The sequence below is a fragment of the Amblyomma maculatum genome, chromosome 3 (genome assembly GCF_055883805.1).
Source record: "Amblyomma maculatum isolate TAMU_Amacu chromosome 3, ASM5588380v1, whole genome shotgun sequence".
NCBI lineage: Eukaryota > Metazoa > Arthropoda > Arachnida > Ixodida > Ixodidae > Amblyomma > Amblyomma maculatum.
In genome coordinates, this window is record NC_139346.1 from 119,287,307 (window position 1) to 119,359,395 (window position 72,089).

The window sequence follows — 72,089 nt, forward strand, 5'->3', positions numbered from 1 at the left end:
ACACAGTCTTGAAATATGTGGCTAGGATAACATGAAATGATATGCAGTACGCAGTGAGCGGTCAACTTTATTCAGCAGAACGAAGCTGCTTGTTACAAAAGACCATACGAAGCATGGATTAAGATACACATTCCCAATTAATTAAAAAAAATTTTGATTTAAATACCGATGAACCGTTATGCGGCATTTGCGCTTCGATTGACAGACTCCTAAAAACGATTCTCAGCTTTCCAGCTGAATATCCGGTCATTGAACATTGGTATTAAGAAGCCAATATGGCAGTAAGTCCTTAGGTACCATCAATAACACGAAACAGGCGCTGTCCTTCGGCGACGAGCAATTCAGCAGCATGTTCGATCATGTTGGCGAGCACCACACACGTTAGCGGCTTCTCCTCAGCCTGCATTTTTAGGAGAGTGCATGAATGTGCAGATCTATATAACTCAAGTCAATACAGCAAGCAACCGCAGTTCATACATGTAAATAAAATTATCTGGACATGACCTGTTTAAATCCATTCTCCCAGGCTTTCGTTCAAATGGGCATCCTTTTCCTTTCTGCTGCTCAGACAAACGCATACAATATGTGACTTCACAGTATTACATTAGTAAAGGTCTGACTTTGTGCCCAGCATGCTAACTGCAATCAACTCGTTACGCAAAATAATGCCAGGACTGTATAGACATATGTATTTGGCCTGATAAATATACTTACCGAGATAATTTAATGAACATATGGGCAAGCCTGTCTACGTTCAGAGTCATGGAATAGATCATGGTATCTTAGCATCCGAGCCCCTTCAAAAAAAAAGTTACATTAGGACATTAATGTAAACAAAATCATACTCAATTTCGTGCCACACCTTTAGCAACGCAGCATGATGCAAAGACTGAAGTTTTGGTTTTGTGGGCAATATATGTACTTACACCTGAATGGTATATTGAATGCTACAAGAAATTTTTCATTTATTATTCGGGCATCATGCCTGCAATCATGCAAGTGAACACTTCAGATGCCTTGTTGCGACAGCTTCGCTTCAAAGAGAAGCTAGTGCACTTAGCAATGCTACTACAGCGTGTATAATTAACTCAATAATTTTCCTGACAATGACTTGATTATCTTCTAAGCAAATAAATATAGTCAAGCCTCCTGTTCGGCAAGACTACCACAGCCTTCATCGAGTATGTCTGAATACTCGTTGAAATATTTGTCCAGCCTCTGCAGACATCACAAGCGCTTCTCACAGCACTATATAAAGAGATACTCTAGAAAATGCATCACAAGGCATGATGCCGGTATTGCTTGATCATGGCCAAATATAAAAATATATCATTCACCATGTTAATTAGTGTATGCGCGTGCCTCAAAATATTTTACGTACTCATTAAAACCGCCTGGCAAATGTGCGGGAAGCATATGTTCCTTTCATTCAAAACTGTCACTGTAAGTCCGACGCACCGTCACTAGGCTCCAAAATACTCGACATCATGCGCTTCGATTCTCGCGTTTCGTTCTTTGAACAATGAGAGCGCAATTTGTTTGTACTTCTCCCGACCTTCTCCCCCGTTATTTTTTTCAGAGTTAACCCAAAGCATAAAAAACTGTGCCTACTCGAAGCTGGTTACCTAACAGGCCAAGCCCTTCCAATAAATGTGGGAATTTTGTCGGACGTTGCGGATAAAGCGACTGTGGTACAGCGGTACTGCGGGTATGTTCCTGGTGCTTCTATTGGTACAGGTGCCTGTAATGACTTTTGCGACATGTGCACAGAAGTAGCAGCTTTTATGCAGTGTTGACATGAAAGATTTGCAATTTTTACACGAGTCGACAGAAGCAATTTTTTGTTGCCTTAAAAGGGTAAGTGACACAAACACGCTGTAACAGAGCTCTTCAATTAACTGACAGAGTAAAGTTGAACGTGTCTTCTTGAAGAAATTGCCAAAATCAAAAATAAGAAATGAAAATGAATGACAAGTCAGCCTCAGAGATTTCGAGTTGGTATTACCTGAAATTGGTCCACTTCAAAGTAGATCTGAGAAGACAAAAGAACTGCAGAATGTACCAAAGGGTTTTAGGCCTCGCAGGTTCGGCTTTTTAATCTTCAATTGTCTGCATGAACGGTTTCTTCCCAGGGTTTACCAACACGTGATCGACACAAGTTAGCCCATGCTTGCAAGTTCATCACATCACGCGGTGGGAAAAGGATGCGAAAGCACGAATTGAATAAACTGCGCCAACGGCTGCCTCCAATTTAAATGATCGTTATGCATCCCGACTGGTCCCGGACCCCTAGCCCGTTCGCGCGCACACAACGCATTTCACTGAAGAAGATCGCACGCTCTGTTCTCACGCAGCCTCCGCCGCAATGGAAGTCTCTCAAAGCACCATAAACGGAAATGACTCCCAGACGGCGCCGGTCAGAGATAGGGAGGAAGCGAGGTTTGCCCGTAACGCGTAGGCTCAAAGGCAGACTGAGGGTATACGTCTCGTATCAACATAACGAGCCAGGCATCCGGTGCGCGCGCGCCGAAGAGGGCACCTGCCTCTCTATGGCGCGTTTTTTTATTTAGATAGTGGCCATCAATAAGAACTGCTATTAGCATGCTTGAACTGAACTTACATGTTGAACTTATGTGGGCGCCCCTGCCATGCATTTTCTTTGATCGGCTCTGTTTGCTGCTTCTTCCGTCTAGGAGGAATCAATCATTATCATTTTTAATGCCATGTTCACATTTGGAAAACCCTTTTCAGGCAGAATGAACGCTGCGAGTGTTGCCGAGTTATTAAGGAATGCAGTAACTCTCTTTTGTCAATACTAAATGGCTAAAAACTGTTTGCAACCACATAGGTGGGAATGCGATAATTGCTAGGCAAGATGGTTGCGTTAGTAACCACTACGAACAAATACACGCCTCTTGTGTGCAGGAACAACGGCATGTTCTTGGAGGCCAGTATCCTCTTACGGGCTTCACGGCGCCCGTGCTCCCGTCACTAGCGAACGAAAAAAATAAAACAATACAAATCCCATAACCGTTTCATGATGAGAGCCGAGCACAGTGTGAGGAGGCGAGGAAAGGGCACACACAATGAACGCTACGCTAAAATCTGAGCGCCGTAAGAACTCTCCTGGATACCTGAGCAGTCCAAGTGCCGGTGCGTTGACCCCAGCTCAGAATGCGCTGCTACGAAGGGAGGAATTGGCTTGCCGGCGCTGGCCCAAACAATTGAACAGCGCTGAGTAGAAAACCGAACACTAAAGTAGACAAACGTAAGCCTTCAGAAAGGCGCCTTTGCGCCTTCGATAGGGCGACCACAGCAAGACACATCAAATGGATTTTGGCGAGAGAATTATATTCGCGTGCCACCGCCAGCGCAGATGTAAGGCTGAAGCTTAACCTGTTCGTTTCATGTATGCATATCCGCAATTCAGGCAAAGCTGCAAAGCCTCTACGCACGAATTTTGTCAAGAAAAGAAATGTTTTCAAATATATAGTAAACACTAGATGTTTTTATTGTCTAATTTTTAAGGAAATCCCCAAAGGTGGAGTAGATGCGTAATAAAGGAATATTACTCATCGACATACACCCAAGTGCAGCCATGCGGCTACAAAGGAAAGCTACACAGCTTTCTCGGAAACCTCGCAGCAAAAGGAAAATTCTGGCTGGCGATGTTGGTAAGATAGTCATTTTTGTAGAATAAATTCCTGAAAAGTGACTCTTCAGTGCCAGCGTCCGTATCTTAACATTGTGAGGCAGTATATGCATTACATAGCTAGCAGCAATAAACTCATGCGTATACCTAGTGCAGTACTTTTCGTTCTGGACCCAAGTAGCACACATTACGTGGCACACTTGGGGTCCGTATAGGCAAGTTGGGCTTGGGCGACCTCGATAGCACCAATGAGGGCCCCAATAAAGGATCAGCGGCCCCCTGCTTTTTCCATCTGGGCATCATATAGACGGAGAGAGGGCAACAGAGTACATATTCCCACATCTGGCCCTCAAGGGTCCCGCTCGGGGAATTTTAAGGCCGATTCAAAGAACATTTGGGCTTTGTGTAGAAAACGCCTGGGCTAATCTAATTGGGGCTGCCCACTCAAAAGCGCAATAGGTTCCGCATGGGCCGCGGCTGGTCTAAATACGGGTACGCTCGCGCATTGCCTACATGGGACCTATGAGGGGTTCTCGAGGGAAGGTCAAACGAAAATGTAGGCTTCATTCAGAAAATTCCTGGGCTGCCCCCAAATAGGGCTGCCAACCAAAAACCTAGGTAATTTCCGCATGGCCTGTAGCGGGGCAGGGAAGATCTTCCCGCTTCTGCCCGCATCGGTCTCTTGCGGGGCACTTTAAGGCACATCGGATGCAAATGTGGGCCTAAAGCGAATAGTAGACGGTTAGCCCAAATGGGGCTGCCCCCTCAAATGCTGAATAGGTCCCGCGTGGTTTGCATATGGGCTAAAAAGGGGGCATGCCTCCTCGCCACCCGCATGGGTATTTCTTGGACTAATTGCGGGCAAATGCAACATATATCCGTACTCCACGCAGTGAAAATAAGATAAGCCCAATTGGAGCTGCCCATGAAAGGCCGCAGTGGGCCCCACATTCGGCGTAGGCGGGCTTACTGCTCTGAAACATCCTCACTCTACAATACAGGTACCATTTTATTTATGTAATTCACCTTATACCGGCCGCTAATTGCATCTTCAGGATTTTTCATAAAACAATTGTATCCATATAGATGCCATTAATAAAGACTGCATAATTTTACTCTAAAACTACGTAATTATGAAGTATTGGAAGAAAATCACCGTCATCATCATCAGCCTGACTATACCCACTGCAGGGCGAAGGCCTCTCCCATATTTCTTCACTTAACCCGGTTCTGTGCTAGCTGCATCCACTTGACCCCTGCGAACTTCTTAATCTCATGCGCCCACCTAACTTTCTGCCGCCCCCTGCTACGCTTTCCTTCCCTTGGAATCCAGTTTGTTACCCTCAGCGACCATCGGTTATCCTCTCTTCGCACTACATGTCCTGCCCATGCCCATTTCTTCTTCTTAATTTCCACTAGAATGTCGGTAACTTGAGTTATTTCTCTGACCCACTCTGCACGCTTCAATATCGCTTAATGTTACCCCTACCATTTTTCGTTCCATAGCTCTCTAGGTTGTCCTCAACTTAAGTGGAACTCTCTTGGTTAACTTCCACGTTTCAGCCCCATACGTTAGTACAGGTAAGATTAAACTGTTGTACACTTTCCTCCTGAGCGATACCGGTAAGCTGCTAGTCATATTCTGCGAGTGCTTGCCAAATTCGCTCCATCCCAATCTTATTCTTCTTGTTATTTCCTTTACATGGTCGGGATCTGCGGTTATTACCTGTCCTAAGTAGGCATACTCGCCTACTACTTCCAGTACTTCGCTACCTAATGTAAACTTCTGCTCCTTCCCGAGGCTGTTCAACATTACCTTTGTCTTCTGCATATTGATTTGCAAGCCTACCTTTCTACCTTTCCTGTCTAGGTCATCAATCATTATTTCCAGTTGATCCCCCGAGTTGCTTAGCAAGGCAATGTCATCAGCAAATCGCAGATTACTGAGATATTCTCCATATACCCTTATTCCTAACTGCTCCCATTCCAAGTCTCTGAATACTTCCTCTAAGCAAGCTGTGAATAGTACTAGGGAGATTTTGTCTCCTTGCCTAACACCTTTCTTTATGGGAATTTTGTTACTTTCTTTATGCAGAACTATGGTTGCTGTGCAGTTACTATATATATCTTCCAGCACTTACACGTATGGCTCGTCTACCCTCTGATTTCGCAATGCCTTCATCACCGCCGAGGTTTCAACTGAGTCAAATGCTTTTTCGTATTCAAAGAATGCTATGTATAAGGGCTGGTTATATTCCGAGCATTTTTCTATCACCTGATTGATGGTATTTATATGATCGATAGTAGAGTACAGTTTCGGAAAACCTGCTTGATCCTTTGCTTGATTGCAGTCTGGGCTTGTCCTGATTCTATTAGCGATTACCTTAGTAAATACCTATACGTAACAGACAGTAAACTGATTGGTCTGTAATGTTTAAGGTCCTTAGAGTCCCCTTTCTTGTGGATGACGATAATGTTTTCATTCTTCCATGGTTCCGGTAACATCGATGACACCAGGCACTGCGTATACAGGATGGCCAGTTTTTCTAGCTTGATATCACCCCCATATTTTAGAAAATCTGTAGTTATCGATCCTCTCCAGCTGATTTCCCCCTTTTCATAGTTTCTAATGCTTTCTTGGCCTCGTCCTTCGTCAGTGATGGAACGTCTGACTGCTTTTCCCTGCCGCCAATCTCGTCACGGTCCTGACTACTTTGGCTGCTGTAGAGACCTGTATAGAACTCCTCGGCTGCTTTGACTATCTTGTCCATATTCGTGTTGACGTTGCCCGCCTTGTCCCTTATCGCATACATCTGGTTTTTGCCTATGCCCAATTTCTTCTTGACTGCTTTAAGTCTTCCTCTGTTCTTTACATCATACTCAATTTTCTCCATGTTATACTTTCTTATATCAGCCACCTTGCGCTTATTGGTTACCTTTGATATCTCGGCCAATTCGGTCTGGTCTGTTGGATTGGAAGCTTTGATACTCTCGCGTTTCTTAATAAAATCTTTTGTCTTTTTAGACAGCTTACCGGTATCCTCTCTAACTAACCTACCGCCTACTTCTACCGCACACTCAGTAATGATATCTCTGAAATTATTGTTCATTGCTTCTAGGGTAATGTCGTCATCCTCGGTTAGAGCTGAATATCTATTCTGTAGCGAGATCCTGAATTATTCTGCCCTCCCCCTCATCGCTAATTCGTTGATGGGTTTCTTTCTTACTAATCTGTTGCGTTCCTTCTTCAGATTTAGGTTAATTCTGGACCTCACCATCCTGCGGTCACTGCGTCGCACTTTCCCGATTACCTATACATCTTGCACAATGGCGGGGGTTGAACACATTATGAAGTCAATTTCATTTTTAGTCTCCCAGTAAGGACTTTTCCATGTCCATTCCGGTTCTTCCGTTTTCTGAAGAAGGTGTTCATGATTCTTAAGTTATTGCGCTCTGCAAACTGAACTAGTAACTCCCCCCTGCTATTCCTAGAACCAATGCCATAGTCACTTACTGCCTTGTCTCCTGCCTGCTTTTTCCCTACCTTGGCATTGAATCACCCATTAGTACAGTATGCTGCGTCTTTACTTTTCGCATTGCCGATTCTACATCTTCATAGACGCTTTCAACTGCCTGGTCATCATAACTACATGTAGGTGCATAGGCCTGTACAACCTTCAGTTTATATCGCTTATTAAGCCTAATTTAGATGCCTGCAACTCTCTCATTAATACTATAGAATTCATCTATATTACCCGCTATATACTAATTGACAAGGAAACCTACTCCTAGTTGTCGCCTCTCTCGTAAGCCTCGGTAACACAGTACTTGCCCATCCTTCAGTACAGTATATGCCTCATTCTGCCTCCTAACTTGACTAAGCCCTACGACGTCCCATTTCATACCTTCTTGTTCCTCTAACAGGCCTACTAAACTAGCTTCACTAGCTAGGGTTCTAACGTTAAACGTTGCCAGGGTCAGTTTCCAATGGCAGCCTGTTCAGCGGAGCCAGAAGTTCTTAGCACCCCTTGCTGCGTCACAGGTCTGACCGCCGCCGTGGTCAGTTGTACCGCAGCCGCTGGTGACTGAGGGCCGGGGTTTTATAGAGATTATCATGAGAGGTTGTGGCCAATTACTGCACCAGTGTGGCCAACTCTTGATGGCCACCCTGGCCAACAGGAGAAGAAAATATGCAGCAGTAACTGTTTCGCTTTGCGAGTAAGTTCTGAACTACCTCAAAATGATTTCTGCGCCATTATATTCTACACACACCACCAGACCAATATGTGGGGGTTGTGTGGGCCAGCCCACATAATTGTGGTGACATGATAGAAAAACAGCGCAACAGACGTGGACGTAGGTGAAGAACAGACAAACGGGCGCTGTTCTTCACCTACGTCCACGTCTGTTGCGCTGTTTTTCTATCATGTCACCATACCAACTCGCCCAGATGTCTCTGCTATTATAATTGTAGTTTTGGAAATAAATTTCTCTTATGTTACTGAGTGTCTAATACAAGATAAACAGTGCTCAGTGTTTCACACTTGATCAATGGAACTTCGGCAGCCCCAAAAATACCAGATTCAAAACACGAGGGCATCACGTGGGCGAGCCTGAAACAGAATGGCCTCCGCAAAGCGCGCGCCGGAACAATTCAGGTATTTGAGGGATTAATCGACATAAAAATTAAAACCATGATCAATGGGGCGGCACTACCTTCATAAAAGTAGGACCCATTAATGATTCTGGTATGCTGCCCACATTCGACTATCTGAGCTGTATGCGGGCAGCCCTATTTGGGCTACCCACACGGATACAGATTGGGACCAATCTGCACTCCTGAAGACGCAAGGCCCAACGTCCAAGGCAGCCAGTAGTCTTTTGAGTGTAGAAAGCCAATACAATACTTGGTGGTCAGTGACTACTGCGAATGGCCGCCCATACAAGTGAGGGCGGAACTTCGTAATGACCCAAACTAGGGCTAAGTACTCACATTAAGGTATGGAATAATTTCTTTCGGCCGCAGAGAGGAGACGGCTGACGTGAGAGAAACCGAGCTGACGTTGTGCAGGAATGACAGCAATTCCATGACCACTTGCGTCGGTGCGTACATCTGTGGGCGCTGACGGATTGAAGGGAGCCAATACTGGCGGACCGGTGAGGTGGCCAATAAGAGCGGCGAAGCCGGCCGATTGTTCGTGGCCTTAGGAAAAGGAAACCTCTTTTTTCAGAAACTGCGTAAGTGTACGGGCGATTTCCGTGAAGTTTGGTAGAAATCGCCGGAAATATGAGCAAAGTCCGAGAAAGCTATGCACGGCGCTGCGAGATTTCAATATAGGAAAAGCAATTACAGTGCGAATTTGGCAGGGTGCGGCTGGATGCCATGGATGTTGACCAAATGTCCTAGGACCTCGAGTTCCCGGCGGCCAAAGCTACACTTCTTGGAGTTTAACTGAAGGCCAGCTCTTCGGCAGACGCCAAGAACAGCCGAAACACGATGGAGGTGGCCCTCAAAGGAGGGTGAAAATACGATGATGTCATCGAGGTTGCACAGACATGTGGTCCATTTGAGCCCGCGTAATTGGGAGGCCATAATACGCTCGAATGTCGCAGAACATTACATAAGCCGAAAGGCATCACCTTGAATTGGTAGAGGCCGTCCGGGGTGAAAAAAGCCGTCTTTTCATGACCTCTTTCATCAACAGAGATCTGCCAATATCCAGAACGGAGATCGATGGAGAACTATTTGGCACCATGCAGGCAGTCGAGGGTGTCATCAACCCTTGAAAAAGGGTACAAGTCTTTCTTTGTCATCTTTTTTAGGTGTCGATAATGCACGCAACACCTCCAGCTGTTGGCTTTCTTTTTGACTAGTACTACCGGAGACGCCCAGTTGCTGCTCGACGGCTCAATAATGTTGCTGGCCAACATTTTCTCCACTTCCTCCTGAATGATCCGGCGTTCAGAAAGCAACTATGTAAGGCCGTCAGTGAATAGGGCGGGCATCTCCAGTATTGATGCGATGTGTGACGACGGACATTTGGCCCAGGGATCCGTGACCGAAATCGACAATGTCGCTGTATGACCGCAAAAGACCGGCAAGGGCACTAGCATATTTGGGACACAGGTCAGAGGAAACCATGACTGAAGATGCGGTCCTGCGGACTATGTGACAGGACAGGTTGAGCAGGTACCTCGGCGTGACATTTGCACAGCACTTCAGTTATAGCAAAGCTGCACAAAGGTGACAGCTCGGCAAGAGAAATAACCTTCAGGAGAACCTGCGAGGACATGCTGAAGTTGAGTACGGGAATGTAGTTGAGGTTATTTACGGCATGTACAATATTACGAGGTAGGACGATGTTGCGCTGTAGAGTGACGTCGGTGATGGGGTTGACAACGTAGTCGCCGTCAGGAAGGGAGGGAAAAGGTGACATTGGCACGTATACTGCCGCCTTGGCAGGTAGGCGGGTAAATGTACTAGAGCGGAGGCGATGCTGGGAATGGCCAGCACTATGGTCATGAATATAATGGGGCAGGGCTAGGCGTAGAGTCCGAAGGAACAGTCAATGAGAGCGGAATGGGCTGTTAAAAAATTAGGCCTAAAATGACGTCTTGAGGACAAGTAGTAAGGACGGCGAAGAGCACAGGCCGGTGGTGGCCGGCGACGCTAACCGGCGCAGTGCACACTCCGATGATGGTAGCAGTGTTGCCATCAGCAGCTCGAGCTGTGGAAGTGTAAGCGGGCGCAGGAACATTTTTGAGGAGCTTGCGGAACGAACAACTACGGACTGAAATATGGGCTCCAGTGTGAATAAGAGCGTGTACAGGGACTCTTACTACGAGGCCCTTGATCAGTTTGCTGCGTGGTGCTATGGTCGAAACACAGTTGGCTGTCCGGGTTGACAACGCAGCGTCACGTCCGGCACTGCGTTGCCTAGTTTCCCGAGTAAGGGCCTTAGTGCGTTGGGGACAAGCTGCGACGAGGAGTAGGTGATCGGGAACGGGGGGCTTGAGGCCATGGCGAATGTCTAGCACGACGGATTGGTCAATGTTCTCGGTACGAAGCTGTGCTGGGGTGACATAATCTCTCCGTGGTACATAGCAGTCATGGCGGACAAGGCTGTAATAAGAGCAAGAGGAGGGTGCCGGACGGCTGCGGCAATAGCGGGACGTATGGCCAGCCCGGAGTGAGAAAGGAGTGAGACAAGGCTGCATACTGCCGCCCTGCCTACTTAACCTATATGCAGAGTGCATCATGAGGAAGGCCGGTCTGGATGAGTCTTCAGCTGGAGTGAAGATTTCTGGAAAACTTATCAACAACCTTAGATATATGGATACCACTTCAATGGCAGAAAGCAGTGAGAAGTTTGGACTTAAACTGAACATTAAAAAGACAACGATCATGGCGTCTTGCCCTATCAAGTTCTGGAGCACGGCCGCTCGATGGAAGCGCACCTAGTGCGGTCTGCTACATCGCCCGAAACCGGCGGGAGGCGACTACTTCCCGTCGCCACCGTCGCGGCGCCATCGTTCGGGGACGGTCGCGAGCGGAGAGCTGCGCCTCGCTGCGCTTTCAGGGAGGCGTCAGCGTGGTAGAAGCCTTTGTATTTTAACGGTATAGGAGCTCCGCTTCCCACAATTTGGCAACACGAATTAGTATATACTGTCATGTCTAGTGTGACCATGTCAGCACTTAGCGCTTGCTCGGCAACGATGTATGCTGGAGTGTACCCCGGAAAACTTAATGTGACGGTGTGTCGATTTGAGAGCTCGCATTACCGTGATGTTGCATTTGGATCAAGTTGTTTGTCACACGAAAATGTCACCCGGCTGTAAACAATTGAAGCTGTTTAGCTGCCATGGTAGCCTATTGTCTCGTTCCTTTCGCGATGGCAGACATCGGAGTTCGGTGCGGATGGCGGGCGTGCTGCATATTGCGTATGCTGGTGTGTGTGTGCCAGCGCCTGTTCGCTATTAGCTGTGTGCATGTAACAAAAATGCGACAGCAAACCTACAAGAGCTTCAGTCTGACTGCCGCCACAGAGGAAATTACTGTGTCCCACTCCGGGTGGAAGCTGCCTCCCCAGCCTTGGCAGCAAACCTGATGGTCGATTGAGCTTTTCGAGGCTTCTGCCCTGGGTGACACGGCCAAATCTTCACCATTGCGTCGGATCGCACCCTCACCGTGCCGCCTCATCTTCACGCCCGATCACCAAAACAGTGAGCGTGAGACTTCCTGTCGGGAGCTAGCACCTGCCACCTTAGGTTATTGTTCACTTTATTATTTTGAAGGAAAAATTTTCCAATCAGTAAATTAGATGCTAATTGCCAGTATGTGTTTTTTTTCCCAACATCAACATCAAAGGTTGAGGGTCGCCGGAGAAGGGGTAGGCAGCGAACGCGATGGTTAGATGGCATTCTCGAGGCATTGCAGATGAAGCTATGTGATGTTAAGAAGATAGTGAGAGACCGGAAAGCGTGGCGTGACATGGTCCATAGGGTCACGAAGAGTCGGACACGGCTGAACGCCTGAACTGAACTGTTATTTTTCCGTACATTTCGTTGCTAATTTGTCGTTCGCTCCAGCAATTTTAACAAATTTCAGTGGGTGGATAGGGTCCTTCGTTGTTTATTATTATTAATATTTGCACTACCTAAGTAGCTTCATGCTTGACTTGGTTTAGGGGCAGAGCTGTCGCTGTCATGACAAATGCCATCGGATATGCTTTTTTCTTTTTTTCTCACTTAATTTCAAAAGCAGCCACGAGTTAGGCGCGTTCGCTCATTTTGCACTGCAGTCTCTGCTTAAGGTAACACCAGTACTTCCTGACAGCCTATATGTACTTTGCTAAAGTTTAGGTATTATCAGCCTTCCAAGCAGTTTGCGTTTTATCGCCCTGCGGTTTAGCGGTACCTTTTCCGGGTATCGACAAACCGTTAAATTCCCTTTTAATAGTCTAGTTTGATTATTAGCCGTTTATTTTTATTTAGCTTCGCAAGTAAACCAGCTCAAACTAAAAGCATTTACTGGTTAAAGCTCTGTGTGTAAAAGAGTAGAATAAAAATGTAATATCTAATTTAATAGGTTAATGTCTTTCACTTTAGCTTCTCGTGTAGACATTATTCTGTTTAGATATTTCATTAGTTTGTTATAGTATCGCGCCTAAATGAGTAGTATCTCAATATTTACTAACGGATGAGCATGTCTTTGACCCTCGGTATACACACGTAGTTCAGGCCCGTCTTTGAGCGATTCCATATAGGCAGGGAAAAATGAAAACCTGTGGTTTAAAAGCTATTTTCCTGTAAGGCTGAATATAAAAGGGGAAATTCAGGTTTCCCTTGGCAAACTTGATTGAGCGTGCGTTTAGCTGGAATACTGAAATTGTCTTGTGTGTGTTGTAATAAAGTGTTTTGTTGATATGCAGATATATAGATCTACAGTTCAAAACCTACATGCCATGCGGGCTAGACCTTTAAATCAGGAATTGGGTTGATAAGGCATATAGACCACATATGCCTTATCTGGTACTCGAAATCAGGAATTGGGCAGATCAGGCATATACAACCAGATATGCCGTGTCTGGTACTCGAAATCAGGAATTGGGCAGATATGCCTTATCTGGCCTAGATCTGTCCTAATATACCATATCTGCCCAATTCCTCATATACCTGATCAGGATTTTTTTATAAGTCCAGATATGGCATTTCCGTAAGGGAATGCATAACCACTTAAATATGTCGCGAATTCCGTGTGTCATTTTTATACCATTTACTCATTCCTGCATACAGCTTTTATACACAAATTGATGTCAACCTGTTCTAAGCTGACACCACTAACCAATAAAAATATATTGTCCTACTGTGAGCAACCTCTGTGAAAATGCGACATGTGACCAATCTTTCTATCTCATTGTGACAAATGTTAAGTTGGAAATATGGAGATGTTTATTAGGTTAAGTATACATGATAACCTGGGATCTTCGACTCAGTTGGAGTCCTTAGACGTTTTACGCAAGAAGGCTATCCGTCATGACTTCCCGCATTTTGCATGACCGAACTACGCGCGCTTCATGGACCCGGTCTGCCTCAATATGCTACGTATATGCGCCGAAAGTTTTTATTACTACCTTTATTGGCTGCTCGCAAACCCGTACAATTTTTGCTGGTTTGTAATTTTCAATTGAAGAACGTTCATAGAGTGTTCCTGTTGTTTAACTCTCAGCTGCGATCACAACAATGTGCACGCTTCAGAGCGCAACTGCAGCCGAGGTTCAGCGAGCAGCCGAGTACGTTATGGCCGCACAAATAAGGGAGAAAATTACCCAGCTCGCTATCAGTGGGTGCCACAACTTAACAATATCTTGCATAGTGCCTCAGCATGGGCGCGATGATTGTTTTCATAGATTAGCTGCAGGTACTGGGTACAGTGAGAAAACAATGATGAAATCAAAAGCTTACACAGCTTTTTACTTCGCCGGAACTCTTCAGGCTTCAATAGTTCAGGTTACCAATTCCTGTTAATGAAGGTGCTCGTAAGCTGACAAAGCTTCATTACTTCCTTTGCGGGGTACATCAAGCCTCCATAGTGCTTGGTTTTCATCAACCTGTGACTCGTCCAGTTGACACATTTTTCCGGCAGCAGGCCGGACTGACATCGCCGCAGGCATGACTGACACCGCCTCAAAACCATTACCAAATATTGTATAAATTAGGCAACAACCTAGTAGTGATAAACAGATCCTGGGGTTTTTAAATCTCCTTGCAGAGCCTTGTTAGAGTACCCGCTCTCTGCTACCTGCTTATTCAACGTGTCCCGTAATTGCTGCCTCAGTCGCATATCTTTAGAATGCAGCCTTAAGCCACCGCATTATATGAAACAGCACCATACACATAGGTATGGTGCTAGGTAGGTACAAAGGTAGGTAGGTAGGTAGGTACATAGGTAGGTACAAAGTAGTCAGGACCGTAATGAGATTGGCGTCAGGGAAAAACAGTCAGACGTTCCACCAGTGACGAAGGACGAGGTCAAGAAAGCACTAGAAACTATGAAAAGGGGGAAATCAGCTGGAGAGGATCAGATAACTACAGATTTGCTGAAGGACGGGGGGGATATCGTGCTAGAAAAACTGGCCACCCTGTATACGCAGTGCCTGGTGTCATCGACGGCACCGGAAGCATGGAAGAATGCAAACATTATCCTCATTCACAAGAAAGGGGACTCTAAGGACCTTAAAAATTACAGACATATCAGCTTACTGTCTGTTACGTATAAGGTATTTACTAAGGTAATCGCTAATAGAATCAGGACAACCTTAGACTGCAATCAAGCAAAGGATCAAGCAGGGTTTCGGAAACGGTACTCTACTATCGATCATATCCATACCATCAATCAGGTGATAGAAAAATGCGCGGAATATAACCAGCCCTTATACATAGCATTCATCGATTACGAAAAAGCATTCGACTCAGTTGAAACCTCGGCGGTGATGCAGGCATTGCGAAATCAGGGGGTAGACGAGCCGTACGTGAAAGTGCTGGAAGATATATATAGTGGCTGCACAGCAACCATAGTTCTGCATAAAGAAAGTAACAAAATTCCCATAAAGAAAGGTGTTAGGCAAGGAGACACAATCTCCCCAGTACTATTCACAGCTTGTTTAGAGGAAGTATTCAGAGACTTGGAATGGGAGCAGTTAGGGATAAGGCTAGATGGAGAATACCTCAGTAATCTGCGATTTGCTGATGACGTTGCCTTGCTAAGCAACTCGGGAGATGAACTGCAAATAATGATTGATGACCTAGACAGGAAAAGTAGAAAGGTAGGCTTGAAAATCAATATGCAGAAGACTAAGGTAATGTTCAACAGCCTCGGGAAGGAACAGGAGTTTACATTAGGTAGCGAAATACTGGAAGTAGTAGGCGAATATATCTACTTAGGACAGGTAGTAACCGCAGATCCGGACCATGAAAAGGAAATAACAAGAAGAATAATATTGGGATGGAGCGCATTTGGCAAGCACTCGCAGATTATGACTAGCAGCTTGCCGGTGTCGCTCAAGAGGAAAGTATACAACAGTTGCATCTTGCCTGTACTCACCTATGGGGCTGAAACGTGGAGGCTAACCAAGAGAGTTCTACTTACGTTGAGGACAACCCAGAGGGCTATGGAACGAAAAATGGTAGGGATAACATTAAGAGATAGAAAGCGTGCAGAGTGGGTCAGAGAAATAACTCAAGTTAACGACATTCTAGTGGAAATTAAGAAGAAGAAATGGACATGGGCAGGACATGTAGTACGAAGAGAGGATAACCGATGGTCGCTGAGGGTAACAAACTGGATTCCAAGGGAAGGAAAGCGTAGCAGGGGGCGGCAGAAAGTTAGGTGGGCGGATGAGATTAAGAAGTTCGCAGGGGTCAAGTGGATGCAGCTAGCACAGAACCGGGTTAAGTGGAGAGATATGGGAGAGGCCTTCGCCCTGCAGTGGGTATAATCAGGCTGATGATGATGATGACACATAGGTATATAAAGCCCCTCTTTACTGAAGCCGTACGAACGTGCCCTCGAGGAGTATAGTGTGCCTGACTAGGAATCTAAGGGTCCCACTTTCAATAATCCTATTTCACCCTTACGTCTTATTGAATCTCACTGATTCGGCAGCTCTAGCCACATTGGACTTGTCGTCCCACTTTCAATAATCCTATTTCACCCTTACGTCTTATTGAATCTCACTGATTCGGCAGCTCTAGCCACATTGGACATGTCATGTGTTCTCATTGCGCCAGAGATGTCTGGCCATATTACCGACGAACTTGCCTCTTAATTACCAGAAAGGTATTTTTCCGACGTTCCGCCGACAGAGCGGGCACCGGATTTCCTGTGGAACGCGGCTTTTCAGTTTATCGCATCGACCCAAAACAGTCTCAAGTGTATAAACAAATGTTGTATGCACAGGCTCCTTGCTTGCAAGGCCACTCAGACTAGTGCGTCAACATTTAGAACAAATTTTATGCTTATATAAAAAACAAACACTTCGTACCGTTTTCTGAATGTCCTCGCAGCATAACCTGCGAGAAAAGCTTCTGGCGCTACCTCATCGTGTTCATCTGTTTCACAACACATCGTTAAAAATCCTAGTTCACTGGTCAGCTCCCTGGTAACTAAATAGGTTAAACAACTTGACGGGAACACAGGAAGAGATGATGACACAACTAGCGCGGTTGTGCCGTCCTCTTCTTTTGTGTTCCTGTCATGTTGTTTGCACTGTTAACCTATAATAAATCACCAAACGAGTCCAATCTGCTGTCCCTTGTAGCAAATTCAATGGCAGCTGATAGGGCATTATGCTTCAGCATCTGGACTTTTTAACCCCAGCGCCGCTTTCATTTCAGAGGAAGCGAGTACATTTCCACTCCTTGCTACTACCTTTGTCTGATTCGACCTCAGGAGATAAAATTTGAGGGTCTCTTAGATGTCTCTTAAGCGGCGGACAGCGAAAGCCTACCCTGGTCCTATCTTTCCCTCTCATCGTTTGCCACAGTTCGTCATTTCAAGTCATCGTTTAATATATTGGTCGTTTTCCAGTCATGCTGAGCCTGCCTGTGTAGTCATTTTAGCCCTTATCACTCATAACTAAGCAGGTTACTCATTTAGCATGAGCAGTGGTCATTACATGTCATCCTTTCACATATTGGCCATTTCGTAGTCATTAGCAGTAATGATGAGTCACGCCTAGATATTACAGTCATTACCACACATCGCTAAGCACTTGTACTCATTTCTAATCAATTGCGGTCATTACATATCATAGTTTTATATACTGGTCATTACAAATCATTTCATCATCATCATCATCAGCCTGATTATACCCACTGCAGGGCGAAGGCCTCTCCCATATTTCTCCACTTAACCCGGTTCTGTGCTAGCTGCATCCACTTGACCCCTGCAAACTTCTTAATCTCATCCGCCCACCTAACTTTCTGCCGTCCCCTGCTACGCTTTCCTTCCCTTGGAATCCAGTTTTTTACCCTCAGCGACCATCGGTTATCCTCTCTTCGCACTACATGTCCTGCCCATGTCCATTTCTTCTTCTTAATTTCTACTAGAATGTCGGAAACTTGAGTTATTTCTCTGACCCACTCTGCACGCTTTCTATCTCTTAATGTTACCCCTACCATTTTTCGTTTCATAGCCCTCTGGGTTGTCCTCAACTTAAGTCGAACTCTCTTGGTTAGCCTCCAAGTTTCAGCCCCATAGGTGAGTACAGGCAAGATGCAACTGTTGTATACTTTCCTCTTGAGCGATACCGGGAAGCTGCTAGTCATAATCTGCGAGTGCTTGCCAAATGCGCTCCATCCCAATCGTATTCTTCTTGTTATTTCCTTTTCGTGGTCCGCATCTGCGGTTACTACCTGTCCTAAGTAGACATATTCACCTACTACTTCCAGTATTTCGCTACCTAATGTAAACTGCTGTTCCTTCCCGAGGCTGTTGAACATTACCTTAGTCTTCTGCATATTGATTTTCAAGCCTACCTTTCTACTTTTCATGTCAAGGTCATCAATTATTATTTGCAGTTCATCCCCCGAGTTGCTTAGCAAGGCAATGTCATCAGCAAATCGCAGATTACTGAGGTATTCTCCATCTACCCTTATCCCTAACTGCTCCCATTCCAAGTCTCTGAATGCTTCCTCTAAACAAGCTGTGAATAGTACTGGGGAGATTGTGTCTCCTTGCCTAACACCTTTCTTTATGGGAATTTTGTCACTTTCCTTATGCAGAACTATGGTTGCTGTGCAGCCGCTATATATATCTTCCAGCACTTTCACGTATGGCTCGTCTACCCCCTGATTTCGCAATGCCTGCATCACCGCCGAGGTTTCAACTGAGTCAAATGCTTTTTCGTAATCAATGAATGCTATGTATAAGGGCTGGTTATATTCCGAGCATTTTTCTATCACCTGATTGATGGTATGGATATGATCGATAGTAGAGTACCGTTTCCGAAACCCTGCTTGATCCTTTGCTTGATTGCAGTCTAAGGTTGTCCTGATTCTATTAGCGATTACCTTAGAGAATACCTTATACGTAACAGACAGTAAGCTGATTGGTCTGTAATTTGTAAGGTCCTAAGAGTCCTCTTTCTTGTGAATGAGGATAATGTTTGCATTCTTCCATGGTTCCGGTACCGTCGATGACACCAGGCACTGCGTATACAGGGTGGCCAGGTTTTCTAGCACGATATCCCCCCCGTCCTTCAGCAAATCTGTAGTTATCTGATCCTCTCCAGCTGATTTCCCCCTTTTCATAGTTTCTAGTGCTTTCTTGACCTCGTCCTTCGTCACTGGTGGAACGTCTGACTGTTTTTCCCTACCGCCAATCTCATTACGGTCCTGACTACTTTGGCTACTGTAGAGATCTGTATAGAACTCCTCGGCTACTTTGACTATCTTTTCCATATAAGTGATGACGTTGCCCGCCTTGTCCCTTATCGCATACATCTGGTTTTTGCCTATGCCTAATTTATTCTTTACCGCTTTAAGGCTTCCCCCGTTCTTTACAGCATGCTCAATTTTCTCCATGTTATACTTCCTAATATCGGCCACCTTGCGCTTATTGATTACCTTTGATATCTCGGCCAATTCGATCTGGTCTGTTGGATTGGAAGCTTTCATACTCTGGCGTTTCTTAATCAAATCTTTCGTCTCCTTAGACAGCTTACCGGTATCCGCTCTAACTATCCTACCGCCTACTTCTACCGCGCACTCAGTAATGATATCTCTGAAATTATTGTTTCTTGCCTCTAGGGTAATGTCGCCATCCTCAGTTAGAGCTGAAAAGCTATTCTGTAGCGAGATCCTGAACTCTTCTGCCCTCCCCCTCACCGCTAATTCATTGATGGGTTTCTTTCTTACTAATCTGTTGCGTTCCTTCTTCATATTTAGGCTAATTCGGGACCTCACCATCCTGTGGTCACTGCATCGCACTTTCCCGATTACCTCTACATCTTGCATAATGGCGGGGGTTGAACACATTATGAAGTCTATTTCATTTTTAGTCTCTCCGTTAGGACTTTTCCATTTCTATTTCCGGTTCTTCCGTTTGCTGAAGAAGGTATTCATGATTCGTAAGTTATTGCGCTCTGCAAACTCAACTAGTAACTCCCCCCTGCTATTCCTAGAACCAATGCCATAGTCACCTACTGCCTTGTCTCCTGCCTGTTTTTTCCCTACCTTGGCATTGAAATCGCCCATTAGTACAGTATACTGCGTCTTTACTTTTCGCATTGCCGATTCTACATCTTCATAGAAGCTTTCAACTGCCTGGTCATCATAACTACATGTAGGTGCATAGGCCTGTACAACCTTCAGTTTATACCGCTTATTAAGCCTAATTACGATGCCTGCAACCCTCTCATTAATACTATATAATTAATACAAATCATTTGAGTCATTATTAACCATTACTAGTCATTAGCATTAGTGATTAGTCATTACCTCTATCAATGTCTATTTATAACTTGTATTGATTACCTATCACAATCAATCATTCTCATTCTTAATCTCCCTCCTTGCACGTCCGCTTTGCGACTGATACACCAACGCGAAAATGCGACGCTCAGATTACAGCCACAGCTTTTGCGCACAGATTGTCGCTCCATGAGCCTAGAACGGCTTTCGCCTTACTAAACAAACGCATCCCATCTCAACGTTAACTTGCTTGCACACACGTACACAAAAAAGTTCGCGTTTACCACGCAGATACGAGGCGAACGCGACCAGAAAGGAAACAAACCGCGCGCTCAGAGCCGGTTACCCCGGCGGCGACGTGTTCCCGAACACTAGCGCCCTTAGTTGAAATAGCGGGCGCAACTGTAAACTCCCCGAGGACGCGCTTGCCCATTGACGGCGGCGCGACGCAGCAGGCCGCACCCAGTGTGCTTCCAGCGAGCGGCCGTGCCTGGAGCATCAATGGACAAGAAGTGGAAGCTGTGTCAGATGTTCTCTTCTTGGGCTCCAAGATTACCCCGGAAGGAGGCTGCAGCCATGAAATTAGGAGATGAAAGAGAGCCATGATTAGCCTTGACCGCCTAGTAAAGAGCAGAGACATTAGTCTGCTAACCAAGATTCGTATAACTCGTGCTATGGTCTTCCCAGTTGTGATGTATTGATGCGAGAGATGGACTGTGAAGAAGGCTGACCGCCAAAGAATTGACGCGTTTTAACTGTGGTGCTGGCGGAGACTCTTGAGAGTTCCTTGGATTGTCAGAAGATCAAATCAGTCGATAATGTCGACCATAAACCCTGACTGCTCATTGGAGGATCAAATTCTAAAGTTAAAGCTCAGCTACTTCGGTCATCTGATGAGAAGAGAGGAGTAGCTGGAGGATGATTTGATTTTGGGAAAGGTTTAGGGTTGCCGGAGAAGGTGTAGGCAGCGAACGCGATGGTTAGATGGCATCCTCGAGGCGCTGCAGATGAAGTTATGTGATGTTAGGAAGACAGTGAGAGACCGGGAACCGTGGTGTGACATGGTCCATAGGGTCACGAAGAGACGGACACGACTGAACGACTGAACTAAATGGCCAGCCCGACAGCATACGAAGAAAACAGGCCTATCGTCAGATGTGCGCCACTCCGCAGGATTGCAGGTAGGGTAGCGCGGTGTTTAGGGCGGTCTTGTGGCAACAGCAGAAAAAAAAACACTGGTATTGGCTGTGGTGCAGGGGGTGGCGTGGCAGGATTGGAGATGAGGCTTTCATCCACGAATTCTTGGCGGACGACAGCCTGTATCATAGCTAGTGTTGGCTCTGGAGGAGGTGATGCAAGTGCAACAAGAGTCAAGGCCGCCATTTTCCTGCAGACGATGGTAGTGAGGTTGTTCTGACTTGAAGGCTGCTGCAAAGTGGGCAGATCGTCACATGAGGATGTAGTCGCCGTGTTGGGAAGGCGCTCAAACTGATGGACGATGCGGCTCTGCTTCGCCTGTTCGAAACGGCGGCAGACTTGCAGGGCTTAGTCCACCGCAGAGCAGTCTGCTGAGAAGTATGTTAAATGCTTCCTCAGCGATACCCTTAAGTATATGGCCCACTTTATCATTTTCGGTCATGGAGCTGTTCACCTTTCGACACAGGGCGAGGACGTCCTGTATGTAGGCGAGGTATAATTCGGTTGACGATTGAGCACGAGTAGCCAGGTCTCTTTTGGCTGCGAGAGCTCACCTAATCGGCTTGCCGAAGAAGCCCTGAACTTTTTTTTGCAGATTTCCCAAGTAAGCAATCTCTGTTCTTGGTTGGTAAACCAGGTCTTCGCCGTTCCCGCTAGATAGAAGATGATGTTGGTAAGCATTATGCTTGCATTCCACTGCTTGTTCTTGCTGCACCTTTCGTATTCCTCCGTCCATCTTCGACATCCGTCTTGTCTTCGCCGTTAAAAGCTGGCGGATGGCGGATTTTGTTTAAGACCATGGGGCCAGGTGGAGTTTGCGTAGCGGGTGATGCGTCCTGGGATGCCATGCTTACTGTGGCAGTCGGAGGGGTGAACTTGGGGATGTGGCGTCCACTGTGCAAATACAGGTTTCTGGAGTGGAAATACGAGGAGCAGTGGCAAGGGGATCTAAAGCGCTTCCACCAAGCTGTTACGGGGGTAGTTCAGCTTGAGGTTGCAGAGAGCGGAGGCGGGAGACAAAGCTTTCACATAACAGGCATTTCCTGCAGGCACCAGCCGACACTGCTCCAACGTCGTCGTCGTATTCGTCAAAACTACCGAGTTTTTTCTTTTTCCTTCTTATGTCCAATCAGTGCAGGCATCGCCTAACGTAAAAATATTTCCCTCATTATGTGCAATAAATATTGATTGGGAAAATTTGGACTAGGGCTTCCCATCAATTTCCTGCGTCGGACACCTATGAGAATAATGTGGGCAAGCTCAAGTGCGGCTTGCTCTATAGAACCCGCATCGGTCCTATGTCATTATCTGAGGGGCTATCCGAAATAAAAAATAAAAGCTCATTCAGAGCGACTGCCCGAGTCTGTCCAAAGTAGGACCATCGGGGAGAGTTGGCGGGATGTACCCTTTTTGCAATGCGGGAAAAATGTGGGCAGCCCCGCAAGGGCTACCTGCATCGGTCCTTAGTGGGGTCCATGTGGGCTTCGTCGACAGCCCCCTTCAAGCCTATGTCGGCCCTTCTTGCAGCCCCCACATTGAGCCCACCGGGGCTGTCTTGCGTTGCCTACATCGGATTCACCGGCGCCCACCGTTCATAGCCCACTTTGCGCTGCCTGGGGTAGTGTCTGTAATGCCGTCCTGCTCGCGCGGCCACAGCGCGCTCAAGCATCGTCCGAAGGCAGCATTGCCTCCATATGCCGCCCCTTTCGTAACCTGTTCGTGGATCCCTTGCGCTAGCTTCAAGAAAGCGTGCTTAAATTTATTTTTATCTTAAATAATGAGCACTGAGAGCACAGACTGTGAAAAATTAACGGCAATTAAAGGGTCGCTGACCCGTACAGAGATTCTGGTAGGTGTGAGAACTGTGATACAAGGAAGTTTCTATTCATAGCTGTGAAGCGGCAGTCACCGCGGTGCGTCGCGGTTCATCCGATTTTCTCTGCTAAGGTGGCGCCATTTTATTGATATCTTCATTTCATTGTGAGACAAAGTGACATCCAGTAGGCAGTTCTATGAGTAGACCACTTACTACAACGCTGCTAAATCCCCAAGCGTCGTCTGCTGCTGCGCGATGCGAAACAATATTGGCTTAGCGACGACCAGGGAATACGCTCAGCTAAAGCACCCGTCCGCCGCGCTCGCTGCTGGAATCGTTCCGTTACGCACGCTTCATCTGGCGCTGCAGGTGCACGAACCTGTCTGGTTTCATAATATGGCTGAAGCCGTACCATTTTCGGCGTTTCGGTGAACAGCGCACCACGTCGACTAAGCTCCAAAGATGGGACGGGCTGCAGCTGCAGTACACGTGCGTTAGTATTTGAGCCGTTGGGCGTTACCCGAAAGTTGTATAAATGCGCTGTGGACTAGGATAGCATCATATAGAGTGCATATTCAATATTTACTTCTGAAACGAGTTTTAGTGTGCAAAAAGCAGTTGTTAAAGCGGGCGAGCTCTTGTGGTTCTTGACTCGCACAAATGTGCTCACTTTGCTTCCGTTGTTGACGTACTCGACAGTGTCCTTGGTAGCACTTTTTTTTATTTGGTTTAGAACTGCTGGTTGTTCGAACACGTACGGTGAATCTCCAGGTGTTTTACATTGTTTGAATACTCATTAGCATTTTAAATCGCAGTTTGAAGTCACCTAAAGCAACACGCACACAGCAACACCGCCGGCGCTTGCCTGACATACTACAAATGATGTCATGTTCGGCCCAGCTAATTACTGACAACCACGGCGTTTTGTTAGAGCGCGGACCCACTATTTCTCGTTTTCTATTAAAACTACCGTTTGCGCTTGTTTCAGCTATTTTTTAAGAATTATAGCCTTGTTCAGCGGAAAGAGAACTATGAAATACAGTACAGCACTCATTTTTTTGCAAAATACTTTTCAGCTTCCCAGTTAGGGCTTTTCTATACGAAATGCGAAAATCTTTTATTGGAACCAACTAGCCCAAACTGAAGTTTCAGCAAAAGTCCCATTTCTAACGCCCGTTTTCTTTCGTGATCAGGTTTTCCTATCATGCATATCAGTGGTATTGTGCAGTACAAGACTGATGATGTGTGCAGTACATGACTATAGAACTTACCGTTAAAATATCCTAACATGCAGCCTCATTCCCTACTGGAAAAATTGTACGAGATTTGTACGAGACTGCTGTACGCAATTATTGCTGCGTACAGCCTAGGTGAACGTACAGCCTAGGTGAACGTACAGCCTAGGAGAACGTACAGCCTAGGAGAACGTACAGCCTAGGAGAACGTACAACCTAGGTGAACGTACACCCAACGTGGCCGTACAGCCTACGTGAAGTGTACGACATACATGGCATGCATTACTGCGTAATCCCATCACAAAACTAAACGCGTATATATGCAGAGCTGTATGTTAAGAGCTGCCACTGGTCTGTGGGCCAGATGTTTCATGTCCTATTTTCTTCTGCTCCTTGAGGTCTGCTGCATGCCAAAATTTAATCAGTTTATCACCACCTGATTTGCCCGTCCCCTTCGCAGGTTGAATTGGGAAGTTGCGCTTTCTTGTCATGTATTTGACATCGTCGATCAAGTGCAAACCTTAATATGTAGCAGGAGTGTAATGTCACACAATTTATGTTTGGAGACTCTTCAGTCTGTGTTACAATTCTTGTATTTGCATCAAAATGTTTTGAAAATATGTATCATAGTACTGTTGCATGACAGGTGTGTAAAAAATTAGAGCAGTGCAGAATCTGCATTGGAGTAATATGAAAGCACGGATGCTGCTGTTGGTTGCTTAATTCACTTCTTGTTTACCCATTTTAGTCTTTGGTACTTTCAAATTGCGTGCCAACACCCTCCTATGCCCCTTTCCGGCTCTACTTCCGGTTGCGTGTCACATCCTTGACGTCACCCTAATTGACTGATTTGACTATTTTAGTCTTTGGTACTTTCAAATTGCACGCCCAATCCCTTCCTATGCCCTTTTTTTGGCTCAACTTCAGGTAGCGTGGCGTCAGCTTGACTGGTTTAATTAACATGTATTTGATACATCTCGGCCGCACCCTGACTGACTTAACTATATTTTAGTATTTGATACATTCAAATGTGTCGCCAAGCCATTGGATCACAGTAGACAAGCGGAGTTGTGAACAGCGTTTAACGATCTGGGGGTGGCACAGTGGTAAAGCGCTTGGCTGGGGATCCAAGGGATGGAGGTTAGATTCCCGGTGGAGACAAAATTTTTTTTTTTTTTTGAGGAGGAGTCGCACACCTCTTAAGCGTTGCTAGGCAATGCTGGCAGAGCTTGGCGAGGAGGCTGCACAGCTGGCCTTGGCTGTGACGTCACACGCATGCGCAGAACTAGGCTATGTGAAGCCACGCGAAGCTGCAGTCTGATACGCGTAGACAAGCTTTCGCTTCAAAAGGTACGGCATGCAAAAACCTGTGCATGGTTACCGACCCGCACACAGCATGAGGATTGTTCGAGACTCAGGATTCAAAAGATGCAAAACAGCAGTGTGATCTTAGAGGACGAGAGACATTGACATAGGAATGCTACCATGCTATAATGATACTCTGCATGGTTGCAAGGCTCCTACACCACTCCTCATGTTTGTGTTGCGCATAATACTAATATCCCAGCTTTAGGCCTTGTGCAAGGCCTCAATCAGTGTTTGCTGCAGTTGTGACAAAATGTTTTGCCGAAATGATGCCCTCCATGAGATATGCCTCATGTGTAAAGCATGCATGCTTGGAAAAGACACATGTGGTCACCTGGATTGGCTTTATTCATGCCATGTCTCAGCATGGCTGACACACTGCGGTCACAAAACATCTGCTTTCGGTCCACTAGTTTGGAGCTTGGATATAGGTTCCCTTGTTCTGCTGCTGTTGACCTGTTGGGTTCGGGCTTGGATACAGGTTTTCACTGTGCGACGTCTGCAAAATGCAAAAAAAAAGCAGGACTATATCCCAGATCCAAAAATTCAGCTCATGTCTTTCCAAACATTTTGGGAAAGGGACAAGTAGGTGCTATACTATTATTTGACAACAATTCAATTCAAAAAGTTTCGATTCTGAACTACAGAAATCTGAGGAACTGACACGAGCATACAGACTGTTCAGCATCAGACCCCCACAAAATTTAATACCTCAGTCGAACAGATATTTCAAGGGCCTTCGAACCATGTCCTATCGATCAATCAGATAAATGAAGGGGAAATGAGGGTATTCGTTATAATACATGAAGAAAAGAAGCCAACAGTCGGCGAGGCCAAGGAAAGCACTGGGGATTGTACTTTTTTTTTTTTTTTCAATTTTTGCTTCGGTAATCACACAAATTAGTAATGTAATCTGTTTAGGGGAAAGATAAACACAAAGTAGAAGCAAAAACAATGTGCCGATGGAGGGGACCAAAGCCACGACCTTCGAATATCGCGTCCGGTGCTCTTCCAACTGAGCTACATCGGCCGCTGTTCCACCTGCTACTTTCTTACGTATTAATGTTGTCTCTATACGAACCTTGAGAGTGTTCACCAGCGCCGCCCTCAACCATAGCGGTGGACGTGGAATGTCCTGTGTTACCGCCAGCGTCACATAGAATGTGATCAAGAGCGAGGGCGAAAGCTGTGCTTTATGCTACCTATGGCTTCAAGACTTCCAGAACCGAGACCCCTGTAGGCGACAAGCAGATAAATGAAGGGGAAATGAGGGTACTCATTATAATACATGAAGAAAAGAAGCCAACAGTCGGCGAGGCCAAGGAAAGCACTGGGGATTGTACTTTATGGGTTTGGTCCCCACCATCGTCACATTGTTTTTCCTTCTACTTTGTGTTTATCTTTCCCCTAAACAGATTACATTACTAATTTGTGTAATTACCAAAGTAAAAATTAAAAAAAAAAAAAAAAGACGAGTACCCTCATCTCCACGTCCACCGCTATGGTTGAGGGTGGCGCTGGTGAACACTCTCAAGGTTCATATAGAGACAACATTAATACCCAAGAAAGTAGCAGGTAGAACAGCAACCGATGTAGCTCAGTTGGAAGAGCACCGGACGCGATATTCGGAGGTCGTGGGTTCGGTCCCCACCATCGGCACATTGTTTTTCCTTCTACTTTGCATTTATCTTTCCCCTAAACAGATTACATTACTAATTTGTGTGATTACCAAAGTAAAAATTAAAAAAAAACACACAAAGTACAATCCCCAGTGCTTTCCTTGGCCTCGCCGACTGCTGGCTTCTTTTCTTCACTATCGATCAATGACATTTGTACACCGCTTCATGAAAAGCTACAATAACTACAAAGTCAAGAGAGCAGTGCAAAACTGGAGATTTAAACGGCCTTCGAGAAGTAGAAGTGTGCACTCTTGGATATGGCTCAGCATACACGGCTAAAGAATAAAAATAAACCTGAAAGATTATGCAATCCTACATATATGATCATATGAAGATGCACCTCGACTCAACCTTCTGCCTCTGCTCCAGAGTGAAGGAAACAGCTGTTCCTCTACTCAAGGCTTGGTTAGAATTCATGACGGCCTCCGAGCGTTCCTTCCAACAAAGTCTTCTTGAGAAATACCATGCGGAAAGAATGCATGGAGACCTTGACTGAAACCTTTAGTCCCAGCGATCCTCGAGGCATTTTTTTTTTAGAAATGAAGCTTTGCTTTAATCGCTCCTCGAGTGCAGGAGAAAACAAGTTTTCTCACGAATTTCAAAGTTGCAATGACGTTAATATAGGGCCACTTCGACCTCCACTTGCAAACATGAGGCATTGTAGCGTTCACACGCTGTGCGGACTTCATTCTACTGCATACAAAGCCTTTCATTAAAGCGGATACAATAAGATTCACAGACCCACTCTTTGAAGCATTGGCTCTGTGGGAACCTCAATCTGACTCGAAAATACTGAAACATTGTTTCAAGTACGACCAAGACAAGTCTCCCGAAGTCCATGCAGCTAACGATGAGTATGGATAGCTGTTGTCAGGTGCAGCTTTTAATGCTGTAGTTGATCACCGCATTATACTGCTGTGGTATAGGCATATTTCAAGTTGTCACCGGATGCCTCAGCAACATTTCAGAGCGTGCCGAGTGCCAAATTGCAGCAAGCATTTGACGGCTAACAGCAAACAAAGCATGTGCAGGGGTTTCTATGAACCACTGTGAACAGTGGTGCAATTGTAGGGAATGGCATATTGTAAATAGGAAGAGGGAGGTACCGGAGGTGCAGTTGTGCCATGGAACACCTGTGCTGCACACATCGATGGCTTGCTGATTGCCTCGGTGCATAATGTTTTAGACGCACGGTGCTGTGGGGAGGGGGGGTCAATTCTGTCTTCAGAGTGGCTCAGGGATATTCGCAGTCAAGTACATTTACAATTACAGATCCTAGCTTGCTTGGAAACAAGCGGCATTTGATTCTGGAAAGCCAAATTTCTTGGCTGGGGTGCATGCGCTGCAATATGCTTCTTTGCACTTTACATGTGCTCAACGCTCACCACCGAGCACTTCGAGTGCAAACACGCAACTAGGTCACTAGATTTCACAGCAATTCTAGCACTTCTCAATGCCTAAATCCTGTTCTACACAAGCTTTTTGTCAATGACAGAAAATGTTGCCAGACGTGAATTGTTTTCAGCCATTTTTCACAGCTGCCTTGTTCATGCAGTTTGCAAAACATATTTTTGTTCTGTTGTGGCCAAAGAAAGACACAAACGCAGGCAGCCACGAACGTGAGTTTTATTCACGAATGCCTTTGCTTATATAGCCCTTGTCTTGCGCATGCGCCTAAACTGACATCTGATATTGCGTAAAACAAGGGCTATATAGGCAGAGGCGTTGGTGATAAAACTCACTTCCATTCCCAGCTGCCTGCGTTCGTGTCTTTCATCGGCCACAACAGAGCAGTTTTACTAGGCTGGAACTTTTTTTTATGCAATAAAGCAACTCAGGCTATGAGTAGTGAAGTGCTCCAGAAATTCCAATCACCTGGGGTTCTTTAATGTGCACTGATGTTGCATAGCAAACGGGTGCCTTACTTTTCGTCGCCATCAAAAAGTGGCTGCCGCAACCTATTAGGCTGCGACTCTTGAGGCAGCTTGTTGATGTTGTTCAGAAGGACTTCACATTCGAAAATGACCAGGTTACACGTAGTGGCATGTACTTTCCAGGCCAAATTTTGGCCTTTGTCTTGTCCCTGTAAGCCATGTGTGCTGCCTAGAGTGGAGGGATATTTCTAGAGGATACGAAGTCATAAGAAATGCTGAAAAGCATTCAAGAATCTCAACTGAACCTTGAGTAGAGAAGACTGTTTTCTTCACTTTATAGAGCTGAGGTAGTGTCAAGTCGAGACATGTTTGTGAATTCGACCCCAAGGGCAAAATTTGAATTAAAAACTATTCCACAGGCATAACAGACTCATGCCCTAATGTCAAGTCCTCTGAACGTTCAGAAGCAACCTCTATATTCACAGGCTAACAGAACACGTTTCCCAGGATGCATGAAAAGGCAGCTGTGAAAAACAGCTGAAAACACCTCACTGCCGCTGTGATACAGTTCATGTAGAACATGACATATGCATTGAGAAATGTGAAATTTAGTGACCAAATTTGTTTATTAAGGTTTGGTTTGATGTTGCTGCTACACTTGCTCTTTGACCTTGCAGGGCTCAGGGGCAAGGGGAGAAAACATGCATGCTGCTTTGCAATGTATGCACCCAAACAAACAAATTGAACTCCCTGATTGGTTTACAAACAAAGCTGGGAGCCACAATGGTCACTGTGCTTGAAAAGCCATGCCTTCTGCCTACCGTGAATATGTCTCCACAAAACGAGTGAACCAGCCACTTAGACAGCACCGCGAGTCTGAAGACGTCTGTACTACCCTGATATGACAACTAAGCCATTGATGCCTCTAGCACAAATGTTCATTGTTCCAAAGGCTCAACTGCGCTGCTGGTGGGCCCCCAGCTTCCTTTATACGTATGTGCTAAGACCAAAAATGGGAAGACTGCCCAATAGGGGGTGATGAAGAGGCCATGTTTGATGTTTCAATGTCCGAAAGGGGGGGGGGGGGCTGCCACTTTCAGGCAGTGTCTGATGAGTCCTAATCTAAACATCCTGAGCATACACACATGCAGCAGCAAGCGTGCAATACATGTCTAAAGGTGTACGCCGAGATATCTACAGGCCGTCACCGAGTGTTCTCGCTATGTCTCCATAGCTCAAGCAAAACTGATCTGCGTGCCCACCACCGCAGTTTTCTTTCAGCACCATCGGAGTGCTGTAAGTCTTCAATGCAAAACCATTACTAGCCCTTTTACACGTAATGTCGTCTGCGACCGTTGTTGGCTGTGATGGTTCTGAAAGAAGAGCAATCACGCCATTGTTGTGCATAGAGCAGCTTGGTAAGATGAGGCATGCGGCTGAGCTCAATACAGGAGGATCAGATGGCGTGACATTTGGAAAAACCCTTTAATGTGAAGTGCACCGAGCAGCTGCCCTTAGTTCAGATCGAAAGCGAAGCCAGCAAAGCATCTATATCTACTGTGGCTGCATTAGCTGTGCACCGCTGCCTACAAGAAACGCAGTACATCAACTGTGTGTGCAGCCAGCCACACCTACTCTCGCTCAGCTAAAGTCTGCTTTGATTGATTTCCTGCTTAGCCAATGATGCCAATGGTGCTAGTGGGGCCTTTGATGGAGATGCTGGCAATTAAGACGTGGCTGCTGATTCCGCAGTGCCGGTTTTGCAAAAGCCATTCTTTGCAGGCAGAAGCCCCTTATTGAAACATTTAGGGCAGTGATCGTGCAATCAGAAAGTTCGGTCAAAAATCTGGTTTTCTGGAAAATCAAAGGGTTGGAAGGTATGTACGCAACATGCCTTTCCCCACAAGTGTGTCCCTGTCTCTGGAAGTCACCATGCAGAGCAAACTTGCTCTTAGTCCTCAAATGTGTATCATAGCTCTGCATTAAGTAGGTTTTGAAACATTGCTCCCATATAGTGACAATTTGAAATGTGCAACACCACAGAAGTATGTGATGATCAATTACAGCATTGCAGTTTGTGATAGGCCATGGTTATGCATACTTGGTGTCAAAAGCTGGGATGTCAGGAGGGTAGCCAAAGCTGTATCCACGAAACAATATGCCAGAAGTTCTGGGTTGAACAGGGTTGACCTGGGCCGTCACTCAGCCAATGCTTCACAAAACAGATCTGTGCATACTCACTGCATCCACTTTTGTGAAAAGCTGGATAAACTCGCAGAACAAAGCACAAATAGCGAGCAAATGATATAATGTCCCGTGTTTACAAGTTGAGTGGCAGTCGATGAGCCCTCAAGGTCACCTAACTGCCAACAAATGAAAAGCAGGTATTGAGGGCTGCATGGAGTTGAAGTTCAAGTGAAAGTATTTTTTGTGAAGTGCCAATTTCCTGTCACGATACTCAATCTCACAAGCTGTACGCTGCCCTGCGAATGGCACAAGAGCCCTGGCCCATTCAGGATCATACAGATTATAATAGGTAATTGTGCTCCTACGTGCCTCTTGCTCCTTGAACTGACCAGGGTGAAAATGGGGGCACAATTATCTACAAAGGCTCTTTGCAAAACTCGAGTATCAGCTATCCTGCATAGCGCAATTCCTGTGGGAAAATATTTTTGCAGGTCCTGGGTGCACAGTCACGTCACACATGGATGACGTAGCCTATACGACACATATATGTATCTCCTAGATTTTTTTTAACAGATGCGCACTGCTCAGTCAAGACGAGATGCGCGGGAATGTAGTGAGCACTGATTCTGTGCGTTTGCAATTTTTTGCTTTCGTTCTGTTTCTTTCGATAGTTTAGTGTACAGCTTGTATGGGTATGCAAAGCTACGCGGGGACTCTGGAGTTGAGTCGGCTTTTTCGCATCATGTCACCGGGATGGTGCGTTTGCTCTCCGCAGTGTAATGAATATGCGCAAGAGTACTTGCCGTATGTGGGGCTGCATATATTCAGTACCAGAGCTTGAGTTATTTGCGTTATACACATGCAGTTTTGTAGTGGCGCAAAAAATTATTCTGTCAAGACAGAGTATCTTCTGAACGGTGCATAAACATTGATGTTTGGATTAAGCCATGAAATAGTATACAAGATGTTTCACACAAGGTTTGGTTTGGGGTTTAATGCCCCAAAGTGATTCAGGCTTGTATCACATAGCGGGCTTAACTTAAGGTACAAAACCTGCCCCAGTGCACGGGCACAGAAGCAGCCAAATCTTCAGTGCTCCCTCCACTGCCACTCAGGCTATCGCAGCGCACACCTGACTGCTACGGGAAAAAAGGAGCAAGCGTGCATACTGCTCTGTGCTTTGCCAAGGGCAGCTCCAGGCGGTCACTCGTTTGAAACAGCACCACCTGCGCTGGCCAAGCCCCCCCCGCCGCCCCCATTTTTTATCCTCTCCGCACTACTAAGTAAAAAAAAAAAAAGGAAGAAGCATACATGCTGCTGTGCGCTTAGCTCGGAAAACAGCTAGACCCCCCTCCCACTACCTCCACTCCCCCTTCCCACCCACCCACAATTTATTGAGCGCCCCGGGCAGCTTGAAGCAGTCACTCGTTTTAAAGCACTTTGACAGCCAACCTCCCAGTACCCTTTCGTCCTTCCCGCATAGACGAGAAAGACCTTGCAGCCCTTTTCTCACTCCCTCCCAGTAGAATGAAAAAGGAAAAAAAAAAACGCCACGCAGGATATGCAGTAATAATACAGACACGTCACTTTTGTGTCAACAAGGTATGAGTTGCTTTGGCCTGAGCAGAAGATAGGGAGGACTAAAGATTTGACTGCTTCTGTGCACAGTGTTAGAGCACAGGGCTCAATCGGCCACCTTTGTACCTTAAGTTAAACCCGTTACATGAAACAACTATAGTGCTAAAAAATTGTTAGTTCAATAACTAAGCCACATCTTGTATAAATTCACAGCTTAATTTCAAACATCAACATTTATGTGCCCTTAGAAGATGCTCTCAGTCTTGACAGCTACTTCTTTTCACCACTACAAAACTGCAAGTGTGTGGTGTGCATGTGTGCAAATAACTCATGCGCTATAAATATGTTCGCAGCCCCACATAGGGTCAGTACCCTTGCACATTTTCATTACAATGAGGAAAACAAACGCACGATCCCACTGCGAAGAAGCAGACTCATGACTCAGTTCTTGTGTCGCTCGAATATCAGCAACCCTGCCAAACCACCAGAAGAAAAAGAACGAAAGTTAAGCAAAAATTGCGAACACACAGAATCAGTGCTCACTCCACATTCCCCTGCATCGTGCCTTTTGACTGAACAGCGCTTTTCTCTCAAGAAAAAAAAGAATACAAACTCCACGAGTAATGTGTAGGTGACATATAGTAGGCTATGTCAATGAAGTATTATGTGATTGTGCACTGAGGACCTGCAAAAATATTCTCCCAATCCCCGTTGCAGCAGAAGTTGGGTGCCATGCTGAATATTTTTGTATTAAGTCTCATGTTATGCACGAATCTTGGGAGGAGCATGCCTTCTCTATTGAAAACCAGAAGGGAAGGGAGGGGGGTTATGAATGGTACCTGTAAGGTTAAGGTGCTCTTAAGAGCTTAATCCCTTTAATAAAGAGAGCAAACCAAGGCAGAGTGGAGCAGGTAATGGATGTGGTCATTGTCACAAGAGATGTCTCTTGGCAGAACCCTATTTCTGCCCCCAAAACAGGTTTTACCGCCACAGTGAAGGGGTTTTCGCTGAGGAGAGAAGCACTGCAGCAGTATTCTGCCAGAACAACCCCATACCGCCATTTACATTTGCTGAAACTTGTGAGTTCTCCCTCCTCACTCACAAATTATGAGGATGTGCTTTGGTCTACTCTCCATGGAAGGGGTATGGTACCGGTTACCTTTAAGCCTCAAAACAATGCTTTTCACAAACACGCACATATTTCAAGGTGGAAGCAAGGCCACCTGTTTCTTGCCACATTTGTTATCATCAGCAGCTGCATTTCAATGAGGACAGAAGCCAGCAACACTTTCCTCAGTAGTTTGTAGTACCTCCGCCGCCAATACAGCTAGCCGAGAAGTAATAACTGCTTGACGTGATTCCACATGCACAAATTACATCAGCTTAACACTTAAAAGTACAGATAACACTGAATTTTCCCATCCAATTAAACGCTCAACCACTTCCTTCTCAGTTGCTGCAGTGCTACTGGCATCCCGGTACGTGGCATTCCAGCCATGGCGGTATGGTGAAAATCTGCAACCAGTATGCACTCAAGAACTCTGATCACATGTGGCCGGCCTGCCACTACTCAGAATACTGTCAATCATATTCAAATGAAAGATGGTAGTACTTATGTGAAAGCAGTGCAATGTCAAGACTACTGAAACCTATATCGACTGCATTGCCCCTACTGTACTCTGCTAATTTAACTTGCAGTCAGAGGAATATAACTAGCCCAACAACTGCAGCAACCACAGTGAAGGTGCATGAGCTTCACTTCAAGGTGTACTATCCTCACATCTTATAAAATCAGCTGGTAATGAGATTTGTTTCAAAACTTCTGGCTTTTCCTACCTTAAAAAGAAACTTGCATTTTCTGTAAAATAGCATTTTAGTGAATAGAATGCAGAAATGTATAACACAAGCTAGCTTCAGCTTGTCCTCAATGTCCTTTTATTACCCTAAAGCTGAACATGAGCTATGAGAGACATCATGAAAGAGGGCTTCTGGGCTAATTTCCAGAGCCCTCCCTCTTCCACAAAAAGTTCTTTAAACTGTGCACTGGCACTGCCCAACATGTAGGCAAATTTGCATTTTGCCTGTATCGACAGGCCCCAGGCACCATTCCATTCCATATTCTCAGGCTCAGCAGCCAAATGCCATAGCCAGTAAGCAATGGCAGCAATCAAAGAAAACACTGAAGAAACCTGAACCTCAAAATAAACATAAGGAGCCACAAATGCAATAGTAGGTTAGGCAGATAAGAAACTACACATGCTGAAAAATGTCTTCAGCACTTACATCAATGTCCTACTTGCCCACCATAGCACTGTGTGATTCTGGCAAAGTGTATTGTAGAGCTTGAAGAAGCCATTGCTTTGAAGCCACATGGAGCTTGCTGTAAGGTAAAAAGTACCATGAACCAACAAATCAAAGCGTAATATAGTGCAAGACCTACATGCAGAGGCTTTGTGAGCAAGAAATAAAGGCATAGAATAGGAACACCACAATACTTTTTTTTTCTTGAAATGATGCGTGGCATGCTGGTGTAAGTCACTGTATGAATTCGCCTCTGCCTGCTAAGTAATCCTAGATTAATATTTTTTTGGATTCAAACTTTCACTTTAGGATTGAATTCGTTGAAGGGCGACTGCCTATAAAGCCAGAGAAGAAACAATGTTGACATCACCCGAGACATACCAACACTGAAATAAATCCTTTCACTCCATCTCGTCGCCAGCCTGGCAAAAGAACAGGTCAGGCATCACAGTGCCCCTAGCTACAAATAAAGCATTTACTTGATTTTAACTGCAAGTACATTTTAACATCAACCTATCCATAATCCACTAATGCCCACTAGGCCCAAGATCAGACAAGCTCTCCCTTTATGCTTTATATCGAGCGAGCCTCTTAATTTGTAGTGCAGGGCCTTAATACATGCCTGTAACTACAATACTACTTTTCTAAGAGATGTGGAACTTCATTAGAATTCATTTTATGACCTAAGTAGCAGAAATTGTATTTTATCTTGAAACAAGCAGCCCGAAAAAACAAGGCTGTGAAAGGAGACAAGACAGGCGCTAACTTGCAACATATAAAGGAGTCAAGCAAGAATGCAAACCACTCAATCAGTTATAAGCAGAAAGCAAAACATGAGTCACTAAAATTTAAGAGCACTTCCCTAATCTAGATATCCCAACTCACTGCATGTTAACACGATGGACGGCTCACTAGCACATTCATTACCTAGTCGTGAAATGCCTTCAGCTTCAATGATTTTCCAGCTGATTTGAAATGGATGACAGCCAGAATGTGCGCAGCTGAAAGAAACTGAAAGCAACCAGTGCATTCTTTACAATGCACAGCCAAGTTGGTACCTCTACCTATATCTACATAAATGGAACCGCTCGGATATTTTAGTGATTGATGTTTTGCTGTCTGCTTATCAGTGACTGAGCAGTTTGCGGCGTTGCTTGGCTTTATATATTTCATGTTTGCATCAATAAAATTTAGTTGCGAGTTACTGCCTGCTTGCCTCCTTTCACATCCTTGTTTTTTCGTGCTGCTACTTTCAAGATGACGCCTTACCAACTCATGCAAATTGCCATCCTTCTCAAAGTATGTTAGTCAAAGAAATTTACTTCATTTGGTACTGACCAACACACATGACCAGGTTTGATGCAACTTAAAGGCGATCAAAGAGAGTATCATCATAAAGCATGAAAGTTGGCTCAGAAATGCACCTCTCCATGCCAGTGTAGCTTGCACAGACATGAATTTCTGTGGTAAACAAAACACTGGGCTGCTGCAAGGGTGGTACAGCAGAAGCAGAGGGTGCTCCGACAGTAAGAGGAAATATGGCATTGAATCTTGCTATACACGGAGACATGTTGTGGGCTAAGCAGCCAAGGTACGAAAGGAAAGGAGACAAGTTTTAGTCTCTTTGCCGAGGAGAGTGGTTTGCTCACTATTTGGGCTAGGCATGTGCAGGCTTGAAGCGAAGGGAGAAAGTTGGAGAGTTAATGCAAGGTCACTAGCGCTGAAGTAACCCACTCTACATGGCAAGGGAAGAGAGGTATGTTGCCTTCACTTTCTTGCCTAGCTTCAGCTGCATAGCCAGACATTTAACCCTGAGTATAGTGATGTGCTACTGTGTAGAATTGAACACTGAAAGTAGCACAGGAGTACAGCATCATTATTCTATCCATGATAAACAGGTAATACAGGTAAAGAGCATGCTGCGCTCTAAGGTTGCTGACGGCGTATTTACTTATCTTACATTAAAAAAAAAAGTTAGTGACCCATAAATATGATACTTCTGCTATTATGAGAACTCCACAGCTATGTAAATTGCATGAAGAAAGTGAACCTATGGATAGCTTGCGCTGACGACTCACTAGGCACCCACTGGTGAACCAAAAGTAGAGCAAAAATCTGTCTAATTTGCATTCACCATCTTCATCATGCAGGTATTGCAGACACTAAGCACAGTTCACCATCATAGCACTTATGATATCATCCAAGCCATCTATAAAAGCTACCCAGATTATCACATGAACATTTCAGTAGAGATATGACTTTCCAAGGGTCATATTATGACACTGACCAAATTCTCATGAAAAAAAAAATTATGACCAAATCAGCACCTTTCTCGGAGTTCAGTGCATGGGCGTGAGATATGCTTTTACACTTCTTTTCGTCAACTGCTACTGTTTCAGGAAAAGGGGTCATCAAACTAAGTAACCTGAGTAGAGTTGCAAACAACGAAATTTAGGAGTGTGGTGAGGGGCAGACTTTGTGGCATTGCGAAGGTACTCTACTAATGCTAACAGTAGGCAGCCTTGATTTGATCATGGTGTTCAACATGCCAAAGAAACTGACTTCGAGGGTCAGCCATTGTAGATAGCTCTGGATAATTTCGACCATCTACGCTTCTTTAATGTGCACTGACATTATAAAGCACATGGGCACCTAGCATTTTTCCACCATCGAAATGCAACCACCCCAGCTAAGACCGAGCCCGCGTCAACCAGCTCACTAGTCAAATGTCCTAAACGCTGAAGCTGCCACAGCAGGGTGTAGGCAGCCTTGAGGCAGGGTTGCATTTGCAGGCATGTTTTGTACAAGTCAAGCTTATATAAGCTAGGTATGGCCAAACTGTGGCTCATGAGTAGCATGAGGCTCCTTGCAAAGTCCAGGTGCAGTTCACGACTGCTTGGCACCTGTCCACCTCTCACCATTCACAGTATTTCTGCATCTACAGCCAGCTTCTTTTTTTTTTTAGGAAAAAACAAAATAAAAATACAGCCAGCTTCTCTGTTCTTTCCCCTTTAAGTTCCAAACCACCTTTTGTTTAGTATTCTTTTGAACAATGAAACAATGTGCCACCCTATGGACACACATCTAACAGAGCTGCTCACGACTGTAAACATGCTCATTCGAGAACTTCAATCTGCTTGCTTTACAAATGGGGCAGTAGAGGCATATTAACTGTCGTGGCATGAGTTCTTCACTCTGACCACCTGCTTTGTTAAATAAAAAAAAAAAGTCATTATCATCATTTACTTTGCTCTTTGTAAAATTGCCTTTTTAGTCTAGAGTTCTCATTAAAGGTATGGCAGCTGTTGCTGTAGGCCCATAGCTAACGAGCTGTCTGACATATGCCCGCACTGCACTCGCTTGCTCATACATGGAGCTGAGCCTTAGCAACCTTCGTGGTGATGCAAAGAGATGTTTGCCCATGCTAACATCTTGGCATTTTTATAATGGCGCAGATCAGTGTCTCCACTCCCACTTGTGCTGTGAGCATTCCTGTCACTAGCACATATTGAAACCAAAAGCGATGGCAGCAGGCAATGTGACATATGCCAGCAGAGAGATGTTCACTTGCTTTTCCTCCACACATAGTGAATTACAATCCCAGAACTTAAGTGGATTGCCCGCTCCACAACAGAGCACCTGCATCCAGCACAGATTGTGTCCCGACTGTGTTTGGAACTCATGCTAGCGCAAGTAGGTAGTGCCCATGGACTGACAGAGGAATTGCCAGTCATTCTGTGCGCTAGCCTGTGCTTCGTGTACACATGTCGTCTGTTTTAAACCTGTAATAGGTCTTAGAATGGTGTTGACCTCAACAGTTTATGCCATTCTTTCAGATAGTCTAGTGCGGGCAAGCACGGTAAGATTTCTTTGGCACTATTCTCAAATAAAACAAAGGCTCAGATCACTGTTTTCACTGTTTCAGGGTTGAGGAATGGCTTCGAGTTCACAAATAGCACACAAAGATTGTTTCTGCACATAGTTTTCCAGTCGCACTCCGAGCTGAGGTCTTTAAAAAAGATTATTGCAGAATACTGCTGCTCTCAGCCTTGCTGTCCTCAAAAGTGAGCACTAGTTCATGACAGCAATTTGCATTCGTAGCAGCGGCAAGTACCAATAGTCGATTATTGCAGAGGGCACAGCAAGCGCAGCAGAGACAATCTACTGGAAATGGTAGGTGCAGCTGAACACATACTCAAGTAAATTTCCAGCCGGTCCTGTTGATTTCGGCAGAGCAATCCAGACTGCTCCATGGAGCGATCTTGGCTCAGCAATCGCTCCTCATCTGCATTTGGAAGATGAAACCTGTGTTCCGGATCTGCATTTGGAATACAGTTGGTCCAAAATGAGCAGAAAAGAATGTTCTGTAAGTGACCACAGTCTGTTATTGGAATTCACCATTAACAGAGTTTTACTATCTACCACCTCGATCTGCTCATAATTTAAGTAGCATTATAAGTCTGTAATCCTGCAGGGACCTCCGATCTCACACAAAGGATTCAGTGGCGCAGCAGGCACAACACACATCAAGAGGTGCCAGATAGTGTAACTTGTAAGAAATGTTATGCTAACTCTTCGTTACTTGCTAGCAGAGCAAACAGTATGTCCGTCATCAAACCTTCTTTTAAACCCCACTTCATGGCAACCGAAAAAGGCATTTCGAGTCCACTTGAGGTCTAACTTAGTACAGTAGCGATGAACAAGCCCCTGAGACTGCCATGTGCCAAGGCGTAAATGCGCTTCACTGTATTGCACGGGTGAACAACCGGAAGGCTGGAAGCTTGAACAATCTGTTTCCAGAAAATGGTGACGTCGTTTGAGCAGTTAGGTTGGAATAATAAGCAAGCACTCTGCCCGTACCTTCATCTACTGGATTTCCTCTCAAAGGTATGTATGCCCAGCAAACAATGTCTGCAACTTAATCCAGGAGTAAAATCACAGCATGTTCTGAGGACTTCGATCATAACATTGAGTTTTTGATCATTCCAGTCACCTCAACATAAAATCCAAGACATATGTGGCAGCTTATGGAACATTCGCACATACAAAACACACCGAGAAATGCAAGCCAGTCAGTCTAAAGGCAGCCTATCATCCTCATATTGTTCATAGCCTTCCTAGTGCCACCAAGTTTGCTTCCCTACCACCCTCTGAACATGCAATGTTCCACCCCAACTCGGGTTACACACAAGCAGTGCACCAAGAAAGGCAAAAGTTCATCCCTAGCTCCCACTACGTCAACTCGGAAGAACGTGCAGAGTCGGACCAGATATATAAATTTTCACAAGAGAATTCAGTCAAGTGCCATCTTTCCATCTTTCAACTTTACTTGCTCTCTAGCAGATCTAGCTTGGATTCATTTTGCACTCAAAGCTCAAGTTATGTTTCAACAACTTCAACATATTTATCAGGACTGCAGTGCAACTGCCTCTATTATCCAACCCTTTTTTTTTTTTTTTTTTTTGCTGAAGTTGACATGGTGAGTGAGCAGTCTAGTTATACAATAATTTTTTCCAGTTTTAACAGACAATTAGAGAAATAATTTTTGTGAGCTTTCCTTTTTAAAGCTGCTTTGCTGACAAGTTCCTGCCTGCAAGCCAGTGAAGAAAATGTGGGATTATAGCTATCTGCACACTTCCATTAAATGATCTCAACACTGACATGATGATCAAGTGATATCTAGGAAGATATTGGCACCAGCGCAGCAAGCAGTCTGCTGCTTGTGCATCATGACGGGCCAATGCTATCGAACTGCCAAACCTCTTATCATGTCAAAACACGCTCACCCGATCAATTACGAATTGTGAAAGGCTACGCACTGAAAAGTGGAAACACATCCATCCAAAAAGTAAAAAGAAGTAAATTGCAGAATGTAACGTGACTGTTCAAACTATGTATGGAAGTGCATGCGGCCACCAAACGATTCATAAATGTGGTAGCCATTCATGAGCTAGATCCAGACACACCACCACTTGTTGTTGCGACTAAAGGAAGAAGATAACGAAAATGCATGGGCCTACTACTGGCTCTGTAGCTGAGCCACCTCCACTGCCTCGTGCGGACAGAAGAGAAAATAGAGAAGAAAAAAGTGGGAGAGAGAGGCACGTCGCAACAGCCGTCGTCCACCACTGAAACGGTAGTAGGTACAAAGACTGCCTACAACAGATAGAAATCCAGTGGCAGGCTAGCCCCCGCCGCAAGCTGCGGTGACCTACCAATCGCAGCACCGTAGGGCCAGGAGCAGCCACCCCCCGAAACCACTTCCTTATCAACATCTACAGTTGTTTCTACAAAACATGCATAAATTTAAACAAAAACACCACACTGGTATGATACCTTGAGCAAAGGCTTGTTTTGCTTGGAATCCTGCATGCACTCCTCAATTTAAAACCTGCATGAATTTCATACACTGAGTACAAAAAAACCTGCACACATTTTGATTCACATTTCATATCAGGGAAGATGTCGATGGGGCATCTCAGCACAATTAGTTCAGATTTTTTTGCTTCATTTGTAGATAATTACACAAGAAAATCAATACTATTGGTACTGTTGAATGCATAATTAACTTTACACCTTACTGCTATTTCTGGACTGAAGGCCTGAGTTTGGTGTCTGTCATTTATATGCACTTTGTAGTTTTTGTGGATTACTTCAGTTAAAACAAATTATGCAAAAGAAAATGTGAAGCCAATACAGGTGAAAAAATTCAAAAATAGCTAAAAAAACTTTTTTTTTTTTTGCCTTCTACTTGCACCCAAGGCTCGACAATGGTGCTTTAAGTACGATTACAGCTGAATCATACTGCCGTCGCGTGTTCGCCGGCTCCTTATCCCATAATCCGCAATATTTATAGAACATTTGAATAATGAGCTAGCCCTGTCGTTTTCCCGCTTATTCAGTCCGTGTAAATTCAATGCACAAGCGCCGGAGCTTCAACTGCAGCACAACGTAAGGACCGGGTCGAGGCACTTACGAAGTTGCCCATACTAAATTCTTGCCGAAGGCTGAATCGCAGTACGGCACCGGCATCATGCACTCCGCAATGAGCTTACGAATGATGATTTGTACGGCATATTTTACTCCAATCGTGCAGCCCACGACACTGTCTCTTTTCCAAGACAGTGCAAAAGCATTAACACCCCCCCCCCCCTCCCCTTACTTTGTCAAAACCAAACAACCGTTTGTTATGAACGCGTCTTGTTGTTTACGAACTAACAAACTAGCATTGTGTTGGCATGCATGACCAGTTCTGCGCTGTTTTCAGAAGAATGTGCAGGACAGAAGGAAATTTACTTACATCTGAGATGCCAAACGTGTCCCGGGTGGTGACCGCCCTCCAATAGTCCCGCCGTCAGCGTAGCGTTTCCAGTGAAAGCGCACAAAGGAAGACGCACTATCTGTTGGGCACGCCGGCACACTTTTTGCACAGGTTTACACAGAACCTGACGACGCTTCTGCACATCGCACGAGCTATTTTGCTGCGCTTTGTGCCTCACAAATCTCGAGTGCATGACGCCGCCAGCAGCACAAAAGAAAGCGCGACGCCGCGACGCCGCCACCAATGGCTATGACTAGCACTACAGCTTCGGCCGCTTCGGCTGGTTTCGACTTGTTTCGGTTTCGGAAGTTGCCGACTTCAACGGCTTTGCTGTTCGCCTAACAGCGGCAAGCACGATGTCAAGTGTCTACGCACTAACGCTACATGTTTGTCGTGTATGCGCGCCTGTAGTTTGCGCATTCAGAAATGTGGCGGTGCTAGCGAAAGCTAGCGGTGGCGGAAAAGACCACCGTGAGTTTCGCTTTTTTTTGCGATGCTGGAAAAACTATGCGTGCTTGTCATGTACGTCGGGTTGACAGATAAGAAATGCGTTGCGGTGGTTCAGCAAATCGGAGCTTTGGCCCAATGCATCGCCAAGTTCCTTGCGAAAATTCCTGATCATAAACAGCGACAGTGGCCATTGTTTTAGTTGTGTGTTTATATTGGAAGATCGAGTGATTTGTTTGGAAACAGACGCCGAATCCTGCTCGCACACTGTTCCACTGGTCACCCGCGAGCGATACTTTCTTTTGTGATGTGTGCATCACTACTATCAGTGTTCAACTCTTGAATGGTGATGAAATTTTAATGGCTCTAGCTTATAGCAAAAGCAAAAACAGTTGTGTGAAAGCATGGCGCCTGCAGTCAGGCAAGATATGCGACATGCAAAAATAGCTTACCGGTCAAGCTTCAAGCGAAGACAGTGTGGGGTGTTTACGTGGGGATCCGGTAAAAACGTCCCCGGAAAAAATGTCCCTATTGGCGAAGTAGGAAAAAATGTCCCCGAACGGGGCTGGAGTCTTGCGCTATAGGACGTAGACTACGTTTCTCCGTGGCGAACTGCAATGATGAATGATGCATGTAAACTTTATTACAGCGGTTTCACCTGTCGGCTTGGAATTGACCGCGAACATCGAATTGATGCGGGCATTCATGACAAAAAAAAAATTATGGCAGCGGTAATACAGTGACAGTGACATGCTTTAATTTACGCAGTTCTTGTAAACATTTCAGGCCCCCAGAGGACGCAGGTTCCATATGATGATTACATTTAACTTAAAGCCGAGAAAGAATGGCATAACATTTGTTGGTTTTTTTCATGTGTGTTCCAGAATAAATCTTTTTTAGGGCCGATTTTGGCCTTGGGGACGTTTTTTCCTAGTTGCCGCTTCTTCAGGGGACGTTTCTTCCGGAGACGTTTTTCCGGGGACGTTTTTACCTACACCTGTTTGCGTGCACGTTACTTCAATTAAGCACTAATGAAACTGACCATACAAATATTTCAACTTGTCTCTGTGGCCTACAGCATACATGCAGTAAAGAAGCAAAAGCAGCCAAGCTGCTTGTTCCATGCAGCATAAATAATTATGCACTGCTGTTGGAAACTGCACAGCATATATTGGTGGACGATCGTTGAACGTGCAGCTTTCTTCAATAGTTTACGCATCTCGCGTGACGCAGCCTACAGTGACACTGAAAAATATGCCATCTAAAAGACATTTCCTTGCAATATTATGCTGCAGCATATATGTGTATAGTATGCATAGCTTCGAGATGCAGCACATATACTGTTGGTATCGCCCCTCATAAAGTACTAGGATTTTTGCATCTTTTCATCAGTCTAAGATCACCGACTCAATCGTTTCTTTTTTTTTTTTTTTTTTTTCATTTGACAATGAGACTGACAGCATTTGCAAGTGTCATTATGCAGCAGAAAGCTTCAATTCAGAGTAGTTCAGTTCAGCAAGGGTTTGTTATAGTCTCAGGAAACTTAAAAATGGCGTATAGATGTAGATGTGCAAGTCAAAACTCAAAAGGCTGTAGCAACTTTTTTGCTCGGCATATCCTTGCGCTGAAAAAGAGAGTCAGTCCGGTTGTTTATAATCAGCCAAATGAGTGATGTAGAGAAAGAAGCAGAATTGTTGTCATCTTCTCTCCCACCCCATCTGTTAGTGCTGTTCAGTCGTTTGAGAATTGTCTTTCTGTGGTCTTTGCAAGGGATTATGAGTTCGTGAAGTTCAGTACTGGAGTTGGCTTTCACATTTCTGTTATCACACTTGCTTTTCCTTCTACAGATGAAACTCCAAGCCAATTCTTCATACAAACTTGTGATGCCTGACGGTGGTAAAGCTGTGCAGTTATAGTGCGTCACCTCCATTCATATGCAAAACACAATATAAGGGTGATTTTGACTGCCAGTTTGACTATCGTATACATGGCAGCGGCAACACATCAACATTGTGCACACAGCATAGTGGCAGATACAATGAACGAAGGGCAGTGCTAGTCAAGGTGTGCAGCAGGACCATCATTTACTAAACTTTAAGTGAACAGTTCTCATTCGACTGAAAAGATTCTGCACAATAAATACCAAAAAAATCCCGATTAGTCGACATATTGGTCATGACATCACAGTTACATGACCTTGTGTGAGAATTTCAAACATCTCATAGTGAAATAAAGCTAACAAAATAGGGAGGGTGCAAATGAAGCCAATTATCAAGGAAGCTCTTTTAATGAGGACATTTCAGAAAATAGTAGTTTAACAAAATAAATATGTTGATACTAAAGCTCAACCCATGTGTGCCCTCTGCATGCAATGTCTATAGCCATGTAGGGTCAAAGGTGTGTTAGTGGGGCATTTAGGGAATGCTGTTACATTGGTAATAATTTTGAAAAGTAGATAACTTTAAACGAGAAAAATTATATAAAAATTTGCAGAATGAAAATGCAGTTCATGTTTAAGATGCTGTCACGTCTATTATTGAGGTAAACTAGCTGAAGCTCCAAAATTATTTCAACTTTGTGTAGCTACTTTCTCTTCTTATATTTTGCACTGATCATTATAATTAATCTTTCACCTTCTGCATGTTATGCCACTGATGTGCGTTCAATGAATTAAGTTACAATGCTCAAATCTTGTCTTAGTTCATCTTATTTCTTCCGCATTTCTTTCATGCCATGATATATATATTGCGGATACATTTTTGTTTTGTGATATGTTCATGCTGAACTCTGTATTTATTAAAGAATATGTATTCTATTGCCTATATTTTACATTCAATGTAAGCAGCACGCCCATGTAAATATACGAAAGCATTAAACTTGAAATATATATGGCATATATATCAATGATTATTCAGGAATTAACATGTAAATACAATATGGTTCGCCAACCAGATGAAGGAAATTGGTATCAACTGTCTAACTCGGTGATAAACTGTAAAACTATGACACAAACTTTAATTCTCTTAATGATCTTTTCTATTTAACTGTCAAATATGAGGACATACATGCGGATGATACCACTAAATGGCAGAAAGTGAAGTGGAGCTCAAGAGACTTCTGATGCGCGTACAAGAAGAGAGTGAGAAGTTTGGACTTAAACTGAACATTAAAAAGACAAAGATCATGGCATCTTGCCCCATCAAGTCCTGGAGCATAGAGGGACAAGAAGTGGAAACCGTGACAGATGTTCTCTTCTTGGGCTCCAAGGTAACCCCGGAAGGAGACTGCAGTCATGAAATTAGGAGACGCCTACTTCTGGGAAAGAGAGCCATGGCTAGCCTTGACTGCCTAGTAAAGAGCAGAGACATTAGTCTGCCAACCAAGATCCATATAACTCGTGCTATGGTCTTTCCAGTTGTGATGTATGGATGCGAGAGTTGGGCTGTGAAGAAGGCTGACCGCCGAAGAATTGACTCGTTTGAATTGTGGTGCTGGCGGAGAATCTTGAGAGTTCCTTGGACGGCCAGAAGATCAAATCAGTCGATATTGTCGACCATAAACCCTGACTGCTCATTGGAGGTTCAAATTCTAAAGTTAAAGCTCAGCTACTTTGGTCATCTGATGAGAAGAGAGGAGTCGCTCGAGAAAGATGTGATGTTGGGAAAGGTTGAGGGTCACCGGAGAAGGGGTAGGCAGCGAACGCGATGATTAGATGGCATCCTCGAGGCGCTGCAGATGAAGTTATGTGATGCTAGGAAGATAGTGAGAGACCGGAAAGCGTGGCGTGATATGGTTCATAGGGTCACGAAGAGTCGGACACGACTGAACTGAACTGAACGGATGAGGACATACGTCTATGAATATCTTCCAAACCAACTAGAACATCCAATTGAGAACTATATATATACCATATGAAGTGCCATTTGAAATCCCGGGAACCAATTCAAATTTTCAAAACCACTTTGAATATCCAATAGGGTAGGACATATATGAATTGTAATCCTGTATAATATGGAAAATCCAGTTGGGATTCTAAATGATCATTATGAACGTGAGAACAATTGGGAGTGCCCATTGCTTGCAAAACCATTTGGGTAATTCCGTTACCTGCCAAATTGGTCGTAATTTTGTGCCCATTTGAGCTCATATATGGCTGTATCTAATTGGGTCAGTGTGGGGCCGAATGGAACCATGTTATAACTGGTTGAATTTTTTACGGGGAGGCTTAGTGAGCCAACTGAACTCGCATGGACCCTGAATGAGCACTGCGAAATCGAATGCTGGTGCTGTACGAGCATCGTGATTTTAAGCGAGCATTACGATGTCTCTTACAACTGAGCGTACGAGCTCTACGAGAGTGCGTACGGCGTCTGCGGGGGTTTTACGTGAACTGTACGAGATCTTCTACAAGCTGCTTGAGCCCTCGTACATCTGTACAAGACATCCTACAATCCTCGCACAACCCTACGAGACATCGTACACGCTCTAGGAGACACCGTAGACGCCCTACGAGACATCGTACAATCCTCGTACAACTCTACGAGACAACGTAGACGCTCTAAGAGACCTCATAGAATTCTTGTACAAATCGCATAGCTCTTAGAAATCTCCCACATTTCTCGTACACATCGTAGCAATCTCGTACATTTCGCATACACTTTTTCAGTAGGGTTGTTGTATCCTAAGCGAAACAGTGAGAAACAAATAATAGAGCTCAGATGTAAATGAGCGAGGAAAACAGCATTTCGACATACTGACAGTTTTTAATTAGATTTAGCATTTAGAATCTTTCACACTACACTTAAATTGTACAAAGAAATCAAATACAGCTAAATATAGCATTCTGCAACATTGACAGCTTTATGGCGTATTATAAATCTCTGCCATTTATCAATTTTAGGGTTCATCAGGAAGTTACAAAGTTCTCTCAGGGCACCGTCCTGTCCATTTTATTTCTGTTTTCCAAGCATCGCGATGAAAGTGAAATAAAATCTGATTTTTTTTCTATAACATGTTATCTTTTCTGCGCCCTTTCACCTCTAGATCAAGACCTTCATACGCGAAGAATTGGCTCAGAAACTATACCTCTTCATTGTTTCCAGAGATAATGCGCAACCATTCAAAGCCACAATTTGACAAATCAGTGAAGGGCATGTCCCCACGTTTTGCCATTGAGCTCTCGGCTGCTAATTGTGACAGCCCAACTTGTCAATGGTGATGTGGTCGCCAGACCCAGTGGTCCGACACCTATGCTCCTCCGCCATCGTTGATGCGATCGCCGGCACCGAAAGCCTCACTTCTCCCTCATCAGCTGACTCTAAGCTCCAATATGTATATTTATTTATTTATTTATTGTACCCTCAGGGCCAAAGGCATTACAGAGGGGAGTGGGTTAATTATGATACAGAGCAAGGAATATAATACAGTGAAAACAAGTAGTACAAAATAAAATAAAATTCCTCCAGAATAAAACAAACGACATTCACAAAGCGTAAATAACATAAAATCAATGTACACAACACAGTGGAAACAGATATAACATATGATCAAATTCCTTCAGAATAAACATTGTTAGCTATTGCGTCGTGAAAGGTTTTGTTATCTAAAATGGCTGCAATATCGGGGGGAAGGCGGTTCCATTCCACAGATATGCGGGGAAGATATGACTGAAAAGAAGATTTGGTGTGGCATGTTCGCATGCCAACCTTGTGGCGGTGATCGATGCGATGTGAAATGTATTCTGGGGGTGATATGAAACAGTCGTGAAGCGCAACGTGTTGATATAGCTTGTTAAATAGCGTTAGGCGACCAATTTTACGGCGAGATTGTAACGGTGGGAGTGAAACGTTAGATTTCATGGCTGTGATGCTTGCCATACGATTGTAATTTGAAACAATGAATCGGACGGAATTATTTTGGACTAGTTCCAAGAGCTCAACACGGGTTTCGTAAGGGGTTTGGTACAGTGACTCAGTTAACCGAATTTGCACATGACATTCTTCTCAGCATAGACGCCGGTAACCAAATCGATGCTATATTCATCGATTTCTCAAAAGCTTTCGACACCGTCCTTCACTCTAAATTGTTATGCAAACTAAAAGTAATTCTCAATAACTCTCAACTCGCTGATTGGATTGCCGATTTCCTCTCACACCGCTCCCAGTCTGTTCGCTTCAATTCCGTCGATTCTTCTTTAGCCGATGTTACCTCAGGTGTTCCCCAAGGCTCTGTCCTTGGCCCTTTGCTATTTTTGCTCTATATTAATGATTTACCTGACAGTATAACCTCCAAGATCCGTCTATACGCCGATGATTGCGTACTGTTTCACACTATCAACTCTGTTATTGATCACCTCCTTCTGAATGAGTCTTTTGGTATGTTCCATGACTGGTGCAATACGTGGCAGATGAACACCAATTTCAGCAAAACAGTTGTCATGTCTTTCACCAACCGTCTATCACCTTCTATTTACGACTATGCATCACTGCAAAGGGTTCATGAATATAAATATCTTGGCGTCGTTTTTTCTCACAATATGCAATGGTCAAAACACACCGATTACATCACAGCTAAAGCTCTTAAAAAGGTAGGTTACTTACGACGCACAGTACGGGATGCTCCTAAAGAAGCAAAATTGCTCATGTACAAAACTCTAATTCGCCCTATTCTTGAATACGCTTCTAATGTCTGGAATCCATACAAGCAATGTGAAATCGACCAAATAGAATCTGTGCAACGTAAAGCTGTAAGATTTATTTTTCGCCGCTACGACTTTCATTTTTCACCCTCATCTGCGATGTCTTCCCTAAACATAAGCCCGCTTGCATCCCGCCGAAAAACTGAGTCCTTAAAACTTCTTCACTCCATAGTTAATTCTGCTAATTGCCTTTCAGAGGGTAAGCATATCTCGTTTTCAAAACCATCTGCAACCAGGAGCCATCACGATCTTAATATCCAACCTTTTTTTGCCCGCACTAACCTTTTTAAATACAGTTTTTTTCCGCGCACTGTGGAGTGTTGGAATTCTTTGGATGGCAACATTCGTGCACTATCAATCTCTGATTTTGCGTCGGCAATGGAGTCGTAGCATTGTATGTTGTTTTTCTAGCGTTTATATTTGTAATGCTTGTATGTACTTTTGTATGCGTGGAATTGTTCCACATTTTTGTACCCACTCCTGCTATAGCCCCTTGAGGGGCTGCAGTATTTTCAAATAAATAAATAAAAAAAATATATATATGAGGTTTTCATGTGTAGGGTCCCATATTGATGATGCGTATTCAAGTTTAGGACGTATAAGTGTTTTATACAGTAAAAGCTTAAGAGATGAGGGAGCGGCAGAGAAATTCCGACGTAGGTATCCTAACATGCGGTTAGCGTTATTAATAACGTAGTCAATATGAATAGACCATGTTAAATTTTGAATGATATGAATGCCTAGGTACTTGCATGTTTTTACCCAGGCTAGAGGAGTGTCATTATGATAATATGAAGGAAGAGCGTTAGATGCACGGGAAACACGCAAAGCTTTACATTTATTAATGTTTAATTCCATATTCCATGCATTGCACCAGTCTGACACCAAATTGAGGTCTGACTGGAGAGTGTCAGTATCGTTAACATTATTTATTTCCCAAAATATTACACAATCGTCAGCAAAAAGGTGAATGTTAGAAGATATGGCAGAAGGAAGGTCATTAATATAGATTAAGAATAGGAGGGCTCCGAGGACCGATCCCTCTGGAACACCAGATAGCACGTTAGTAATCGGTGAATTAGTGTCATTAGCATGTACAAATTGGCAACGGTTAAGAAGGAAAGATTTAATCCTGTCGAAGACGTTAGGATTGAGATTAAGATGGCTCAATTTATGTAGCAGTAATTTATGACATACCTTATCAAAAGCTTTGGAAAAATAAAAAAAATGCAGTCAGCAAAAGATGAGTTGTCAAGTATGCGGTATAGCTTATCAGTAAAGGCAAGTAATTGAGTTTCACATGAGTATGTTTGACGAAAACCATGTTGCGCAGGTGTGAAAAATGAATTCTCATCGAGAAAGGTAACGACATGCTTGAAAATGATATGTTCTGGTAATTTGCAGCATGTGCTTGTGAGCGAAATGGGACGAAAGTTTTGTGGGGAGTGCTTACCACCGGACTTGTGAATTGGAACCACCTTCCCAATTTTCCAGTCGTTAGGAAGGCTTGCTGTGTCGAGTGACTGTTGAAAACGTTTGGTTCGTATAACTGAACTATAAGCACAAGTATTTTTTAAGAATTTAGCGCTAATCGCATCGAAACCAGGTGAAGAATCATTTTTTAAAGAGTCAATTAATTTGGCTACGCCAGGTGGATCGATTGTTATAGGTGGCATTGTCGGGAACCTGTGGTGCTGTATGTAAGGCAGATTAACGCTTGAAGGGGAGGAAAAGCTTTCAACGAATGTGTCATTCAGCACGGAAGCACAAAGATATCTGGAGGACCCCTGACAGCCGATCACTTCAGTACTCTTAAGGCTTTTCGTGATATGTCGCTCGGTTTTACTTCAGCGTGCAGATATATTTCGGCTCTGTGGAGGCCCACATCGCAGCGACTATTTTTATACTCCGCCATATGTCTGCGTTGTTCCAATAAAGATCTCGATTGTTTGTTCCTGACCGCTACAAACCCTAGCGCATCGCGCAATTGCCTTCTCTGTACCAAATTCCGCGTAGTCGCTCACCAACTGGGCCGGAGGAAAACGACCAGCCGCCGTACCAGAGGCAGAAGCTGCTCTTCAAATCAAAAGTGCAAGCCTGACCTCCTCAGCCGATTATGTGCAACACTTTGGCATTGGTATCGCTATTTTCGGTCTTGCATTTACGAATGCAGTTTTGACATCAAAATTTACCACCTTCGACTGCGCAGTTACAGCTCCTGTTCGAAGAGTTTTCCCTCGAGCTGCCAGTTCACGCCGCATGCGACTATTGATAACGTGTTGCCTGCATTATTATACAGGTCGTTTTGCATGCCGTACAGTTTCTATGACTACGCAGTCTCTCGAAACCTGATTATCGGTGGCAAAATTTTCTCGTTTCACCACACAGTCACTCACTCTACTTTTGCCGGCATTAAACAGCCTCTGTTTTGTACTGCCACCTGTTTTAGATGTGTGATCCCGAAACTTCACCATAACAATCGCCAGTGTGACTGTTTCGACATTTCGTAAGGTCAAAGCTGAACGCTATAGGGCTAATCGTTTAGTGACCATGAAAACATTTCGTTTCCGTGTCGTCTCCTTGCATAAATGAAGTCTTCCATCTTCGGTTTCGTCTTCTTTCACAGCAATAACAGAGCGGTGAGCTACGCTATAATATCAAAATTTCTTTCCGACAACAATGTGTTCATAAAAACGCCAGATATATAATTTTCTAATATTCTAGTTTCTCAGGCAAACTAAAATATTGCAAAAATAACTTTCAGTTATTTTGAGGCTCAGATAATACAGACACGTAATATTTTCGGCTACAGGGAAGCAGAAGGTGAAGCGTATCTCTCGTCTCAGCAGACTCAACTCACTGAGAGAAGGCATCCGAAAATTTAAATCAATGTTTATGAATAGCCTAGTGTGAGATAGTTCTCCAAAAATTATCATGCTCTCGACAGACGCCATTTCTACAGTTCTTTACTACATTATCATAGTCAACATATTCCTAACAGGAGAAGATACAGCTAGCCTAAAGAAAAGATTGAGCATAATCGGTTTTCATTCATACGTATGCACTATTCCAACCGAGGGATGTTAGTTGTGTACGATTTCATTCTAGACGTTCAAAATTGACGTCGAAAAATTGTTCAACTGAAATAGCTGAGAAAAGGAGGATGGTAAGAGTTACGGGGGAAAGAAAAAGATTCAAGGTTCTCAAAGCGGATTTTCAGAAAATAGCAAGGAGAGATAAGAATGCCTTTTTGAACATACAGTGCTAAGCAGTTGAGGACAACATCCAATTAAGGAACACAAGAGCTCTGTATAAGACAATCACAGATATCAAAGGAAGCTTCTGTGCTAAGCTGGGCATGATGAAGGAGAAACGAAGCAAGGACCTCACTGAAGCCTCAAAGATAAAGAAGAGGAGGCAGGAATACACAGAAGAACTGTACAAGAAGGACACGTATGTACAAACCCAACGTAAGACGGCTGTGATTACTGATCTCGAGCCGGGCATCCTGAAGAGTGAAGTTGAATGGGCCTTACCCAGCCTTGCTAATAATGAAGCTAGCGGAATTGGTGATATTCCAGCTGAGGTTCTTCGAAACCTTAACCAAGACGCTGTTAATATTTTGCATACAATATGTCAGAAGATTTGGACAACCCTGCAGTGGCCACATGATTGGAGGAGGTCAGTATACATTCCCATTCCAAAAAAAAGGCAGCGCCAATTATTGTTCCAAATAACGCACTATCGCGCTTATTTTGCATGCTAGCTAGGTGATGTTGAAAATCCTCAAAGGTAGGCTGCAGCAGTATGTGGATCGGCAGCTTCCGGACGTCCAAGCTGGGTCTCGCAAGGGCAGAGGAACTAGAGATTAAATTGCCAAACTTCGCTGGATCATGGAAAAAGCAAGAGATTTCCAGAAACTCAACTGTTTCTGCTTTATTGATTATGCGAAAGAGTTTGACTGCGTAGATCCTAGCAGATTGTGGCAAGCTCTCCAAGGGATGGGAGTTCCTATTCACCTCACCTGTCTCCCTAGGAACCTGTATGAAGGGCAAGATGCCACCGTCAGAACTGGGCATAGTCTTACTGATTGGTTTCCGATTGAGAAAGGAGTAAGATAAGGCTGCATACTGTCGCCCTGCCTATTTAACCTATATTCAGAGTGCATCATAAGGCAGGCCGGTCTGGACGAGTATTCAGCTAGAGTGAAGATTGCTGGAAAACGCATCAATAAATTTAGATATGCGGATGATACAATTTTAATGGCAAAAAGTGAAGTGGGACTCAAGATACTTCTAATGCGTGTACAAGAAGAGAGTGAGAAGATTGGGCTTAAACTGAACATTAAAAAGACAAAGATCATAGCGTCTTGCCCTATCAAGTCCTGGAGCATCAAGGGACAAGAAGTGGAAGCAGTGACAGATTTTCTCTTCTTGGGCTCCAAGATTACCCCGCAAGGAGACTGCAGCCATGAAATTAGAAGACGCCTGCTTCTGGGAAAGAGAGCCATGGTTAGCCTTGACCGCATAGTAAAGAGCAGAGACATTAGTCTGCCAACCAAGATCCGTATAACTCGTGCTATGGTCTTTCCAGTTGTGATGTATGGGTGCAAGAGTTGGACTGTGAAGAAGGCTGACCCTCCGAAGAATTGACGCGTTTGAATTGTGGTGCTGGCAGAGACTCTTGAGAGTTCCTTGGACTGCCAGAAGATCAAATCCGTCGATATTGTCGACCATAAACCCTGACTGCTTATTGGAGGGTCAAATTCTAAAGTTAAAGCTCAGCTACTTTGGTCATTTGATGAGAAGAGAGGAGTCGCTGGAGATAGATTTGATGTTGGGAAAGGTTTAGGGTCACCGGAGAAGGGGTAAGCAGCGAACGCGATGGTTAGATGGCATCCTCGATGCGCTGCAGATGAAGTTATGTGATGTTAGGAAGATAGTGAGAGACCGGAAAGTGTGGCGTGACATGGTCCATAGGGTCACGAAGAGTCGGACACGACTGAACGCCTGAACTGAACTGGATGCCGCCAGCACGTGTACTATGAGTTCTATGCAGCTGTAAACAGCACACATGTGCCACGAAATAAATTTTCGTCCACCTTCAGTCACACTAAACACATCGGCGATCAAATCTAACACCAATTCTCTCTTTCTCCTACTCTGCACCACGCCGGTAACATGGCACAAATTACCAAAGAAAAGTTTTATAGGCGACACGCCTGCCCACTGCACTCTGTCCCCTGGGCATCACTTGGGTCCCCAGTAATGTCTAGAAAGCAGCAATGGCGTAAACACATGGTACCCGGAGGTCGATATCGCTCGTTGTGAGTGGCTGCGGGAGCACTTCTTGAACATTGTTTTTTTTTTTGCAAACTATTTGTCCCAACCAAGAGTTTAAATTTTGATTTCAATACTCACAACGTGGACGGCCATGAATTTCATGAAAAAGAATTGTACATCCATCGACATTTCAGGACCGCTTTAATGTAGGTAGTTATGTTACTGCTTGCGTGTATTTATGAACGTGTATATAAAGCTCACCGCTTGAACAGACATAAAATGGACGTCCTTTGTATGTGATAAACTTTACCACAGCAGGTGAGGGCTCTAGCTTAATTGCCACACTTCGCCGACCTACAACAGATAAAATTCAGTGGCTGGTTGGCCCCCGCCGCAAGCGGCGTTGACCTACCGTCCCCAGTCCCGTAGGGCCAGGTTTAGAATGTAAGCATATAAGATGATGATTTTATTCAAAAAAGAAAAGAAAGGCTACGCAGCCAGATATGAAGGTAAATAATCTGAAGGTATGAAGGTAAATAATAATTCTTCTGGCGGAAACCCAGGTTTTACGCATTCCTGAACTGCCCCTGTTCGCACACATGTGCTGTTCTCGCATTTCCCACGATTGCAACTGTACTTCACGACAGGTGTCATATCCGCGAAATCTTCAAACGTAACATCCTGAAGAATAGAAGAAATGTAGTGTTAGGCTGTTTACACACTGTGTAAGTGACATGAACATTATAAAGCATTGCGAAATGGGAAATATTGTTATGGAACATGTTCTCTAAAAACGGTCACGTTTCCCCGTTTATGCAGAGGTATAAGCAGTTTCTGCAGGTCACTGATATACCCTGAGTTACAGGTGCTACATGGCGGATAACAGCAGCATAAGTGGTATATACCTTTTGCACTCAAGCTTTGACTATGGCACCAATGTATAACCTCGTTCTAATCAATATTGCCAGCAGCAGCCTGCCTTTCTCTGAAACAGAACGGTTTGCGCATCTAGTTATGCCGTTCTTTGCAGACCAGGCGCCACCATTGCATTAGTGAACATGTTCTATTCTTGTTCCTATTCCTAATTGTTATAACCTTGTATTTTAGACTAATAAAACATGCACCTGTTTATCTCTCCGGCACTTTTCGTTCAATCGATTTAAATACCACTCTGTGGACCTTACTTGGAAATATATTTTATTCTCCTGGAGACATTCAGCCCAAGAGGAGAGCTTTGAAGCAGCCTTGTTGCATGTAAGTTTATCTTAAATCGAAGATATAGCTGCCATTTATTTAGTGTTGCTAAATTTATTAATCTTTTCAATTTTAAATGCTTCTTCTGGCTGCAGGTTTCTAGATATTCTGTTTTTGGTGCCTTTTTTTATAACCGGTAAGATATACACTTCTAACGTCTTTTGTCATAAATCACGTCTGCAACACATTCCAATCAAAACAGACTACATATATGTATATATATATATATATATATATATATATATATATATATATATATATATATATATATATATATATATATATATATATCAGTTCAGTTCAGTCGTGTCCGACTCTTCGTGACCCTATGGGCCATGTCACGCCACGCTTATATATATATATATATATATATATATATATATATATATATATATATGGGATCACGCAACCGACCGCTGAGTTTCATAATTATAGTTGCTTGGCTAATTTTCACTAGAATCGTATTTTTCGAATGTTCGGTATGCAGTGTGCACTGCATAGGCTATTGCTGTTGCTTAGAAGAAGGTAACTCAGTAAGAAATGAAGGGAATAATAAATCAAGAGGAAAGTGTCGATAAGGAGCGGAACCATTCGATTTGCAAATAACCCTCTCATTCTTAAAATATGCACCAATTCAGTGAAATACTAACCATTCAATATTGGTGTCTACGTGAGTCATTAAGCGCTCTGTTTATAAATAAAGGACATCCATAAGACTTGATATTTTTTGTTAATTTTTCACTGCAAATAGGCGTGCCATCGCCAGAAGCCTATACCTCAGTGATGCTTCGGGCGGCTGTTTTCAGCGGCAGGTGGCAGGACCGGCGTTTATAGCAGAGATTAGTCGTTTTGGCCGAGTCCCATTCATTTCGCGGGTTTAAGAATTGAATGTAAAGCGTAAACCTCTAGATTATTAAAAATCAAGATGCTCTTTATGATTCAGAAAAGTGGATAGTACTCCATGCATCTACGCAACACCTGCAACCTGCCGATGGCGAGCGTTACATTGCACTACTTCAGTCTATCAAATGGTCAGGCTTGCGTTCACAAAAGCTGACCTACCGTCGACCATATCGAGGCAACAAGCCAGGTAACAATTAAGTGCGGTATTGCCAGAAAACCTCTGTATTTGCTATTCAATCATTCCGAGAACAATTTCTGATTTAAAACCTAATTAGTTATGGAGGCATTGCGCAACCATTGTGCAAAGGACCGCAGCGATGTTGCTTCCTGACGAAAACATGTCACAATGAAACAGAAAGGATGTCACGCAAAGGTGCACGATCTCCACCTATATTGTTTGCCGTGCATTTACAAATGGAATTCAGAGTACTGGAGAAAAGAATGGCTGGCCATACATCAATAGAAATCATCAGAATAATCAATTATTTGTCAAATCAGGAGAAACTAGTAAACATCTTAGTGTATTCAGGCGTGAAAAAAGGATGAATAGTTCTGAAAATGTTTTGCATAAAACTAAAGTAATATTTTGCAACCTTCGAATAGAACTGTACTTTTGGTAAAAAATAAAGCCTGCAAATGGTAAGGCAGAACCAGTACTTTGAGCAAGAAGAGAACGGACTGTGCATGTAGGGAGCGCAGACACGGCCCCAAGAGTTAAAGGGTGAGAATAACGACGGCTGCTAATTCCTATATGCGCGCTGCTCTTAGATTATGAATAACAAAATGAAATTCTCGGTCCAATTTGCTTTTGTGTATACGACGAACAAGGCTGGCTAAATAAAGTACAACGCAGTGAAGTATGAAATTAAAATGGTAGGCGTAATATAAAAAGAAGGTAAGGGCAAAGTTCCTTTCCGTTTGATGATATAAAAAGAATCTTCTTGTGCTGAGCATGTTGTGCGGAGGCAATAATTGCAGCTTATGGCTGATATTCGTAAAAATCGATACGTAGCAGTGCGATGTCTTGGACTTAATTGCTGAGATAAGATGCATTGTATGCTGGATTACGGCTGCCATTTCTGCCACAGCATTGAAATGATAGGGCTACGAGACATTTTTTATAAAAAAGTGGGGAGCAGAGGATGACCTATAGACTCAGAATCCTTAAACAAGTGAGGGCAAAAAAGGGCGAATTTATACATGACGAACCAATATATGTAGCCCCCATAACAGATATTTGGACGTATATTATGGTGGGGTTATCCAAACGTAATATAAAACAATAAAAACAAACTTTGTCAGACAAGAAAAGTAGCACCAATCAGAAAAATTGCAGTTAAGAAGTTTCAGTTCTGGATCAAATTTAATGTCCACAGCTTAAGAAAGGCCTGTGTGCTTTTGCAGAATTTGTAGAATAAGTAGAAAAGTGTAAGGTTTTCCCTCCTTCTTGCTTTATCCCAAAGAAATGGGCGAAATGCGAAACTTTTCGCTCGCTACGATAAAGAAAATTAATGCGTGTTACTTCTCTAGGCGTGCCGAGATCGCAAGTAGACGGCCTTTCGTACGGCTCATCAATTTCAAGAACTGACAAAGAGTATGCATGTCTTTAACAGAAAATTTCCAAAACGGTAAAAAAATTTAGGAAAAAGAACAGCTTACGAGCATGATAATATTACAAGTTACGACCTCGAAAAGTGTTTTTGTGACCTGATATCTCAATTCATGCCACCTTAAATAAGCGTGTTTATCTTGTGTAGACCTCGAACAAACCAAAATAATTTCATTGGTTATAGTAGGCTCCATTTCCACTCAATTTTAGAACTGAATATAGTATTAAGAGTCTAAGACGTAATCAACTGGACAATATCAAGTCATCCTGAAATTAAAAATAATTTGTCATAAATTTTTCCCTCCATAATTTGGCACTCGAATGTTTCGAAGGCTACAGCATTTGTTGAATGGCATAAGGAGCGCTAGTGAGAAACCATATACATATCTTCAGAGAAAGAAACCCTGCAAAGGGCAATGTCAGAAATAAAAGCGACGAAGTGTTTGTTTTATTATTTTTAGCAAATTGTAGTCATGACCAATTTTCTGTGGTTGCGATGCTTTTTTGGCGCGGTAGGTATTCTGCAAGAACGTGCATGGTCTAACCAACATAGAGGATAACTTACATGATCGCTTGAAATTGGAGGCAGCTGAGAGCTGTGGCAAGCTATTTTTTTCTCAAAACTTCCTTTAACATAGCACTATAGAATTTTCACATTCAGACTTCTGACCTCAAGTTCAGTGGGTACTAATATGTTAATTTTACTTCCCTCTGGGTTCAGTGACACAAAACACCACGCCCTAAATCGGTGTTACAAGCAAAAAGTTTAGTTTGTCGGTATGAACGGAATGAGGAGGATGTGTTGAGAACTTCCAATCCAGCAATATTCCAGCTGTAAAACAGCTACATAGGTTGCAATGCCTAAGAAAATATGTAAAGCACACAGAGGAAACAACTGCGCACAGAGTGTTGGTACGGTGTTGGTATTGTCGGGGACAATGTAAAATCGGTCGTTATTGATATAGTACCAACACTGAGCCAAAGGTTTGTGCTGCCTGGATGGTTTGTGAAAGTTATGCACTGCTCTGATAAATATAGAGCAATCTTCCAAATGCGGTAGTAATTCTGGAACATGGAAGCATTTTCAAAAAAATGCTTTAGGCATGGGTACTCACAGCCTGGTTGTTGGAGTGTAGTGCGTTTTGAAATACGTTTTGTTTGTCACAATATGACGCCTCTTACGCCCTTACAAATTAGAGGGTCTCTTTGATGTCTCTGAAGAGGAGAATGACGAAAGCCTACCCTTCCTCTCCTAAAGTTTGCCTCTCATTTTTTGTCTTTTATCGGCGTTCGTTGCAGTGCTACATATAATTATAATTAGTTTACATGAAAGGGAAGGCGAAGTATCTGTCCCACTCTCTATGACAAGTGTGCGTTTGGACGGTACATCATCGATTCTGTCGCTTTGCGTTCCTTGGCGAGCATTCAAGTGTGGAATTGCAGATGGCAGGAAGGCTAGACAAGGTGCGACTTCTGGTTTGTAGCTTCGAATGTGGAGGCTGGTAACATCGCTTCTCTGTCGACCAATCAGGTGCGCCTCTCGCGGGTACAGCTTTTGTCGACGACAGTATGAGCCATTAGGAGGTGGTGAACGGTGGCTGTTCCTGGCCCTGCGAGGTTGGGACTGGTAGGTCAATGCCGCTTACGGCGGGGGCTAGCCTGCCACCGAATTTTTCTTTTGTAGGCGGTCATTGCACCGCCACCGCTAAGCTGATGGACGACGGCTGTTGCTGCACGCGCCTTTCTCTCCCTCTTCTTTTTCTTCTCTACTTTCTCTCTTCTGTACGCACAAGGCAGCGAGATGGCTCAGCTACAGAGCCAGTAGCAGGCCCATGCATTTTTTTCCCTTCATCCTACAGCCACGACAACAACAGTATGAGCCATTTATGGCTTTCGTCTTAATATGAAGCTCCCTTCGTGCTCCGTAATGTTTAACTGCGCAAATATTTGGTGCTCTCCCGCCGGTACAACTTACTGTACAATGAAAATGTGAAAAATAAAAATAAATCATAAGTAAAGCGCTTCGGTGTTATTTTCACTATGAAGTCGTGCCCAAGTGCTGTAGCGAGAAGAATTTGAACTTGTTACCATTCTTTTCTCCATTTGTTCTTTTTTTCACAGTTGTGATATCTGAGTAGCAGAGAGCGAATTGTGATAAAAATATGCTGGCTCATACAGTTCGCGATGCAAGGCCTTCTTAGTAAAAGTAGCTGCGATACGTGCAAAGAATATTGGAAAATTTAATGAGAAATTCTTGATTACCTCAATAATGGCGCGAGCAAGAAGCGATAAAACATATCGCGTGATTACCTACCAAATTTTACGACACCATTATTTGCGTAGCTAGCGTTCATGCTGGTGTCAAGCCATTTCACCTACGATTTATAATCAATTTTGTAGTCATTTTGGAGCGTATAGTTAGCAATTGAGACCCGGACCGAAGGTTTGTGTACTTTCAATTGCATGTCAACAAATTTAAGTGTATTTTCTTGTTGATACGTGGTACAGGTACTCTGTGCTTCTTTCCTCCAATCCCAAACCATTTAACAAAATTTAAAATTTTGCGAAACTGTTAAAGTTTTTGAAGGCTAAACCACCAAAGAAAATCATGTTTAGACAGAATTAACCACCGGGAGGTTTTTATCGGCGCTTGCCGTGCGTTCACTGACATTATTGAAATCGCTCGATAATGTTAGGACAATACGTTTCTGAATTTTAAGCCCACTCGTAAAAAAAAAAAAACAAGGATTCCTTGCAACAAATAGTGAACCATGTCATAGCAGAATACCGAAATGCTTGTAACCTGTGAACCTATGAGCTCCGCTAGCAGAGGTAACTTTTTATTGCAAAGGATACCGTAATCCGCCTAATAAAGCCTTAGAGTACCATTATTTACGCTATTTATTGCATCTGTACTTGTGACATGCCTACGTACACATTACAATTAGTTATATTCGTATTGGCTGGCACAGAGAATGCAAGCCTTGAACGTGATACAATTTGTAACAAATTGCAAACCAAACACACTCCCCGCCTGATTCCCATCATCAGTCTCAAGAATTTGAATGGGGCACTGGCATCGAGGATTCATAAAATATTCATCTGAAGGAAATGTAATATAACATAAAAATATTGCAAATATCATTGTGAATCCTTGTATTAATTGCCACACACACGTTCACGGGCGAAATGTATTTGACAAAAGAAAAATTGCAGAAATAGGCCTCTCGGGTTTCTGCAGTTTCAGATATAAAAACGAGCTAATCTACTGGCCTAATGTGGCCAGCTTGGTTTTAAGCCTGCTTTAATTTCTGTACAACCACTTTGAATTCATATTTAGGTACCGAATAAATATCGCTGTGCAAGGTAAACACGAGAGCATTATTCTTGGCCATCTTTCATTCACAGAGGTCAATAACGCCCTTCGTATCGGGTACTGCATAAATAAGAAGTATGCACGAGCTACAGACAACAGATAAGCTTCTACATCAACTTGCGAACGTGCAGTTAAAATTTGCCCACCAAAATAAGCAATGGGCACTTCCACTCGTCTCGTCTCAAAGAAAATCATCTTAGAGTTTCCTGGGTAAGAAATTGTTTTCTATTGGTTATGAAATATTTCATTCGAGAGTCCTATCAATACGCGCACGTTTTTGTCGCTGTGCACTGGGTCTCGACTGAATTGAATACCATCACTTGCGCTGTACGATATATATTCAGCTATACTTAGGAAATGTATTTTTGTAACGTTTCTTGTATAAGCTTTGTAGGAAGGCACATATCACGGCTCCATCCCCTCCAGGCTACGACGCGGCAGCGAGGGTGAAGTGCGGGTGAAGCCCAAAAGAGCCAAACTATTTCTCGCTATTTGTTTGTAACACGTAATAGTCGCTGTGCGTACTAGCGCTATTTAAATCATAATATTGTCATTTTTCTCCCTCCTTTTCTGAGTTAGCAGTAGCACATTACCACCTAATCGTCTTTTGTCTGTCGCACCAGATCTGCGGTTCTCGCTTCTCTTTCACGCGGCATACCATTAGCCTTAACATAAGGCATTGCCAGAAAGTATGTACACATTACTTTTCTGTAAGGATATCTTGCAATAAAATAAAGCCTTTCTGTGACCAAGCTGTAGAAAGCTTCGTGAATTCCCTATAGGTAGTTCATCGTAGCAGCAATCAAACTCTACCCCTGAATTTTATTACCACCTAAAGAAAAAATTGTTGCGGCTTAGCTCAGCTAAGAATAGTTATGTAAGCGAAACGTTTGTTATGCTTGCTTACGCTGTGTTGCTAAGTTAGATTAGACTAACACACATAATCTGGTTGACAGAGCGGAAGCTGCATTAAGCGTACTCAGACACGGATTCATGTTGTTTAAATCCTACAAAGCTGTCGGCTGAATTATCTAGGCTGTCTATGCTGTCTCCACCCTCTAGATACAACACAGCTGGGTCTGGACGATGCCATTGTGTCGAGGGCATTTTGAAGGAGGAGGTCCCAGGAGGTGAGCCGGACGGGAGGGGGTGGCAGGGGAGGGAAAGGGTTAAAAGGGGATTCGAAGGCTATGTGGCTTAGTGTTAAAGCAACGTTCTATATTTTTGGGCATATGTTTGCCACGTATTTGAATAATAAGGTATGCAAACAAAAGAAGCTAGGCTGCAGAAGAAGGGGAAGAAGACTCGACACCGCCGGCTCCACGCGGCCATTCTGCAAAGAAGGCTGAGCGGAATAAAAAGGAAAATACTAAACCAACGTTCCGGCTCCGCGCTCCTTACGCGCGAAAAAGCGCGGCGCCGGCGCCTCGCGCAACACCTATGACATATAGCGGCACCGGTGACCTTGGGTCGCGGAGGCCAGAAAAGTTTCAGCTTTAAAGTGCGAGCCTACTTTTCCAGCTTCCCCTGATTCTGAGATGATTTGTTCTCGTGAGAAACATAAAGATTCAGTCGCAGGCACGAGCGTGTCGAACGAGCTGCGCTGTCGCACACAGACGAAATCCCTGAGGAAACAATTAAATGCCAACGCACTAAACGGATTGGGTGTCTAATAAAAAGCCAAGTATATAGGTAAGCAGAACTGAAGCTTTACACAATCACAGCGAGTTCAGCGCGGTGCTCATTTTACAACGGCCTTTGACGCGGGCTGTGCATTCTGCGTAAATTCAAACGCCTTCAGTTCCTTTTGATGATTTTTAATCTGAAATCTGCCACAGTTGTTTAGTCGCTAGGTATCGCAAGTGCTTTTTCCAAGGGTGCATAAGCGATTTCAGCCGCTGCGCCTAAGTTCCCAAGAAAGCGAAACGCAGGGCGCATTTATGCCTTAAGGTGTGAATGCGTTGTAAAGAGCCTGACGTTTTCCATTACAATACCTCAAGTAGCCGATCACATCAGTGGCTTAAAAAGAAGCAAACTGCGCACCTCCTTTCGGATCACGAACATTTTGAAATTTATTATTTTAATAAATATTGAATTATTTATAATTTGCTTTTTATTATTGATCTATAGTGCAGCCCAAATGAGAGGGCTCTTGCTGGAGTGGTACATGAAGGAAACAAAAATGCAATGCAGGTATAGCAGCAGATGTTAAATCATATAAATTGAAATCATCATCGAGAATGTCAAAACAAGTTTTGTGTTCAACAACTTGTTCCTGGGGTAACATGTGTAAACTTGTAATCTGCATTGTTTTAAAGCAAATATATAAGGCAAATAGGTTCTTGTTTGTAGTAATTGTATTTGAGGAAGAAATCACCTCTTTTTTGAAGAGCTCCCTTTCCCCGCTTTTAATATAGATTCTTTTAAAAAGATAATTCCAGTGGGAACGGCTATATTGAAAAAATATTTTCTGTGTACTGGCTGAAAACAATTTGCCTTCATCACAACAGTATCGCTCAAACAATGTTGAAAACTTTTGCAACATTACTAGACATTAGTTCTTATTTAGACGAAATTAGCGTAAATACTTGAATGGGGACAAAATGAATGAAAACACACACGACGACTGACAAGCGCTTGTCAATCATCGTGTGTGTTTTCTTTCCTTTTGTCCACATCCAAGTATTTTCACTAATGTCTTCCTAAATATGCAGAACCAATTAACACGACAACACGCAGTCCTGAGCTGTATTACTTCCTACTTTCTAAGATCTAAAAAAACTTTTCTCTCAGCAAGCAGAACAATTTTCTATTTGAAGTAGGCATCATTATGAGAACACTTTTCAACAAATCTGCTTTGGAACCGATCGAGATTTTTCTGGCTAAGCAAGAAAATTCGTGTTCCCTCGCCAGCCAACAGTTACCTTTGTGTTTTGTCTCGTAAAGAGCAAATCTTTTTCTAGAATGGAAGTGAAGAAATACAGTGAAGGTTTCTGCAGGATACATTGTGAATATGTTTCGATTAGTAAATATGGCTTAGTACGTCGTAAAACGTGACCTTCATGTCTTGCGACGCTTTCTAAATTCAGACCTACATTATTCTCAGTTATAGAGCATCAAGATACTATAATTGTCAATAATCTGCCTAATAATGGTAAAGAGGCGCACGGCGTCTTGCAGAGACATTTACCTGTATAGGTGTCCTCTGTAGAGCTTTTTGTTGACCATGAACCCATGTCACTGTATTCCTCTGAAATACCAATTCAAAAATATTGAAAACACGAGCAACTACTTTTTCACTCTCAAAAGTTCTTGTCGCCATAATATTGGGCTTGCAATACATGCAAAATGAAAAAACATACACACAAATCTATTTCGGCGGCTCACGTAATTTACTGACATTAAATGGGAAACTGAACCACCTGATGTCACCTGCTTCGTTATAATGGTGCTAACTGTTTGCTTGCTGAAGAATGGGCCTATGTTAAAACTGTCTCAATATATAAAGAAAATAGGGTGGCACCGAGTTTTTTTTTTTTGCCGGAGCGTTAGGTATCATGAGGATTTGGTGCAAGGAAAATAGTTCACATAAACGCTCCGCGTTCTAGAACCTACCTTGCAGAGCAATAGAGGCTATGAATGCTAAAAGGCAAATATGGAAAAACACCGACTTCATTGTCGTCCTGTGTGCATATGATATTTGTTAGTGATCACTATAAAGCCTGACATTCTTTTATACTCGATGAACTCGGACTTGCAATGCACCAGGGTCTTGCGAGAGAACAGCCTACTCGTAATAACTTCAGTTTTTTTTGCCTTCGCTTCGTTGTGCATCGCGATGTAGTGAACCGTTAGAAACACCTAATTATTATAAGTTTTGTATGCAGCCTTGCTCAAAAGCATAGAATATAGCGCTTCTATGCTTTCGCATATTGTTTGATTCTAATGAATGCGTTGTATATATTATCTACTGAAAATTAAATACAAAGAAAGAAAAACATCTGTGCTAGCAAGAATGCCTCCTGTTCTGCCTATCTCCAGCGCAACATCAGGCTCACGACGACTTTCAATGGACACACCGAACACGCAAAAACAGCATACAAAAAATACCGAGATTCATTCAATGTATGTAAGCATGAGTCCACCATATGCGTGCTCCTTGGTCGTTTTGTGCCTACGAAGTAAGAATTTCACAGCAATAGTCATATTTAAAGACGTCAGAGCCACGTCGAAGCCATGTTATTAAGACCTACCTAGTTTTTGCCAAGGCAATAACCAGGAGCCGCTTGCAGCACATATTCTCGCTGCGGCAAGGGTGTGTCTCAGTTTCCGAGTATTATCTATCCATATTCATTGCTACCAGTGGGCAAGCTGGCGTTCTTGAAGCAAATGTTTCCTTTCTATCAAATGCGTTAAACTGCAGAACATGTTGTTATGAGTATTTTGTTCTTTGTATAAAATGGTTTCATTTCTGGATTGTAAGAAGATATGAACCTTGACGACTTTAGAGTAACCGCCTCGATGGCTGAGCGTTTAGGGTGTTCTACATATGTATCAAAGGACGCAGGTAGAGCCATGGCCGTGGCGGCTGGGAATTAGCAATTTCAAGTTATACTGAGTGCGAAATGTTTACGACACACGGGGTTTCCATGTGGCATATTGGGCATGCAAAAAAAGAACGTTGGAAATTCCCGATTTATTTATTCTTCCCGTAAGGGAAATTCAAAATGTGGAAGTATGACCAATTTCTTTATCGAAATCTAAGAAACAAAGTACTAGGGGTAAAACATTGGAGTCTCTGGTGGCGGCAATCAGCATTCTCAGCGTTATCACAAACATAAATGTCTCCTCTCGGAATACATTTACACAAATGTCATTTAGGAATGCATTTACAACATCAGGATTTGTAATGAATAAAAGCCCTTCACTTATCGTCGTCGGATTCAAATACGCTGCACTAAAAAGAGAAATGGTGTATTGGTGATGAGTGGCCTATTATATGCGCTATAGGAATGAATAATGCGGCATGCATTCGTTACGCGCGCGTAAAACTCAGCCGATTTGTCTTCGAAGTTCTGCTAATGGCCCACCGGTTACTGCCGGAGTCAAAACATTCTTCCTCTATTACATATTTTCCCCGAAAAAGCGAATCACGTATAAAGAAAAAGGAGGTTAATACAACAAATGTTTGGTTTTACGCACTCAGGCTATACTGTGCGCTGTAGTAGAGTGCAGAGAAAATTGAAAGCAAGTGTGGATTCTATATCGTGCGCCCATCACATACTGGAAAAGTTCATTGCTGTAGCCTCTATTGAGAATCGACCTTCGTGGATCGAACCAAACCCACGGCCTAGGTATCAGCAGTTAAGCGTACTAAATACTGAGCCAGCGTGCCACGGAACATTTATGAAGCTATTATGGGACCACATAATCGGAATATTTGCTAATTTCTAGCCTGTGCTGGAGGAGTACGTTTTGAATGTGGTTGATTTCAGTGCGCCTCGCTGACACCTCAAAATGGTTTCGAGATTTAGTATGATATTGTCAAAAACGAGAACCCCCATCAAAGTTGCAGGAACAGCGCCCTTAAAATGAGTCACAAAGGTAATCCTGTGGTGAATTATCAAATGAGATGAACAAGTAAGCGCCCTGGCCCAAGCGGTATTTGGGCGCCAATATAGACACACACAGAGTCCACTTGCGATTATAAAGTCTAAAGACGAGCCACCAGCACGCGGTTTGTCTCTTCTCTGCCTAATGGGTATTAGCTACCATATCTCATTACCATATCTCACTTTGCTTCCTCACATGCCAAACGCGTCGGTTAGAGCAAAGGCTTTGCTCTCCGTCGTGCGACTCTCCTGCTCACCCGGTAAAGGTGAACGATTTGGAGCTCTTTACCAGGCCGCAGGTCGCCTACTCCGTGCATAAGCATTTGTGTGGGGATAAGGATATTTTCGTAACAAGGCTACATCTCTTCTTCGTAAGCCTCTGCCTAGGGATAAGAATACTCTTGGGCAAAACTAAGGAGTATTCCGTGTGTCACCGAATGACCATCAAGACCACGAAAGGTCAAAATAAAAATTATTAGTTTTGGCGGTAATTTAGCTAGGTCGCGTGTGGTGCTTCCACATTATGAATGCGCTGACGGGGCCCGACCTGGCTGAAATTAGTATGCTAAGCAAAACCTTGATTGATCCAATGTTCTCTTTAGATAGAGTTTTTAGATATTTATTTTAAGTAGGCTTTTTATACGGAATTATTCATCAACGTGGGCGTAAGCCCGTTTCTTTTACTTAGATAGCTTTCTTTTTCTTTTTACTCGGACCACTACACATCGAAAATTCAATGTTTTAGGCCCTATACACCACTGTTTTTAGACTATGCACTCCGAAATAACTTTTAGGCCCTATACACCACCGTTTTTAAGTTCATCATAAACACCACACATCGGACATTTTATTAACTTCAGTTGACACTTCACCCTGCGTTTGGCGCTATTTGGCCTAAGATGCCCTTGCGCAAAAAAAAACAGTTCATCATCATCATCATCATCATCAAAACCTTGATTAATCGTGGTTAGACAGGATTTTCTGTGTTTTAACTTACTTATGGGTGTCTGGAAACCGTTAGGAATATCCCAGCCGGGTCTAGACGACACGAAAGTGTCGAGGGAGTTGTGAAGCGGGATGCCAGGAGGCGAGCCAGAAGAGAAGCAGTGGCGGTAGAGAGAAAGGGCATGCAGCAGACTGGATGGCGGCTCGTCATTGTGTCAGGGAATGTTGTATACTTTTGTGTATGAAGACGAAACATCACCCAGTGTGCGAAGCAGAGAATGAAGAGAAGCCGAAGAAAAGAAAAAGCGAGCACCGCGGCCTCTGCGAGACGAAGAAGAAGAAAGTGGCGCCGGCTTCTTCGCCGCAGCTGAGGTCGTTTCGCGGAACGAGTGACGAGCTTTAGAGTGAAAAATGTTGAGCTTGTGTTGTGTTGCATAACTTCTTAAGAAGTCTTCCTGCCTGCCTGCCGCGCAATCCGATAGGTGAGGTCTGTAATTTTCTCGAGGATAACATAGGGACCGATATAGTGCGCGAGCAGTTTCTGACTTAAGCCACGCTTCCTTAGGGGACGCCAAAGCCAAACCATCTCAACAGGAAGGTAGGTGACGTGACGATGGTGGTCGTCGTAGCGAGATTTCGAGCGCTTCTTTGAGGCGAGAGTTCTCAGGTGGGCTATCCGGCGGGCTTCTTCAGCCCGACAGAGAATCTCAGCAATCCCAGGATCGTCGTCTGTGGAGAACTGGAGGATGGTGTCGAGGGTATGTCGAGGAGACCGGGCATAAAGGAGAAAAAAATGGACTGTAACTTATTTCCTGTTGGGCGGTATTGTATGCGTATGTTATAAATGGTAGCACAGAGTCCCAGTCCTTGTGGTCGGCGGCGACGTGCTTGAAAGCATGTTGGTGAGTGTCCGGCTGGTCTGCACGGTCAACCAATTTGTTTGCGGATGATAAGGGGTAGAATGTCGGAAATGCGTTTGGCACAAACAAGGGAGTTCTTCGACAACGTCAGCTGCGAACTGACAACCTCGGTCGCTAATCAACACTCGAGGAGGCCCATGGCGCAGTATAACAAAGTGCAGCAGGGAGAGAGAGACCTGGTGTGCAGTAGCCGGTGGAAGGGCTGCCGTCAAACAGTAACGAGCGTGGTAATCAGTTGCAGATTGCGGTCCAGCGGTTGTAAGAATGAGACTTGGGAAAGGGTCCTAAGAGGTAGACCCCGACCTTCTGAAAAGGGGATCTTGAAGGCGTCATAGGATGAAGGAGACCAGGAAGAGTGCCGATGGGGCGTTTGTAACCCACACACTGAGCACAGCTAGCCTCATACTTCTCAGTGGCTTCATGCATCCATGGCCAGTAGAAACGTTCTTGGATTCGATAGAGCGTCCGCGCAGATCCCAAGTGTCCCGAAGTGGGGCTGCGCATAACGCACAAAATAGAGGAGCACAGGCTGCCCGGCACCGCCAGAAGGTAGCGGACACCAGTGGCAGAATAATCCTTTTTGTACAAAACACTACCCCGTGTACAATAGGGACTAGAAGCTGTAGGGTCCCCTGCAGCAGTAATGATTGGAGATTCTCGTCCTTCCCCTGTTCAGTGCGGAAGGTATGGGTATTAGGGAATGGAGTTAAAACCGCAGCGATGTAATGATCAAAATTGTAAGCGTCACATTCCGTCGTGGGAAGTGGTAAACATGAGAGACAGTCCGCGTCAGCGTTCCGGCGTCCACTCTTGTACGAGACTGTGTAATCGAACTCTTGTAAATAGATTGCCCACCGTCAGATGGGTCAGACGGCCAGATGGGTCACGGAGGTTTATCAGCCAGCACAGGGAATGATGATCAGTAACCACTGTGAAGGGTCGCCGGTATAGATAACAACGAAACCGATGAATGGCGAAAACTACAGCGAGGCATTTCTGCTCAGTGATTGTGTAATTGCGTTCAGGTTTGCTTAAGAAACGACTTGCGTAAATAATAGCATGTTCCTTGTCGCCGCAACGCTGAATCAGCACAGCACCAATGCCAACGCTACTGGCGTCCGTGTGCAATTCTGTTGGAGAAGAAGGGTTGAAATGCCGGAGAATCGGAATATGATGTTAGTAAAAACTTGAGCTGGCGAAAAGAAGTCATCCTCTGGTGTGCACTCGAATGGAGCGTCTTTGTGGAGATGGCATGTGAGCGGGTTAGCGATGTCAGCAAAACGGGGAATGAAGCGGCGAAAATATGACCACAGTGCTAAGCAACTTCGAAGCTCCTTCACGTTCTGAGGTGTTGGAAACGATGAACGGCCGCGGTCCTTTCAGTTTCAGGTCTGACGCCTTCGCGATCGACGAGGTGTCCTAGTACCAAAATCTAACGCTCACCGAAGCGACACTTCTTCGAATTAGGTACAAGACTGGCATTTTTGAAGCAGTCCAGAACGAGGGCGAGGCGTTCATTGTGCTCATTGAATGTCCGGCCAAACATGACATCATCGAGGTAGCACATACATATTTGCCATTTTAGTCCACGTACGATTGTGTCCATAAATCTCTCGAAAGTTGCAGGAGCATTGCAAAGCCCAAAAGGCAATACATTAAATTCAAACAGGCCATCGGATGTAATAAAAGCCCTTTTCTCTTTATCGTCAGGCTGCAAAGGGATATGCCATCATCCCGATCGCAGATTGACAGATGAAAGTATGATGGAAAGACAAGACAATCTACGGCGTCATTGATCCGGGGAAGGGAATACGCGTCTTTGTTGCACCATTCAGGCGGTGATAGTCGACGCAAAAGAGCCATCTACCATCTTCGCCAGAATTACAGGGCGGCCCAAGGACGGCATGACTCTTGATTAACACCCTTTTCCAGCATATTCCAAACCTGCTCACTGATGACCTGGCGTTCTGTTGGTGACACTCTGTACAGCTTTTGTAGAATTGGGTGTGAGTAGCCTTTGTCAATGCGCTACCGCGTGCGTATCACGGGAATGCACCATGAACCGCTGGGCTCTGAAAAAACAAAGATGGAAGAATACTTGACCAGTAAGGCCTCCAATGCGTCACGCTGTTCACTGGTTAGAGATTGGCTGATCATTCGATACAGTTGTGAGTCAGGGATCGGACCGGCGGCAGTTTCGCAAGGTGCATCAGTAGCCAAAGCCGCTGACGGAGCGTCGTCATGGCTGCACGTCGCAATCTTCATATTCACAGGAAAAACTACAGGTTGCGAAGAACAATTGATGGCCCACAGCCATGAGCAGCCCTTCACCACCGACAGTAGGCAGTGAGGAAGCAGAATGCATT

The 72,089-nt window shown here is 44.1% G+C and overlaps 1 protein-coding gene across 2 annotated transcripts; it reads right to left on the reverse strand.

The window, feature by feature from the left end:
* Positions 1-34,229: 34,229 nt before the first annotated feature.
* Positions 34,230-42,889, reverse strand: LOC146195822 (uncharacterized). 2 transcript variants are annotated; one of them, XM_084597934.1, is made up of 3 exons: positions 42,658-42,889; positions 39,553-39,642; positions 34,230-35,436 (listed from the first exon to the last, which is right to left on the reverse strand). In XM_084597934.1, the coding sequence occupies exons 1-3, from the start codon at positions 42,869-42,871 to the stop codon at positions 35,336-35,338; spliced, it is 405 nt and encodes a 134-aa protein (XP_084454060.1). In that variant the 5' UTR covers positions 42,872-42,889; the 3' UTR covers positions 34,230-35,335. The 2 variants fall into 2 exon arrangements, with proteins under 2 accessions (XP_084454060.1, XP_084454059.1); XM_084597933.1 differs by having other exon boundaries at positions 39,553-39,675.
* Between the last annotated feature and the right edge of the window lie 29,200 nt (positions 42,890-72,089).

What these genes read in the sequence shown, in the direction of transcription:
- LOC146195822 (XM_084597933.1), bottom strand. Translation starts at nt 42,871, where the DNA reads ATGCACTCGAGATTTGTGAGGCACAAAGCGCAGCAAAATAGCTCGTGC. An exon ending in ACACGTTTGGCATCTCAGAT is followed by an intron (nt 39,676 to 42,657) that starts GTAAGTAAATTT and finishes TTCCAAATGCAG; the next exon opens with ATCCGGAACACAGGTTTCAT. An exon ending in CCGGCTGGAAATTTACTTGA is followed by an intron (nt 35,437 to 39,552) that starts GTATGTGTTCAG and finishes TTTACCTTACAG; the next exon opens with CAAGCTCCATGTGGCTTCAA.